The sequence below is a fragment of the Physeter macrocephalus genome, chromosome 4, assembly GCF_002837175.3.
Source record: "Physeter macrocephalus isolate SW-GA chromosome 4, ASM283717v5, whole genome shotgun sequence".
NCBI lineage: Eukaryota > Metazoa > Chordata > Mammalia > Artiodactyla > Physeteridae > Physeter > Physeter macrocephalus.
The window spans coordinates 103,014,294-103,086,382 of record NC_041217.1 but is presented as its reverse complement, the minus strand read 5'-3'; the positions used below and the strand labels follow the sequence as shown (position 1 = coordinate 103,086,382).

General features: G+C 38.1%; 2 protein-coding genes and 1 pseudogene across 5 annotated transcripts in view; all 3 read left to right on the top strand.

The window, feature by feature from the left end:
- Positions 1 to 14,264: 14,264 nt before the first annotated feature.
- EPHX4 (epoxide hydrolase 4) lies at positions 14,265 to 38,403 on the top strand. Of its 2 annotated transcripts, none has more exons than XM_007101378.2 (7): positions 14,265 to 14,598; positions 16,540 to 16,625; positions 24,073 to 24,230; positions 26,457 to 26,585; positions 30,363 to 30,466; positions 35,300 to 35,448; positions 37,742 to 38,403. In XM_007101378.2, the coding sequence occupies exons 1-7, from the start codon at positions 14,368 to 14,370 to the stop codon at positions 37,983 to 37,985; spliced, it is 1,101 nt and encodes a 366-aa protein (XP_007101440.1). In that variant the 5' UTR covers positions 14,265 to 14,367; the 3' UTR covers positions 37,986 to 38,403. The 2 variants fall into 2 exon arrangements, with proteins under 2 accessions (XP_007101440.1, XP_007101441.1); XM_007101379.4 differs by lacking the exon at positions 37,742 to 38,403 and adding an exon at positions 31,146 to 31,200 and having other exon boundaries at positions 14,312 to 14,598; positions 35,300 to 35,376.
- Positions 38,404 to 40,578: 2,175 nt separating this feature from the next.
- Positions 40,579 to 42,116, top strand: LOC102985767 (lysophosphatidylcholine acyltransferase 2B-like; annotated as a pseudogene).
- A 9,205-nt stretch (positions 42,117 to 51,321) lies between these two features.
- BTBD8 (BTB domain containing 8) overlaps positions 51,322 to 72,089 on the top strand; it is a 99,162-nt gene continuing 78,394 nt past the window's right edge. For all 3 annotated transcript variants that reach the window (XM_024119984.2, XM_028489136.1, XM_028489137.1), the window contains exons 1-3: positions 51,322 to 51,658; positions 57,167 to 57,361; positions 65,294 to 65,544. In XM_024119984.2, coding sequence (XP_023975752.1) covers positions 51,510 to 51,658; positions 57,167 to 57,361; positions 65,294 to 65,544 — 595 coding nt within the window. In that variant the 5' untranslated portion in view covers positions 51,322 to 51,509. The remainder of the gene's footprint in view (positions 51,659 to 57,166; positions 57,362 to 65,293; positions 65,545 to 72,089) is intronic.

Below are 72,089 nucleotides of genomic sequence, written 5' to 3'. Positions count from 1 at the left end.
AATGAAGACCATACAAGGGTATCAAAAATATAGTTCTTGTTGAGTTTCTAATTTTGCTTTTTAGAGGGAGTTGTCATTTAATGGAGTTCAAACCTTATATTATGGAGTGATGGGCCCTTTTGTAATGCAGATGTTTCAGTATTTTATTTATTTTAAAAAATTGAAGTATAATTAACCTACAACACTGTTAGTTCCAGGTGTACAACACAGTGATTCCTATACATTACAAAATGATCACCATGAGTTTTTAACTTTTAAAACAAATATTTGTCTGCCTTCAAAAATATTTAGAACCTCTAACAAACAATACCTGGTTTCTTTGTCAGGTTACATAAGATTCTCTATTTGTTGTATATTCAAAATTTATATTACCTACGGTTTGAAAGATGTTGAATTTGAGGCAAAATAGCAGTAGATATTATGTATGCAAGTTTTTATAAGAATCTATACATTTCTTAATATGCATATGTGATAGCAATGGAAATCTAAATTTTTACTTAACTCTACTAAGTATTTAAGTCTGTAAAATATTTTTGTTTCATCATTCTCAAGTTGGAATTATGTATAAATCATGTATATCAGCTTCATGTATTTTCAAATTTTGGACTCTTGAAGTGTAACATTCAGGCACTATTCCAATATCATCTAAAGTGAAAATTCAAAGTGTATGTGTATTATAGAGAGAAAGAGAAAGTTTTCTTGGCTTCATTTATTTTTATAATCAATATGATAATTTTTTGAAATATCTTTAAACTATTGACCATTTTAAAAACATGATTAACTAGTAGCTAAAATGGTGATGATACCTTCATGAAACATAGCCAGAATTAAAGTGAAAATCATACCTATACCTATTAAACTATATTTTTAACCAAGAAATTAGTATGCATATACTAAACAGCATACATTGTTTTTCCTAAAAGATCATATAGATATATATTTTAATCTATATTTATATATATAGTCTTAGATACTTCAGAAATGCATAGTGGTTACCTCTAGGTGATGGGATTACAGGATTTTTTTTTGCTTTTTGGTTTTTTTCCATTTTCTGTAGACTTTTCAGTATTTTCTGGTTCATTTAAATATTGATTATGTAATGCTTTTATGATCTGTGGGAAATTTTCCATTTTTAAGAGAATAAAAATAGTAAATAAGAATTTACTTCTGTCAAATACACATTAAATCTTTCAACAACTGCCTTTCAATAACTAATAAAACTGCTCAATGAATGATCTTTGTCTATATCTAAAAAGAAAGTTCAGCTTCATTAACATATCCTTTTACATGGCTTTTAATGGCTTACTTGAGGTTCTCCTATAAACATTTGCAGCAGTCCTTATAGAGAGCTATGTTATGGTGATCAGTGTTTAGTTTAACCAATTTAACGCTTGAACCTTTGCTCAGTCTGTGAGGGGTGTGTTAACATTCTCTATATAATCAACCTTTTTGCTTTTTTTTCCTCTTTTTGTTCTTGAGTTGTTCTGGAAGTGTGGTCCATGGACCAGCTGCATCAGCATCATCTGGGAACATGCAGATTCTCAGACTTCAGACTTACTAAATCAGAACCTCTTGGTGTGGGGTCCAGCAACCTATAGTTGACCCTCCGGGTGATTCTAATATACACTAAAGTTTGAGAATCACTGCTCTAACTGAACCCTGGCTCTCTCCTGCAGGCTGTCACTTAGTACTTGTTTTTCCACTAATGGTTTTCTTATCTTGGGAGTGCTACTTGCAGACCATTCTCTCCTTCCCTAAATATCCCAGCTTTAAGTTTTTCATGATCATCAGACTATACCACCCATAATCATTTAGCGCATCCCTGGTTCACTCCTTGTTCCCCAGAGATTTTAGTCTCTGTTTCACTGTCACTCTCTAATTGATGCTTCTCAGTCCCTTGACTTCTCTGCTAATGGCCTTAATATCTAATCAACTTTAGCCACTCCTTTGTCATTGCCAACAACTATAACTCTTCCTTAATCTCAGTTTCAAGCATCCTAGTCTCTCACTATTTACTCCTGTCTTTTTCTAGCTTAATCTGGAAAGGTCCCGACTCCAGCAATCATTAGACCTCACTAGGACCTACAATCCTTTAACCCTAGTGCCTTTTCACAGTACCTCTCCCCTCACACCCTCACATCTCTCCTCATCCAGAGTCTGTAGTACATTATCATTTATAATCGCTCCCTTTCATATACTCTCAATTCCATTGTTCCTTTCTTTGTTGAATTCACTTGGCAAAACTCCAGTCTTCATTAATCTGATTGCCTGCTTGGCACCCATGAAACTGGTTAGAGAAAGACATACACCTCTAGCAAGAATAACAAAAAGAAAAAGACACAAATCACTACAGATCCTATAATCATTAAAAAAATAAAAGGGAAATACTACAAATAACTTTACATTCATAAATTTGAAGAAATGGACCAATTCCTCAAAAAACATAAACCATCAAAACTCAATTAATGTGAAATAATCTAAATAGCCCTGTACCATTAAAAATTTTTTTTAATTCATAATGTAATGGCTTCTGAAAAAAATCTCCAATCCCATATGATTTCACTGAAAAATTATACCAAACATATAAAGAAGGATTAATACCAGTGTAAAACAATCTCTTGCAAGAAAAAAATCTATTCTAGAAAATGCCTCTTCCAGAAATTGGCCTATTCTGTAATTTTTGTCAACAGGACAAATTTTATCAACAGGAACAGGGAATAATTCCCAACTCATAAGGCCAGTAATACCCTGATACTAAAATAAAAGACAGTACCAAAAAAAACCAAAAAACAAAAAAGCTGCAGACCATTATCTCTAATGAACTTAGACACAACAATCTTCAACAAAATACTGCAGACCAAATCCCATAATGTATGAAAAGAATTCTACTCCAAGTGTGATTTATTTGAGCTATGCAAAAAAACCCCAAGTTATACAAATTGGAAATGAATAAAACTGTTTTTGGTGTTTTTTTATTTCTTTAGCTATAATTTCCCAAAATGTTAAATAATAGAAGCAGTAGGAGTCATTTATATTTCCAATTTTAAAGTAAATGGCTGCAAGATTTCACCATAGGCTATTTTTGGTGGGTAACTATAACGTTAAAACAGTTCCTAAATTAATCTTGCTTTAAGGAACAGCTGCTGAATTTTTGCACATGATTTTCTACACAGAAAATCCAAGAAATCTAAAAAAAACTACAGCTAATAAATGATATAAGTAGGGTCACAGGATACAAAATCAACATACAAAAATCTGATCTCTGCAGGCTAATGAGCATGTGAAAACTTAAAAACAGTAACGTTTATAATCACTTGAAAGAATATGGAATATTTAGGTATACACTTAACAAAACATGTACAGGATCTGTATACTGAAAAGTACAAAATGCTTATGGAACAAATCAAAATAGAAAGACCTAAATAAATGAAGAGACATACTGTGTTCATTAATTGGAAGACAACATAGTAAAGATGTCAGTTCTCCTCAAAATCACATCCTATCAAAACTCCAGCAGTTTTTCATAGACATAAACAAGCTTATTCTAAAATGTATGTGGAATGGGAAAAGCACTAGATTAATTAAATAATATTGACAAAAAAGAATAACATGAGGAATCATTCTGTGTGACATTAAGGCTAACTTAAAAGCTATAGTGGGGACTTCCCTGGTGGTCCAGTGGGTAAGACTCTGAGCTCCCAATGCAGGGGGCCCAGGTTCGATCCCTGGTGGGGGAACTAGATTCCATATGCATGCTGCAGCTAAGAGTCCGCATGCTGCAACTAAGAAACCCACATGCAGCAACAAAGATCCTGCGTGCCACAACTAAGTCCCTGTACAGCCAAAATAAAACAAATAAATATTTTTTAAAACTACAGTAATCAAGAAACGTATTAGTAAAGAGGTAGACCCAGAGATCAGTGGACTAGAACAGAATAGGGAACCCAGAAGTAGAACCATAAAAATATGCTCAATTGATTTTTGACAAAAGTGCAATTCAGTGGAGGAAGGATGGAAGGATAGTCTTTGTGGTTTTTTTTTTTTTTAGTTTACTTTTGACTGTGTTGGGTCTTCGTTGCCGTGCAAGGGCTTTCCCTAGTTGCGGCAAGCAGAGGCTACTTTTCGTTGTGGTGTGTGTGCTTCTCATTGTGGTGGCTTCTCTTGTGGAGCACAGGCTCTAGGTGCATGGGCTTCAGCAGTGGCACGTGGGCTCAGTAGTTGTGGCTCGTGGGCTCTAGAGCACAGGCTCAATAGTTGTGGTGCACGGGCTTAGTTGCTCCGTGGCATGTGGGATCTTCCCGGACCAGAGATTGAACCCGTGTCCCCTGCATTGTCAGGTGGATTCTTAACCACTGCACCACCAGGGAAGTCCTGGAAGGATAGTCTTTACAGCAAATGGTACCGGGGCAACTGGATATCCATAGCTAAAAAAAAAAAAAAAAAACAGTCTCAACCTAAGTCTCACATCTTATGCAAAAGTAACTCAAAAATGCATCTTGGACTTAAATGTAAAACCATAAAATTTTAGGAAAAAAAACAAGAAAAATCTTTAGGCTCTGTGTGTTAAGCAAAAAGATTTTAGACGATACCAAAAGCATGATCCATAAATGAGAAATTGATAAATTGGAGCTCTTCAAATTAAAACTTTTGTTCTATGAAAAGATAAACTACAGATTAGGAACAAGTATTTGCAAACCACATACCTGACAAAGAAATATCATATACAATAAAGAACTCTCAAAACAACTGTAAAAAAATTAATTAGGAAATGGGCAAAAGACGTGAACAAAATTTCCTCAGAATATACCTATGGCATATACACATGAAAGCATGTTCACCATCATTAGCCATCAGTGACATGTAAATTTGAACTGCAATGAGATATCACTGTACATCTATCAGAAAGGTTAAAATAAAAAAATAGTGACAACACAAAATGCTGGCAAGGATGGAGAAAAACTGGGTCAGTCATATTGCTAGTGGGAATATAACAGTAGAGCCACTCTAGAAACCAGTTTACAGTTTCTTACAAACAAAACATGCAAAGCCATGTGACACAGCAATTGTACTCTTGGGCATTTATCTAAGATAAATGATAACTTATGATCACCCAAAAACCTGTACACAAATGTTCCTAGCAGCTTTTTTCATAAGTCAAAAACTGGAAAACATCCAGATGTCATATAATAGGTAAATGGTTAAATAATTTGTAATATATACATACTGTGGAATACTACTCAGAAGTAAAGAGGAATGAACTATTGATATATACAATGACTTGAATTTATAGGGAATTATTATGCTGAATAGGAAAAAAAATCCCAAATATCATATACTATATGATTTCACTTATATAACATTTTTGAAATGACAAAATTTTGGAAACAGAGGACAGATTAGCAGTCACCAAAGGTTAGGAATGAGGTGTAAGTATGATTATTACAGGGCAACATGAGGGATACTTGTGGTAATGGAACTGTTCCGTATTCTTGATTTTGGTGGTGGGTACACAAAGCTACATATATGATACAATTAGAAAGCGTAAAGTACACTGGATAAAGTATACACAGGTTCTATTATTTCTCTTATAACTTTGTGATTATGTCACTTGAAATGTCAATTTTAAAAAGGTAATACTCAAAACTAAAAAATAAGTACTAAACTTATAGTGGTAATCATTTCACAATATATAGATATCAAATCATTATGCTGTACACTTAAAACTAATACAACGTTATATGTCAATTATATCTCAATTTTTAAAAATTAGGGAATCGGGCTTCCACTTAGGATCTAGAAAACTGGAAAAAGCATTTCTCCCATCATTACAATGAATTAAAAAGCCAGAAAATCTTTAAATTAAAACTTAAATTAATCTGAGGGCTGACATTGCAGGGTAACCCAAAATCTAAGGAAACACAATGCATCAAAGGAGAGACATGACATAAGCACTGGCTTACCTGAGGTAGGTACCACCAAATGCTATATAATCTGGCAACAACAACAATAACAAATTATCTAAAAGTTCTAACTAATTGCTAAAGGCTGGTGTGGGCTAGCTTGAGAATATAGAACCCTTGGGAGCACAAGAGAAATCTGCCATCACTTTCAGGCTCTTCTCCACAGACCTCATCAGTACTTAAAAGAAAGATTTGGGGGTGGGGGTGGGGCAGGATGAGCGTTCTGAGAAAGCCATCCTCTTGATGCAGGCCTAGAAGAGAAGAGCAGCAGATACAGGAAAAGCACAAAGGCCCCCCAGATCCTTCTCCCCCATCTTCCCTAAAAAATATAAGCCTTAAGCTTCCGGAGGAAGAATAGCAAACTCTATCAACTTTAGGGCATAAATGAAGACCCACTGCAACTGGGGGAAGGAAATAGAAATAAAACTTCTAATCCTGGGAGAGGGGCAGGAAATACATTGTGGGTCCAGACCATTAGAGATACCGTGTCACTGGGGGCAGGGAAGGATCACTGAGAAGGTCCCACTCTGATATCCAAGGACATACTGCCTGCTGATGAGGCTGAATTAGGACAGCAGAGAATGCTCCTCTCTGCCCTGCCCTTCTTACCACCAGGGCAAAATGCAGTCAATGACAAGTAAAAGCAGTCTACTGCAATCAGAGGTGCAAGAGCCTGGAAAGAGACTGTAACTAACACTAAGCATAAAGAAAGACTTAAAGATGAGCATGTAGCAACTATTGAAAAAAATTCACTGGCAAACCAGGATGCAACCTCATGATTCACACCAGATCCACACCAGAGAAATTTGAGAATCTGTGGTGTACTGAGGATAACCGTAGCAACAATAAAGTCCAAATCCAGCTCAACTTCTGACTAGATTGACTCAACCTCCAGACTAAAGGCCTAGCAAAAGAAAAAATGTGTCAATTTCCAGGCATAAAAAGTATATACTTTTGTCTCTATTGTCTTACACAAAATGTATTTCAAGAAAAACCTTAAAAAAAAAAAAAAAAAAGGGCTTCCCTGGTGGCGCAGTGGTTGAGAGTCTGCTGGCCGATGCAGGGGACACGGGTTCATGCCCTGGTCGGGGAAGATCCCACATGCCGCCGAGCGGCTGGGCCCATGAGCCATGGCCGCTGAGCCTGCGCATCTGGAGCCTGTGCTCCACAACAGGAGAGGCCACAACAGTGAGAGGCCCACATACCACAAAAAAAAAAAAGAAAAAAAAAAGAAAAAACTATGAGGCATACAAAGAAGCAAGGAAAAAAGAAAATCACACTGTCAAGAGACAAAGCAATCAACAAAAATGGACTCAAAGATGACACACACTTGCAATTATCAGAGAATTTTTAATTACTATGATTAATGTATTAAAAGCTGGAGAGGAAAAATGGACTGTGTGATCAGATGGATAATTTCAACAGAGAGATAGTAACTATGGGAAAAAATAAAATGGAAGTGCTAGAAAATGAAAAACATGGTAACAAATCAAGAATGACTTTGATGGCCTTGTCAATAGAATCAACACAGCCAAGGAAAGAATCAGTGAAACTAAGTATAGATCAAAAGAAATTACCACACAAAAAAGCAAAGAACACAAAAAGTGGGGTGTGGTGGGACCAACAGAACAGAACATCCAAAAGCTGCAAGGCAGCATTATAATCTAACATATGTCTAATTGGAATCTCAGAAAGAGAAGAGAGAGAGAATGGGACTGGAGAAATATTTGAGATTCTTAGCTAAATATATTTAGCTAAGAATTCTCCAAATTTAATTTGTATTGGGGAAAAAAAAAACCTCCAGTGTTTCCTTCTCCTGAGTAGGGAAAAACCCTCAGTTCTTCCTCCTGTGTGTTTCCTTTATTATTCACACAGACCGCTTCAGTTCCAGTCACCAAATGTGTGGGGGATTTCCCCCAACCAAACAATTCTCTGTGACATCATCTAGGTGTCCTACAATTTAACTCAATTCTGAAAGTATCTACCTGGAGATAGTATCAGATCCCACAGGTTAAGGGCTCAGTCTCACAAGACTGATGCACCTTTCAGACGCCAATCACAAGTAGTAGATCCCCAGATTATCCACAACTTCTGTCTGATTTAGACAAATCAGAGGTTCCCATGACATTTTCCCCCTTAGATTCAATTATTTGCTAGAGCAGCTTACAGAACTGAAGGACACACTTACTTATGTTTATCAGTGTATTAAAGGATGTAGTAAAGAATACAGATGAAGAGCCGGATGAAGAGATAACATAGGGCATGAGGTCTGGCAGGGTCCCAAGCACAGGAGCTTCTGTCCGTGTGGAGTTGGGAGTGTGTCACCCTCCTGTATGTGGATATGTTCACCAACCTGGAAGCTCCCCAAACCCCATACTATTGGGATTTTTTTTAGAGGTTTCATCACAGAGGCATGATCAATTATTAGCTCCATTTCCAGCCCCCCTCCCCTCTGGAGGAGGGAGGTGGAGCTGAAGATTCCAAGCTTCTAAACATGTCTTGGTCTTTCTGGTGACCAGCCCCCACCTGGAGCCATTCAGGAGCTCACCCAGAGTGAACTCATTAGAACAAAAGATCCTCCTGGGGCTCTTATCACCAGGAATTTACAAGGGTTTTAAGAGCCCTGTATCAGATATGGGTGAGAGACCAAATATTAGAATAACAGGTGCTCCTAGTTCTCTTATCACTTAGAAAATTACAAGGGTTTCAGGATCTATCTGTCAGGAAGCGGGGCAGAGACCAATATATATTTTCTATTATCTAACATAGTGACAGATCCAAAACCACAAATTCAAGAAGCTCAGAAAATGGTAAGCAAGATAAATACAAAAAAAAAAAAAAATCCCACACACTTAGATATATCATATTTAAACTGCTGAAACCAAAGACAAACATGACACAATAAATACAAGGAATAAATAAAAGAATATGGCAAACTTCTCATCGGAAACTGTAAAAGTCGTAAGACAGTGGAATGGCATCTTTAAAGCTCTAAAACGAAAATCTTGTCAACCTAGAATTCTATATCCACTGGAAACATTTTCAAAATTGAAAGAGAAATAAATACTTCTTCAAACAAACAAAAACAAAGTATTTATTGCCAGCAGACCTGTATTACAAGAAATATTAAAGGAAGTTCTTCTGGTAGAAGGGATGTGATTCCAGTGAGAAACTTGTATCTATACAATGAATAAAGAACACTAGATATGGCATAAATGGAGGTAATTATAAAACTCATTTTTTATTATTTATAAATGCTCCAAAAGATAACTGGCTAAAGGGGAATTCCCTGGCATTCCAGTGATTAGGACTCTGTGCTCTCAATGCCAAGGGCCTGTGTTCAATCCCTGGTCGGGTAACTAAGATCCCACAAGCCATGTGGTGCAGCCAAAGGAAAAAAAAAAAAAAGATAACTGGCTAAAGCAAAAACAGTAGCATTGATAGATCTAAAAAGCGAAGTAGGCAAATCCACCATTACAGACAGATTTCACCATTCTTCTTTCAGCAATTGATAGAATGAGTCGGCAGAAAGTAAAGATCTAATAGTCCTGAACAACATTGCTAACCATCTTTACCTAATTGACATTAATGCCACACTCTAGCTAACAACAGCAGAATACACTTTTCAAATGCAGCTGGAACGTTCACCAAATAGACTGTATTTAGGAACATAAAGCAAACCTTGACAAATTTAAAAGAATAGGTAGTTTATAAGATTCCATACCAGATTAAAGGAGAAATTAATAATAAAAATATATCTGCAAAATATTTGGAAATTAAGCATTTCTAAATAACCCATGGTAAAAGAGGAAATCACAATAAAAATTAGAAAATATTTTGAATTGTATGAAAACGAAAATGCAACACATTAAAATTTGTGGGATGCAGTGAAGTGGCAATATTTAGAGGAAAATTTTTAGCACTCAGTGTTTATATTAAAAGAGAAGGAAGATCTCAAATCAGTCATTTAAGCTTCTACCTTATGAAACTAGAAAAAGCAAATTAAATTTAAATCAAGCAGAACACAGGACATAATAAAGAACAGAAGTCATTTAAACTTAAATGAAATTAAGTTTCATTAAAACAAAACAAAAAATAGAGAAAAAAATCAATAAAACCAAAAGCTGTTTCTGTTTTTAAAAAGACAATAAGATTGATAAGCTCTCTAGACAGACCTACCAAGAAAAAAGAGAAGACACAAATTACAAATGTCAAGTGTGAAAGGGAGACTATTACAGATCCACAGACATTCAAGAGATAATAAGGGCATGTTATGAAAAACTCTATGGCCATAGATTCAACAACTTATATGAAATGGATAAAATTCTTTAAAAATACAAACTGCCAAAGAGGAAACAGATCACCTGAATAATCCTACAAATATTAAGTAAATTGAATTGTATTTTAGAACCATTTAAAAAAAAGACAAAAACAAAAGCAAAAAAAAAACAAAAACCCAGGCATACATGGCTTTTTTGGAGAATTCTATCTAACATTTAAGAAACAAATTATACCGATTCTATATAAATTCTTCCATAATATATAAGAAGAACAAATATAAATGCAAAAATCATCAAATATTAGCAAATTGATTTCAGCAATATATTAAAAATACACTACTTCATCATCAATTGGGGTTTATTCTGGGAATGAAAGGCTGGTTCAACATTCAAAAAATTTATATGTAATTAACCATATCAGTAGGTTAAAAAGGAAAAACTGTGATTATCTCAAGAGAAGCAGAAAGCCCTTTTAGAAAATTCAACCCCCATTTGTGAAAAAAAAAAAAAAAAACTCTCAGAAGCTAGAAATAAAAAGGAACTTCCTCAATATGATAAATGACATCTAAAAAAATCTTCAGGGAATTCCCTGGTGGTCCAGTGGTTAGGACTCCCTGCTTTCACTGCCGAGCATACAGGCTCAATCCCTGGTCAGGGAACTAAGATCCTGCAAGCTGCGTGGCTCAGAAGAAAAGAATCTTCAGCTAATATTATGCTTAATAGTAAAAGACTAAATGATTTCCCCCTATGATTGGGAACAAGGTAAAGATGCCCATTCTAACTCCTACTCAGTGTTGTACTGGAGGTCCTAGTCAGTGCAATAAGGGAAGAAAAAGAAATAAAGGGCAAACATATTGGAAAGGAAGAAATAAAACTGCCTCTAGTCACAGAAAACACGATGGTCTACACAGAAAATCCCAAAGAATTTTTCAAAAAGCTACCAGCACTAAAAAGTGAGTTTAGCAAGGTCTCAGGACTTGAGACATAAAACAAAAAAAATCATGTAAACACCTAGAATCAGCAAGCAACTGGAAACTGAAAAATAGCATTTACAATAATATTTTTTAAAGAAATACTTAGGTATAAATCTTGCAAAATACATGCAACATCCGTATGTTTAAAACTATGAAAAACTGATAAATCAAAGAAGATCTAAATAAATGGATAGATATGTTCATGGATTGAACAACTCAATATTGTTAAAATATCAGTTCTCTCAAAATTGATTAATAGATTCAATTCATTCCAATCAACAATTTTTGCCAAAATTGACAAGCTAATACTAAAATCTGTATGGAAAATTAACTAGAATAGCCAAAACAATTTTGATAAAGAAGAACAAATTTGGGGCTTCCCTGGTGGCGCAGTGGTTGAGAGTCCGCCTGCCGATGCAGGGGACACAGGTTCGTGCCCTGGTCTGGGAAGATCCCACATGCCGCGGAGCGGCTGGGCCCATGAGCCATGGCCACTGAGCCTGTGTGTCTGGAGCCTGTGCTCCGCAACGGGAGAGGCCACAACAGTGAGAGGCCCGCGTACCACAAAAAAAAAAAAAAAGAACAAATTTGAAGGACTCATACCACCTGAGTTCTAGACTGACTATACTTTCAACAGTCATGACAAGTGTGCATTAGAACTTCCCTGCTGGTACAGTGGTTAAGACTCCGCACTCAGACTTCCCTGTGGCGCGGCTCAGTGGTTAAGAATCTGCCTGCCAATGCAGGGGACACGGGTTCGATCGCTGGTCCAGGAAGATCCCACATGCCGCTGAGCAGCTAAGCCTGTGCACCACAACTACTGAAGCTGGTGCACCTGGAGCCTGCGCTCCCCAACAAGAGAAGCCACCGCAATGAGAAGCACGTGCACCGCTACAAAGAGTAGCCCCTGCTCGCAGCAACTATAGAAAGCCCCCGTGCAGCAAAGAAGACGCAACGCAGCCAAAAAAAACCTTAAAAAAAAAAAAAGACTCTACACTCCCAATGCAGGGGGTACATGTTGGGGAACTAAGATCCGCATGCTGCACAGTGCAGACGAAAAAAAAAAAAAAAGACAAGTGTGTATTGGAGAAAATATAGACATATATATAAATCAATGAAACAGACTAGAGGGTCCAAAAATAGTCCCACATGTCAAGTGACTTTCAATGAAGGTGCAAAGGCAGTTCAATAGAGGAAGAATATTCTTTTCAACAAATGATACCAAAATAATTGGATATCCACATGGAAAACATAAATGTCAACCCATACTTTGCATCTTATGCAAAAATTAACTCGAAGACCTAAACATAAAACATGAAATGATAAAACTTCTAGAAGAAAACATATGGGGAAAAAAACCCTTGTTGACCTTAAGTTAGGTAAAGATTTCTTACATGCAAGACCAAAAGTACCACGTATAAAAGAAAAGTGATAAATTGGATAACATCAAAATTAAGGAATTCTGCTCTTCAGAAGTCCCTAAAAATGAAAACAAAAGACAGACTGGGAAAATATTTGCAAACCACATGATGTGTGATAAAGGATTCATATCCAAAATATATAAGGAACTTTCAAACTCAATAGTAAGAAAATAAGCAACCCAATTTTCTTTTAAATCTGTAAAAGATTTGGACAGCTGCTTTGTCAAAGAAGAATATATTCAAGTGGCACACAAGTACATAAAGATGCCCAACATTATTATCATTAGAGAAATGCAAATTTAAATTTCAATGAGATACCACACTACACAACTCTTAGAATGGCTAAAATCGGGATTTTTTTTTTTTTTTTGACAATACTAAGTGCTTTCAAGAATATGACCTGGGCTCCCCTGGTGGCTCAGTGGTTGAGAGTCCGCCTGCGGATGCAGGGCAAATGGGTTCGTGCCCCGGTCCGGGAAGATCCCACATGCCGCGGAGCGGCTGGGCCCGTGAGCCATGGCCGCTGAGCCTGCGCGTCCGGAGCCTGTGTTCTGCAGCGGGAGAGGCCACGGCAGTGAGAGGCCCGCGTACCGCAAAAGGAAAAAAAACAAAAACAAAAACAAGAGAATATGACCTAATCATAACTCTCACACATTGCTAGTGTGAATTAAAATTGCAGCCACTTTGGAAACCATTTTGGCAGTTTCCTATAAAGCTAAATGCACACTTAACGACCTGACCCAGGAATCCCACTTCTAAGTGTTGACCCAAGTGAAATGAAAACTTAAGTTCGAACCAAAAACTTTACATGAGTCACTTTATTCATAACTACTAAAAACTGGGGAAAAAACTGAAATGTCCCTCAACTGGGGACTGTTCCATAAACAATTATGGTACATCCATCCAACAAAACACAAGCAATAAAAAAGAAACAATATATGTAACAGTGTAGTTGACTCTCAGATGCATTATGCTAAGCGACAGAAGCCAGAAACAAGAGGTTGCATACTACATGATTCTATTTATACAGTATTCTTGTAAAGGAAAAACTCAAGAGGAACAGAAAAAAGACCAGGGATTTCCAGAGGCTTGACTTTAGAACCAAACACCTGGCTGGGCAGATAACGACTCTGAATCTAGTTGGAGAATATCAACACCTTCAGATGATTGTTTGGAATGAATAAAGAAATAATGTCTGTCAGGTAGTATGAAAATCGTTTACTGCTCCTCCTCCACGCGCCCCATAATTCCATGATCCAGAAAAAGGCCTAATTGAGGACAATGGGAGGATTTGAACACTGGTCAAATTGAGTGGCTCTTCCGTCCACAATACCTAGTATGATTTGGGAAAGTCTCATCTTCATTTTCCCCACATTTTAGCAATTCTGAAATGGGATTTTACTCTGCGGAGGAAGGCCGGGTCTCCACCCTTGCCTATCTCGTCCGGGGCGGACGTCGCAGCGCAGTGGGTCTGCGGCGCGGCGTTCCGGGGCTGGGCGCAGTGGCCTCAAGAGCTCACCGTGAGTGCGGGAGCCCGGGGCTGTGACACCGGACCCGCGCCGGGCACGGACGCCTGGGGGCCCGCGGGGAGGCGCGCGCGGAGCCGGCGACAGCGGACCGGCTGGCGAGGCTGACGCGCCGCCGCGCTTGCAGTCTCGCTCCGTAGCCGGAGTGCGCGCCGCTGCTCCCCGCGCCTCGGAAGTGCAGCGGACCCCGCTGTTGCCGCCGCCCGATGGCGAGGCTGCGGGATTGCCTCCCCCGCCTGATGGTCACGATCCGGTCCCTGCTCTTCTGGTCCCTGGTCTACTGCTACTGCGGGCTCTGCGCTTCCGTCTACCTGCTCAAACTTTTGTGGAGCATCGGCAAGGGACCCACGCAGACCTTCCGGAGGGTCGCCCGGGAACACCCTCCAGCGTGCTTGAACGACCCCTCTTTGGGTACCCACTGCTACGTGCGGATCAAGGTGAAGGCCGGCGCGGGCCCGGCGCTATCGCGAGGGAACGTGACGACTGTGAGAGCAGAGGGCGCCGGGCTGATCCTTGCATGACTCCAGGCCCAGCGTCCCCTAGTGTTCTCGGGGCTCGCAGGGCGTGCGGCGGGGACGGGGAAGGTGCCAAGGGGATGCGAGAGGGGCGAGGTGTCGCGGGAGAGGGTCGGGATTGTGTGTCTTTACGGTCCCTGTTTGTTGCGTGCGTGCGTGCGTGTGTGTGTGTGTGTGTAAGACAGAGAGAGAAGGTTATGTGGAATTTCTCTAATAATCTGGGTCCTATTATATTACTGTCCGCTCTTCCTCCACTACAACAACGCAGAATAATTCTGCTCCCTCTCCTCCTGTAAGGGGAAGCTGTCGTCTGTCACCTCTTTGCCCTTTAGAGCTCAGATAAGCTGTAGGGAATTGTTACTGGTGGCGCCCTACTGTCTCAGGAGGCTGTCCTCCTCCAATTTTAGAGATTGAAAGAGTAAATAGAATAAGTCATTGGAAATCAGGAGTTTATTCAGATCAGCAGAATGGAGCATTCACAGATGACCTAAGCAACATGAAACAATAAATAAATTGTGTACGTTTGTGGGGAAGGAAGCAGACTTATGATGCCAGAGACCAAAGGAATGGCACAAAAAGTAAATGTCAGCTATGCATGCAGACTCTAATTGTCCATGCTTGTCCCAAGGTTTCTTACAGCCCTCGGATATTCTATTTCCTGAGGCTCCAGGTGGTGAAGGGAGATGGCTTCTTGAAATGCACCCTATAGTCTGACTCGCAGGCCTTTCAAAAATAGCCTACATGAAAGGATATTTTTGTCACCAGGTCTGGGATTCCTATTAGGAACTAGATTGCCCAGCAGCTGAAGTTCAGAAAACCAGGGGGCATGTCTTTCTTACCCTTATTCAGCCTGGAGTTGATATGAGAATTTAAATGAGTTAATATGTGTAAAAACAAATAAGAGAAACCAAAAAACTTAGAACAGTGCCTCGCACATAGTAAGTGAAATGAAGTATTTATTCACTAAATCCAATCAAGTGCCCACAGCCTTTCAGCTTCCAAGACTCACCACTAATAAAAGAAGTTATTGAACTTCTGGGAAGGCATTCAGCAGTTGAGGGCAGGGCTTCCCTAGTGGCACAGTGGTTGAGAGTCCGTCCGCCTGCCGATGCAGGGGACACGGGTTCAATCCCTGGTCCGGAAAGGTCCCACATGCCACGGAGCAACTAAGCCCGTGTGCCACAACTACTGAGCCTGCGTGCCGCAACTACTGAAGCCCACGTGCCTAGAGCCCATGCTCTGAAACGAGAAGCCACCACAATGAGAAGCCAGCACACCGCAATGAAGACCCAACACAGCCAAAAATAAATAAATTTTTTTAAAAAAAGAAATACACTGATGTGACATGAGGAGCAGGCAGCCAGGGGAACTGTACGTGCACCCTCAACAGAAAATGCTAATGTGGGAAGGAGAGAACTAAAAATAAGGAAAGGTGGTGTGAATTATATAACTGATGGCACAGCCCTTGATGGGCAAGCTGAGAAAAGTACATGAGTAGGAGGTAAATATGGCAGGAATATAAATGCAGATCAGAATTATTTACATGTCCTGCAGAATTTGAGTGCGATGAAATGTGACACATCAGTAAGAAAATTGTGACTGTTTCAGAAGCTCATAATATATAAATTGACCTTGTAAATAGAAGGAGAAGAGAATGTTGACAAAAGTGAATCTTTCAATTTACCCTGTTAATAAATCATGGTTATTTTTTCCTTTTGAAAATTAATATACTTATTTTATTTCTTTATATTAAAAATAATGCAAGTGAAATTTTTTTAACGGCATGGAAATACTAAATGTACTACTTTTTACAGTCAACACAAAACATCGCTGAAATTTCATGCCCTCTATTTCGTACTGCAGGATTCGGGGTTAAGATTTCATTATGTTGCCGCTGGAGAAAGAGGCAAACCACTTATGCTGCTGCTTCATGGATTTCCAGAATTCTGGTAAACTTACCAACTAACTTTTTCTTTTGCACTAAAGACTCGGCTTATCATAGAGTCATTTTCTTATAATGACTTTTAATAGACCCCATGCTATGATCAAGTACTGGCCTAGAGTTATTATTCCTAAATGTTCCTCAGTCACAGGAATGGTGTTCCTCCTGTTTTAAAGAAACATGCATATTATCATCCTAAATTTTTTTTTGATAATTAAAAGAAGTATCATTTAGTGTTTCAAATTTCTGAATAGTCGATTACAAAACAGTTTTTATAGTACCTACTGTGGACAAAATACAACATTGGATGGAAAAGGAGATTTGCAAGAAATGAAAGAATTAGAGTGCCTGTTACCTGGCAGCTTTTGGTGAGACTTGGGGTGAGGGAAAGGCAGAGGGAGAAGAGGGCTCATGGAAACTGAAAAGGAACTCTTTCCTATGCACTTAGTAACAGGCTCAGATGAATGCAGGACAAATTAAGGATTGGAATATTTCACATTGAGAAGAAAACCTATAGCCAAAAATACACAGTTGCTAGTTACCTAGAAGAAAATGTTCTGTTCTCCTTTGAACCCCACAGAGCCAAGTAAGTACAGATGAAACAACACATGATTAAACTCTTAAAAAATGAATATCTTTTTAAAAGATGGTACATATCAAGGTGGTAAAAAGAAAATCATATTTTTGATAGCTCAAGGCTATGATCTTGAGATGGCTAAATGGACCAAAAAAAAAAAATCATATTCTTTGAACTGACTCAAATGTAGAATATATGGTATGTTTTTAAAGTTCTGGGACAATGCTCTGTCCCTAAATGTCTCCCTTACTTTCGCTCTTAACACCTAGAATTCCACCATTACATATTCCTCACTTCCTTTAGAGTTTTAAAGATTTTGGGTCATCCAAAGTCCTAATTTAAAATACATCTAGGGCTTCCCTGGTGGCGCAGTGGTTGAGAATCCGCCTGCCAATGCAGGGGACACGGGTTCGTGCCCCGGTCCGGGAAGATCCCACATGCCGCGGAGCGGGTAGGCCCGTGAGCCATGGCCACTGAGCCTGCGCGTCCGGAGCCTGTGCTCCGCAACGGGAGAGGCCACAACAGTGAGAGGCCCGCGTACCGCAAAAAAAATTAAAAACTTAAAAAAATAAATAAATAAAATACATCTAGCTGTGAAAGAGATATTACCTTAATACACTTTAGTTAATACTTTTCAAATGAAAGGGAGTTTATTAATAAATGCATTGAGATTGCTAGTGCACTAGGAAGCATTAGGCATCGAAGAAAAGAACGGAGAATGGCAAAAACCCATCTAGCTAATCATTTTCCCAGAGGAAAAAGTCTATGACATGATTGGCTCACAAGTAAAATGTTAGTCTGAAGCGTTAGTCAATCTGCATAAAGTAACATGGGCAGTGAATTGTGGCTCAGCCACTTAATTGCTGCAGGACCCTGCACAATCTACAAGAATCTTGCAGAGTTGTGGGGATAAAGGGAGTCAAAATATGTGAAAGGCCGTTCCCATGACCCCAGTGAATACTCAATAAATATTCATTTTCTTCCTTCATTCCCATTCACTCAGTGTGGAGATCTATGTGCCACCACTAGCATCCTCAATGCATTTATTAATAAAGTCCCTTTCACTCATAAAGTTTTTCTAAAGTGTATTAAGGTAATACCTCTTTCAGAGCTAGAGGCTTTTTAAATCAGGGCTTTGGATGACATAAAATCTTTAAAACTCTGAAGTAGGTGAGGAATATGTAATGGTGGAACTGCAGGTTGTTAAGAGTGAAAGTAAGGGAGAAATTTGGGGACAGAGCATTGTCCCAGACCTTTAAAAAATAATTTCCTGATTCTGGCTGCTGATGATGATAGTTAATACTTCCTGAGCATTTACTATGTGCCTGGCACTCTTCTGAGTGTCGCAGTACCCTTCTGAAATTGGCAGTGCCAGAAAGTAAGGTACACCTTTTTCTTAAACTTCAGAGCTGACCTCTGCTCTAATATATCCTTGGTATATAGGAATGCTAATGATCTAATAACATACATGGATTTTTACCTTTCAAATTTCACACCTTATAGAAAAATTCAAAAGTTAACCAACAATGTAAGTATACCTTACTTTAACATTTAAAATCATCATTCTAAATAAAATTCATGATCTGAGTGGGGAGAGTTAACTTTTTAGAAAGAAAAGATTTAAAGGCTCTTCTCTTTCTGTACCTCATACCAACCCCGATACTTGTCCATGCTCTTTTTCCTCCTGGAATGTCACTTCTTTATATGCGGAAGATAAAGATGAACCTGCAACCACTTCAGCCACTTGGTAATTGTTTTGAGGAGGCCCAGAAAATAGCAGTGATACCCATTTAATATAGGACAGTAGATGCTCTGTGTCATACTTTAAGAAAAGATACTTTTGCACATTTTTCACAGCACTGTCCCATTATTTACTCTTCATGAGACCCCTTTTGCAAAACAGAAATGCCTGGTGATTCTTGTCCATGTCCTAGAATCTTCAGTGGATAGGACAGTCTAGGAGGGGGCCCAACACCAGTCACTGGACATCAGACCCATTTGCTCCAGCAAAATCAAGTCTTGGCTTTGTCCAAAAGGGTTATTGAGAGGAATGGTTTAGTTTTGAAAAAACTCCTATAGATATTTTTACTCTGAAGAGCATATATTAGGAAATATATGCAGATCATGGGAATGAGTCCCCTTCTGTTCACCAAATGTACTATTTTGTTACTCCAGCAAGAGGCTTGCTATAATGTAAAACAACAATAACAGCAAACCCTGAAAACTGAGTTACTCAAATAGACCATATTGAATTCACTGAACTTTGCTAGCCATTAATCTGAAAGCTACCTGGTTGTTCAGGGAGATTCCTAGAGCAACTACATGGAGATTGCTGTTAATCAAAAACTTCTATTTGAGTGTGTCCTACCCTAAACCAAGACCTCTATGTTGACACTTACTCTGTCTTTCCTTCCAAATTACCACTATTCCCCATTATACAATCTAGTCAATTCCATTCAGGAAAAAGTCAATTTGAATCAGAATTTAGGATAAAGCTGCTTTGATTAAGCCACTTCAAGTCTCTCTCTCTTGAACTTTCCCTTTTCTTTTTCAAAAAACCCCTTCTCTTGCACTTCTCCCCTTTTTAAGAGCCAAAAAAACTTTATCTGGCACTTCAAACCGATTTCAATTTACATTATAAATATAAATATTATTCCTCTATCAATCAAGTTTTGCCTAAATACACATGAATTTATAAGCTTCTTTGTAGATCAGGTAGGTCAGATTATTTGGTACAGTGAAAACAAAATAATCATAAATTGGCAATGTGTGTAAAACTGCTTTTTAAACAGAAAAGTACTATACAAATGTAATGTATTATTTGCATTTATCATCAACTAAGAATAGTTGTTGAGAATTGACATTTAATGTATACTATTAGATGTTACACAGAAACAATAAAATTCTGTCTTCTTTTTTAAAATATAAAGGAAACATCAAACAATATACACATCTATGAGAACTTTAGCTAAATTAGCCCAAAATAAGGCTGTTTTTCAAAGATGATTTTTCTCCCCCTCTATCTCCACCTCAATTTGCATTGCTTTTAAAAATATTTTGAGCTGATGCAGGCAATTTCTGGCAATACACCAGCTGTATGGGATGCATTCGTCATTACTCAAGTGCTGAGGCAAGTGAGGGCTCGTCATCCATACAGCCGAGCAGAATCTGATGACTGCAACTTTTTCTCTCTTGTGAAGGGGAAGAAGGTATTCTACATTTCAAAGAGGCTAGCCTGGTAAACCAGGGGTCCTCCGTATGTTAAGAATAATAACTAAGAAAGAGGTTGCTTTTTTTGAAGTGTCCTCTGCTATTACCTAAAGCTACCAGAGGGGCGAAAAAACAATGTGGATGAAAATAGCTAGATTTGTTTATTTATAATATTGTCAGGAGTTACTGATTTTGCAGTATGTTTTATTCCTCTATCAAGGGGGTTGTTTTGTTTTATTCATGTGAATGACATACCCATCAATCTATCACTGGGGTGATTTCTTCTTCAGTTTACAGTTAATGTGTAAGTCAAATATGATTTATTTATGAACTCTAGGAAGATTGCATTTAAAATTTATTTTGTACTTTATTAAGATAGCAGTTGCAATCCTTAAACATTCTTAGAAATGTTTAAGATATTGTTTGGCTCCACTCATTGATAATAGCAATAGTTGAATTTATTTGGAGGCAATTTAAATTATTAATAAGATAATGACATGCAGGTATTATGTTTGCATAATCTCTAATACATTAAATGTAAAATGTTACAGGATTGTACACATTTTTTTGAGTCAAATTTCTACCTTGAAATCTCTAATTAAATGAATTCTAAGTGAAGACACAAGTATTTAAAATATTAAAACAATGCACATTTTAATAGAAATTGAGTATAAATTCCCCAACAGGAATCTGGGAACTTTAGTTCAAGGTTGTCTCAAGGTTTGAACTGAGACAGAGTTTTATGGAACAACTCGTATTTCTAGCACTATCATAATTCAGTGCTTTCATTTGTTCATTGTTTTACTTAGTCAGCAAATCTCTACTGAGCACCTACATGTCTACCAGATAATTCGGGGAGCTCACCATCAAATGGAAGTGCCAGGCACCAACAGATTAGTGTCTAGTAGACTTGTCTGTACACTCTTCCCAGTGCACTGAAGAGTGTACAGACAAGTGCGAGAGTATGGAAGGGGCCACCCAACCCACCTGTGAAGGAGGGAGCCTGGGAAGTCTCCTGGAAGAGGAGGTGCCCAGCATGAGGAGTTCAATGAGGGGTGAAGGACAGGGATTGTGGGGAGTAGGGGAATGATGGGGAGGGATGATGTTTCAGACAAGGAGATTATATAAACAAAGTCATAAAAACAAAACCCATGTTTATTCACTGCAAGTAGATTAGTGCGGCAGAGGCAGCATAGCATGGGCTCTCAGGCCAGACCACCTGGGTTTGAATCCTGGCTCTGCTGTTTGCTAAATCTGTGACCTTCAGCACATCCAGGAACCAATCTGTGCCTCTGTTTCTTCACCTGTAAAATGGGGATAATAATAGTACCTACTTCATAGTACTGCCTTGAAGATCAACATCACTATGTGTGAAGCACTTAGAATTGTGCCTGGCATGTAGTAAAACTGTTATAGATGTTAGTTCTTTTTATTATATAGCAAATGACAGAGTATAAATTAGTCAGGCTGGAAGATCGGGCAAGTCAAATCTTGGAGGTTTTGTGTGCCAGAATAACATGCTTGGGCTTCACATTATGAGTAACAGAGTCAAGAAAAGCTGTTAAGCTGGGAAATGACCTGACAGAGTTTGTGTTTTTGCTAAACCACTCTGGTTTGTAGAAGACAGAGCCAAGGGGAATGAAATGGACACAGACCAATCGATAGGCTGCTGTGTTAATGGAGGCCTGAATGAAGGTAATGATAGCAGGGATGGACAGGAAAAGTGATTAAATAAATATTTAAGAGGTTAATCTACTGAACTTTATTGATTGAGTATGAGGGATTATAAAGAGGGAAGAGTTGGGCTTCAGTTATGAAGACGTAAAAAAATCAATTCACAGGGCTTCCCTGGTGGCGCAGTGGTTGCGCGTCCGCCTGCCAATGCAAGAGGTTAATCTACTGAACTTTATTGATTGAGTATGAGGGATTATAAAGAGGGAAGAGTTGGGCTTCAGTTATGAAGACGTAAAAAAATCAATTCACAATGTTAAGTAAGGCTATGAGAAAATAATAAAATCATATGTGTTGACAGAGGAGTATCTTTAAGGAATGAAACTGCTTCATTTGTTTATTACAAACCAGAGACAAGATTATCAAGATTGCTATGGCTTTGCTAAGAAAGACACTTTTTGTTAACATTTTCAAATCCATATTAATTGGCAGTGCTTTTGCAGATTTTTACAAATTATAGATATCCTAGTAATAGATCGAAGACTCTATCCATTCATAATTCCAAATATGTGTCTGACACCCTTCTTGATAATCTACCTGCTGATGTAAGGTGGTTGATTTGCTTTGTTGTTCTCATGGCTTTGTGTCACTTCACACTGCAGTCCCCTTGCACTATTGGTTTATTATCTCAGATCACTCTGTTCACTTTCCTATTGTGCTCCAAAAATCCTTCCAGACAACAATCTCCCATTTGGCTTGTGTCAGATAATTTTGCACTGTGTTTTCATGGACAGATGTGCATGCAGATGCTTTTTGATAAATGCATATTTTGAGTTCCATAACATAGTGAGTCGCTTTGAAAAATCCGTGTCTCTTTTTCTGTTTGTTATCCATGATGATTTTGCTTATTAGAAGAAGGTAATCTCATGGATCTCTGTATTTCAATTAATTCTGCAGTTTTATTATCAAGCACAGGGGGAACACCTGGCCCAGCAGAAACTTCTAGGACTTGGCTGTCACTATGGCCATTCTAATTAGTCAGTTCCTGTGCCATTTTGGTTGTTAAATGTTTTAAATATCACACTAGCTTATGCTGATGGTTCAGGATCTTCCCCCCAAGATTTTGTTTTAGCAAGTGGAGGTTTATCTTTTTTGTTTGTTTTTATTTTTGGCTGTGTTGGGTCTTCGTTGCTGTGTGTGGGCTTTCTCTAGTTGTGGCGAGCGGGGGCTACTCTTCGTTGCGGTGCGCGGGCTTCACATTGTCGTGGCTTCTCTTGTTGTGGAGCACGGGCTCTAGAGCGCAGGCCCAGTGGTTGTGGCACCTGGGCTTAGTTGCTCCGTGGCATGTGGGATCTTCCCAGGCCAGGGATCAAACCTGTGCCCACTGCATTGGCAGGTGGGTTCTTAACCACTGAGCCACCAGGGAAGCCCAGAGGTTTATCTTAAGTAGTTGTTTTATTGGATTCTTTCCGTGAAAATATTTTTTTAAATCGTCAGACATTTTCATCCATGAGTAACCCATTGTTATTACTAAAAACATTGAGTCCTATTTGACAGTGGACTAAGGTGAGTAAAATCTCCCTTCTAGGAAAATATATTTTCATCTCACAAATTTTTTGGGAGAATCAAATGGTGCAATATGCAGAAGCATTTATAGGTACAGACTCAGTGATTGTGGTGAGCATTATTTAAGAAAAGCTTAGAAAATTGACTTCTTAAATACATTTCTTAAGGTCTTAGTATCTGATATTTTGTAGTTTCTATAAACCCTGGCCCTTTGTTACACCCCACTGGACCTGGTTAAAAAAAAAATGTAATTTTAATAAAGAACGTCAGTGCTTATTTCTCAAACAGTTCTTTTCTTTCCTGCCCACACACAGCTATATAACCTTTCTCAAAAACAAGGAGTTTCTTACAGCTTTCCACTTAGAAAATCTGTAATGTTATTCTTTGTATTAGTTACTGTGGTATTTTTAACGTTTCTTATTTCCTGCAGGTATTCTTGGCGTCACCAACTAAGGGAATTTAAAAGTGAATATAGAGTTGTAGCGTTGGACTTGAGAGGCTATGGAGAAACAGATGCTCCCATTCATCGAGAGAATTATAAATTGGACTGTCTAATTACAGATATAAAGGATATTTTAGACTCTTTAGGTAGGTTTTAAAAAACAGTGTTAATTCTTTTTAAGGGACTAACATTCAACAAATTGTAAACTGATTACCTCATTTCTTCCATCTACCTGAGCTGTTATCTAGATCCTGTCACCTTGGTGCATATAGCTCAAAATATTTATAGAGGCAATTTAAAATAACACAACCAGAATAACTATTCTGTCTACCAGCCAAAAGTGACTCTCAAAATTTGTTTCTAAAAATTGACTTAATGTATACTATCTTTTTCAGAACTAGTTATTAGAAATTTGATTCTTGTTCTCAGAAAATTTATTTCTTCAGAACCAACACCTAAATATTTATTTAAACATGTTGTAAGATGCAGAAACACTTGCATTATCTTTCTTGTATTGATCAGCTAGTGCCACAATAATATTGTGTAACAGACCACCCCAAACTCAGTGGCATACAGCCATAGGCATTCATTCCTGTGCTCCTGGATCTTCAGGTCAACTGTAGGATGGACCCCTCTGCGTCTTTGCCTCAGGCTACAGGTCCAGCTGGGATTGGCTTCTCACTGTGAATGGGGCTGGAGCCCCAGCTAAAGGAGAGTACCTATTTGCGGGAAGCCTTCTCCTGGCTATGGTTGAAGTGGCAAGAGGATGAACCCAGTTGTAAAAGCATATTTCAAGTTTCTGGTCACAGCTCATTGGTCAAAGCAAGTCATATGGCTGAGCCCCAAATCAAGTTATACACCCACCACAAAACCAAAGCAAATCACACTGCCCAGTCTAACATCAAAATATCAAAGGGGTGGTGAAGGAACTTCCCTGGTGGTCCAGTGGTTAAGACTCTGCGCTTCCACTGCAGGGGGCACAGTTTGATCCCTGGTCGGGGAGCTAAGATCCCTCTTGTCTTTCAGCATGGTCAGGAAAAAGGTGGTGGGGGGACTTCCCTGGTGGCACAGTGGTTAAGAATCCACCTGCCAGTGCAGGGGACATAGGTTCAAGCCCTGACCCGGGAAGATCCCACATGCTGCAGAGCAACTAAGCCCACGCGCCAGAACTACTGAGCCTGTGCTCTAGAGCCCATGAGCCACAACTACTGAGCCCATGTGCCACAACTACTGAACCCATGTGCCACAACTACTGAAACCTGAGCACCTAGAGCCCGTGCTCCGCAACAAGAGAAGCCACCTCAATGAGAAGCCCACGCACCGCAACAAATTTGATCCCTGGTCGGGGAGCTAAGATCCCTCTTGTCTTTCAGCATGGTCAGGAAAAAGGTGGTGGGGGGACTTCCCTGGTGGCACAGTGGTTAAGAATCCACCTGCCAGTGCAGCTACTGAGCCTGTGTGCCACAACTACTGGCATCCATGCTCCACAACAAGAGAAGCCACCACACCACAACAAAGAGTAGTCTCTGCTCGCCACAACTAGAGAAAGCCTGCGCACAGCAACGAAGACCCAACACAGCCAAAAATAAATAATAAATAAATAAATTTATTAATAAAAGGGGGGAGCGGTGAGGTATACTACCTCTATGGCAGTGGGGAGAGGGGAGGAGTAAATATTTTTTAAAAGTAATCTAATACACTATATCCCTTTTGACTAAAACCCAGCTGCTACCATCGATATGTTAACAGAGCCAGTATAGTGAGAAACCCATGAAATCAAATTAAAGACCCTTTTCTACAACAGTCTAATGAGAACGTAGATCAGGTCAATATTCTTAGAGGGGAAAAAATGGATGAGGTCTGGGGGTGTCAATGCAGTGTTGTAATTTACTGTGATTACAGTAAAATAGACTCAGAGACAATGATTTCCGACAGCCATATTTCTTTCACATTTTGTGGTAATTCAGTCAGACTTGGCCTAAATTTGTCATCATGAAATTTTCCAGTTAAATCAATAATGTAATCTTGCTTATGACCTAATTATGTGTAGTCTTTACCATGGTTTTCCAAACTCAGGTTTATGTGACCACAGCTGAACTACTTCCGATTTTTTTTTTTTTTAAAGTATAAATTCCCAAGAGAGATTCTGAGGTCTATAATGGATCCTGGGCATCTAAATTTTCTAAAAAGCTACCCTAGGTGATTCAGACATACAGGGTTTTGGAAACACCAAGCTCAATGTCTGCACAAAGTGCATAATTAGGGTAGGGGAATAGAAAGATTAGTTTTAGAAGCATACCTATTTTATGTGTGGTAATGATGCACCCACCTGTTTCTTTTCAATGATGCCAACATTCATTTCTCAATTACAGGGTATAGCAAGTGTGTTCTTATTGGCCATGACTGGGGAGGCATGATTGCTTGGCTAATTGCCATCTGTTATCCTGAAATGGTGATGAAGCTTATTGTTATTAACTTCCCTCATCCAAATGTATTTACAGGTGAGTTTAAATTTCCTTTAAGACATCTTTGATAGCGTGAAAACTCACTATTGTCACTGACATGGATTAAAAACAGCAAAAGTTGATTAACATAATATTTTTTAAATTAAATGACTAAAATATGATATTAGCACATGATAATGTCAGCTATCTCAGCTTTAAATATTCCTGAAGAGTCACAGGAAGTGTTGCTTTATATTTGCTTGCATCATTTTATTTCTTTTTAGAAAACATTTTACCGCTAACTTAGGGAGAGTTAAAGAGTTAAAGGGAAAATGCAGTAACATTACTTTGACAGTAATGAATATTGACAGCCTAGAAATAAATTTTCCTCTTGCCTGACTCCTTTGGCTGTCAGAAATGGCAGCATTCTTTAAAGCAGCAGTTCGCAAATTTTTGGTCTCCTTTATACTCTTAAAAATTATTAAGACCCCATTGAGCATTTGTTTATATGGGTTATATCCATAAACATTCACTGTATTGGAAATTAAAAATGAGAATTTTAAAAATGTTTATGTATTAATTCATTTTTAAAAAATAATTAATCCAGTACATATTAGCATAAACATTTTACTGAAAACTAACTACATCTTCCAAAAGAAAATTTTAGTGAGAGGAGTGTCATTGTTTTACATTTTTGCAAACCTCTTTAATTTTTGGCTTAATAGAAGACAGCTGAATTCTCATATCTGCTTCTATATTCAATCTACTGCAAATGTTTGAAGTATATGAAGAAATCTGGCCTCACACAGACTTGTAATTGGAAAAAGGAGGAGTATTTTAATAGTCTTTTCAAATAACTGTGGATGTTCTCCTTTAATACTACACCAAACTCAAAAATTAGTTATTTCTTAAAGGTTAGTAACAATGTGGAATCTGATGTCATATTAATGAACTTTTTGTACTCTGTCACATTAAAATCCATTGGTCTCTCTAGCACTTTGAATGGATTTTTTCTACCTATGCATGATTTTGCAATCATCACGCATTGGAAGATATTGGTTCATTGAGTTATGCAGATCTTCCATAAGTTGACACATTTCATTGTATGCTATCAAATCATGTTCATTAATATCACCCCAGTTTCATCAAAAAAGCCTTTGCAAAGCTGTCAAGCTCACAGTAGCAGACACAGGTTTCCAAAATTCTAATTTTCATTTGAAAGTTTGAACTTTATCATTGACAACAAACACTGTTGATTGTTTTCCCTCAAGTGACAGGCTCACTTTGTTCATTTTCAAGAGACTATCTGTTAAATACCCAATCTGACTGATGATAGTTTGTTAGTCATTCTCTCAAGTAAAAATGGTGTTCCATTAAAAATGCAGCTAATTCAACTTATCAGACAATTGCAGAAGTGCTTTTCCTCGAGACAATCATTGTATTTGGGTGTTGAACAGAACTGCCTTATTTTCTATTTCATCACGATGTTAAAGAGCCGTATACAAAAAGGTAGAAATTTAATAAAATTAATAATTTTTGCTATTTCATCAAAGACATTCTTAAGTGAAACCGCCACTTAATTTTATGTATTTATGTACTTGTTTGTTTACAGCAAGTGTGTGGTGGTGAAGAATACAGTGACTGCTGGTATTGTTTAGTGTCACCGCCTTGATTTGTGCTCTGGCAGCAATGGCTTTATCTACTATTGCCTTTGTACCAACTGTGCAAATGTCGGCAAAATGAGAAAAGCTAGTTGTATTGTTTTGAAATAATTTGACCATCTGTGTCCTTTAAAAGGGTCTTAAGGATCCCCAGGGGTCCACATGGACTATGTTTTGAGAACCTCTGCTATAAAGAGAACCCTTAATCTTAAGAGTGATTAAAAACAAACAAAAAAACCTGTGAACAATGGCTAGTCACATTTTTATTTGTTTTTCACAAAAATTATAATTTTGTCCTCTTTAACTACCCTTGTCAAATTTTCTGAGGTTCAGTACTGTCATGACCCACAGTAGCCCTCCGGGGAACAAAAAATTCAGAAAAACATATTTTTATTTCTTCCTCAAAATTAAAGTAGGTGAGGGAGAAAGGGAACATGACTACATAAATACTGTATAAGTATAAAAGTTAAATTTTAGATACATATTCAATTGTCCTATCTCAGCTGAGGTAATAGCATAGCTGCTTAGGAATCAAATATCAGGGCTTCCCTGCGGTGGCGCAGTGGTTGAGCGTCTGCCTGCTGATGCAGGAGACACAGGTTCGTTCCCCGGTCCGGGAAGATCCCACGTGCCACGGAGCGGCTGGGCCCGTGAGCCATGGCCGCTGAGCCTGCGCGTCCGGAGCCTGTGCCCCGCCAACGGGAGAGGCCACAAGAGTGAGAGGCCCGCGTACCGCAAAAAAAACAACAAATATCAAACTGAGGTTCATCATATTTTTCTCAGTTGCATTAGGCAATAGAAGTTGTGCTACATGCTTGTTCAATTGATCAGGACCCTAGAGTAAATGTTATTTTGTTGGTGCTGCTATATGGACAAACTGTAATTGGTCATTTCAGTAAGAAAATACTTGGATATTTCTGGAACTATCTTATCAGTAATAGGTTCAACCCTGTTCAGGTCAATATGAAGTCTTCAAGTAATATGACTATATTTTCCCTTAACTGTATTGATATCTCTTAATGCAGAGCTGAATAAATCTTATTCGATGATGACTTTACAAAAAGTATAACATAACAGTGCTCCACTTACCTGAGAATTATAATTCTAAAAACTCCAACCATGTTGAGTACAGTTACACAATTAGAAATAAGAAAAAAAAATCACCTCTATAGCAAGGAAAATAAAAGTATAGTAAACAATACACAACAAATATGTACATTTAATATGTATGATCACATTACTCCCTAGTTTAAAACTTGTGTCTTCCCAAAACACTTAAAATCTTTATCATTCTGGCCTTACCTGACTGGGTTTCTGCTTTTCTTTCTAAAACTCATCTCATACCATCTCCCCCTCCTCATTCACTACATATCAGCCACACTGGCCTTCTTTCTGCTTCTTCAATGTGCCAAGCCCAGTACCTACTTTCTGTTCTTGATGCTCTTCTAGATCTTTGCGTTCAAGGCTCATCCCACATCCCCAGAGAAACCTGTTCCACCACCTTTACTAAAGGATAGTCCCTCCACACCACCCAACCATTACTTTCAATCAGATTACCTTGTTTTATTTTCTTTATGGTATTTTTGCTAAGTAAAATGATCTTTTAAGTATTCATTACTTATTTATTATGTACGTTCCTTATGAATGGGAACCTCTTTTCTCTTGTTCACTGCTAAATCCCCTCTCACACAGTAGATATTCAAAGATTCATTGAATGGATGAATTTTCTCAATACATGAATGAATTTAAAGGAAAGGCTTTAGTTTCCGTTGAGGCCAAATGAATAAGATATTCAAATCAGCCTGTAAGGAAAATCTTTTCAACAAGGGAAAATTACTTCCCCATGTATCCTTAGGAAAAGTGTTTGGTCACTGATAATGACCTTGGAGAAAAGGGAGTGTTGTTTTGGGTTTCCTGTTCCTTTCTGAGTCAACACTTCATAAAGTGGAACTTTCTTTTTATTTAAAGTGCTTTAAGTATTTAAAATACCAAAAATATCCAAAATAAAATATAAGAACATAGAAATTGTTCCAAAGAGAAATATACAGAAGGCTTATTTGTAGATTCTTTTATGGGATCATCTCAAAGGTGAAATTGCCTTAAAAAGAAGTTATTTCAATAGTAAGTAATTCATACCCCTTGGATAAGGTCTAACATGGTATTTTAATTTCAGAATATATTTTACGACACCCTGCCCAGCTGTTCAAATCCAGCTATTATTATTTCTTCCAAATACCATGGTTCCCAGAATTTATGTTTTCCATAAATGATTTCAAGGTAAGTCGAACATGGTGATGGATGTTACAGACTTTTTGTCTGTGATCATTTTGCAGTGTATACAGATATTGAATCAGTATGTTGTACACTTGAAACCAATATAACATTATATGTCAATTATACCTCAATTAAAAAAAGAAAGACTGGTGCCCAAGAGGATGACAAAATTAGGAAGTCAAAAATAAAACATAGACTGAAACACTAAAAACAAACAAAAAACCCAAGAAAACCGGTCCTGCTTATGTTGTTCTGATTTATTTTAAATAATCATTTATTGTACATCTGTTATGTGTTATGTACTGTTAGGCATTGCCTCCTATGCAAAACAATAAGTCAAACAAATAATGTTAATGAGAAACATTTTAAATTAAAATCCATCTTTAAGAAAGAAAAACAGGGAATTCCCTGGTGGTCCAGGTGGTTAGGACTCCACCCTTCCACTGCAGGGTGTACGGGTTCAATCCCTCGTCGGGGAACTAAGATCCCGAAAGCCTTTCAGTGCTGCCAAAAAAAAAAAAAAAAAAAAAAAAAATGGGAAAAGAAAAACAGACAAATGCTAAAACTTAATAAATGTTTCTAAGGCTTCATCTATAGGCTTACTTATTTTTACAGTCTCTATTCGTATGTTTGAGTGCCTGGCTGTTAACTCAATTTTTTCTGAGAGCCTGTTCCCCTACAGGCATACCTCTTTCTAGAGAATATTCCATGGGGAGATGAAGGAATATGAATGTCAGGTAAGAGAATTTGACAACAGCAGAAGTGGAAGCCCTTGGGAGTAAACAAAACCCCCAAACAAAATTAAGCCTGCAGGTATTGGTGTACCATATACACTGACACCAGGAGTCATATGTTGTATCTATTTCTTCGAAGTTAATTAGTTGCTTCTTGTTTGTCCAGCATGGTGTTAAATATTTAGGGAGGTTAAAAAAAGACATAATATTGTTTTACCTGGAAATACTTCTGCATGTACCTCTGACAATAAGGACTTTTTTAAAAAAAGAACATAAATCCAATGCCATTATCAAACCTAACAAAATGAACAACTTGTTAAAATCATTTAATGCCCATTCAAATTCTCTTAATTGTCTCAACTGTCTTTATACACTTTATTTGTTTGAATCGGGAACCAAACAAGGTCTACATATTGTATTTGGTTGTTATGCCTTTTAAAATCTTTAACAGTTCTTTCCTTTTGTTTTTTACCATCACTTTTTTAAGAAGAAATTTGTTCATTTGCTCTGAGGAATGATCCGCATTTTGGATTTGACTGACTGCTTCATCATGGTGTTATTTAACTAGTTCTGCTAACCCTTGTCTTTCCTACTTCATAGGTGCTACTGATCTTGAGGCTTGATTAGACTGAGGTTTAATTTGACAAGAATATTTTATAGGTGGTTCGGTGTATTTCCTAATGCATCACATCAGAGAAGCACATAATGCCTAGTTGTCCCAGTTTTAGTAATGCTAACACTAACCAGTGGGTTCACAAATTGTCAGCCTATCCAAATTGCCTAACAACCAACATTTCACCAAATAATTTTAGCATACCTTGATCGTCACTGCCTAGGTTCATAATTTCTTTAGAAAACAGTGATTTTTTTAGTTCTATTGGGATGGCTAAAAAGTTCCTTCAGTTTTTAAGTAAAAATAAAAGACACGTTTTTTATTTTCACCAAGAGCTTTATTGAACCCTTTGGTTCTACTACCTTCTGCCATTTTTCAGGCAACTTCAAAATTCCATCTTCCCAAAACTTTTTATCCTTTTGAGCAAAGAACTGTTCCAGGTGCCTTTTACAGTCTTCCAGGGTATTGAAATTTTTTCCATTAAGAGAACTTTGTAAAGACCAAAATAAATGGAAATCTGAAGGTGCAGTGTCTGGTGAATATGGCGGATGAATCAGAACTTCCCAGCCAAGCTGTAACAGTTTTCGCCTGGTCGTCAAAGAAACATGCGGCCTTGGTTATCCTGATGGAAGATTATGTGTTTTCTGTTGAGTAATTCCGGATGCTTTTTGTTGAGTGCCACTTTCAGTTGGTCTAATTGGGAGCAGTACTTGTTGGAATTAATCGTTTGGTTTTCCAGAAGGAGCTCATAATAGAGGACTCCCTTTCAATCCCACCATATACACAACATCACCTTCTTTGGATGAAGACCAGCCTTTGGTCTCTTCCATTCCACATTATTGTACAGTATCCACTTTTCATCACCCGTCACAATTTGTTTTAAAAATGGAACATTTTTGTTACGTTTCCGTAGAGAATCGCATGCAGCAATACGATCAAAAAGGTTATTTTTCGCCTAACTTATGTGGAACCCAAACATCAAAGCAATTCACATAACCAAGGTGGTGCAAATGATTTTCAACGCTTGATTTGGATATTTAGAGTATGTCGGCTATCTCCTGCGTGGTATAACGTTTATTGTTCTCAATTAATTTCTCGATTTGATCACTATCAACTTCAACTGGTCTACCCGACCATGGAGCATCGTCCAGCGAGAAATCTCCAGCAAGAAACTTCTCAAACCACTTCTGACACGTTCGATCAGTCACAGCACCTTCTCCATACACTACACAAATCTTTCTTTGCGTTTTAGTTGCGTTTTTACCTTTCTTGGAATAATAAAGCATAATATGCCGAAAATGTTGCTTTTTTTCTTCATCTTCAATATTAAAATGGCTACACAAAAATTCACCAGTTTTGATAAGTTTTTTTTTAATGCACGCTAGTATGACAGCAGTCACAATACAATATAACAAAATTGTTTTGAATAAAGTTAAAGACAACTAAGTGCTACTAGAGCCATCTTAATGTAAAAAAACTGAACAAACTTTTTGGCCAACCCAATATTATTCTTTCTGCTTTTATTAACTGGAATTCATGTATAAAGAAGAATTTCCACATCTATATTTGGTTATTCTGAAATACAGTTCCCACAAGAATGGCAGGACAAATGCTTCATTATTTCCCTTTATAAACAACTTCCAGAGTAATGAATTGGTGCCCTAGAAACCTCCATTGATAACCAATGAGGGTTTTTTTTTCATATCATTATGAGCTCATGATTTTTAAAAATATATTTGATATTTGTCAATTGATTACAGTCATTATTCTCTTTGATGCCCAAATTGTTGCAAGTGTGAACTCCTTCAGGTTGACTCCTATGTCCTCTTGACACAGGAGCCCTTTAGTCAGTGATAGCTTGCTTCCTTAATGTCCTAAGTCCATCATTTTTTTCCTGGAATTTTTTTCTGGGATCAGTCATTTATTGAAGGAACTCTGGCTCCTATTAGTAGGAAATGGTATTTAGAAACCACAGTTTGGGTGTCAAGGTGATCATTGTTACTGACTTTTCATTGCTTCTAGATCTTTCCATTGGACAGAATGTAGACATACATATTTTTTAGACAGAAAAAAATTATGAGTTCTTATTCACATTTCCAAAGCAAATTTAAGACGACAGGGTTTTCACTTAACTTCTATGACTTTATATAAAACATTATATGGTTCTAAGTCAAAACTCTAAAACAAGGTACATTCAGAGAAGTCTCACTTGTCTCTGTTTCCTCTCTTTCTCTGTCTCCATCCTATTTCTTCTTTCTCCCATCGAAAACCATTTTGGTTAGTTTTGTTTCCTCTTTTTATTGTTTCTTTTTAAAAATATAAGCAAATATGTATATATTTGTCTTTTCCTTCTCACACAAAAGATAACGTACTATAAACACTATTTCTACCCTTGTTTTTTTTCCACTTAACAATATACCCTGCAGATGACTCCATCATCAGCATAGAGTTATCTCCTTCTTCTCTTAGAGTACTAAGAACACATAATTCACCATCGTGTATCTATACCATAGTTTATTCATCCAACCCCCCATAGACATTTGTTTCCATTCTTTTTTTTTTCTTAATTAAAAAAAATTTTTTGGCTGTGCTGCACCACGGGGCATGAGGGATCCTAGTTCCCCAACCAGGTATCGAACCTGTGCCCCCTGCAGTGGAAGCACAGAGTCTCAACCACTGGACTGCCAGGGAAGTCCTCCATTCTTTTTCTATTACAAATAATGTTTCAATGAATCACCTGCTGAACATGTCATTTCATATTTTTGCAAGGGTGTTTTGGGGTTGAGGGACCTAATTTTAAACAAGAATCCCAATAATTCTGATTCAGGTGGTTTAGAGACACACTTTGAGAAATGCTGGTATACAGCAGTATTTTTCAAACTGTAGGTGGAGACCCATTAGTGAGTCATGAAATGTTTTGCAATTCAGTAAAGTGGCTTGCAATTTGAATTTTTAAAAATAAAGTAGAACAGAGTTGAAAATATCATTACATGCTGTAATAAGTGTAAGGGCTATTTCTTTAAACTTTTGTTTCAGAAATATATATGTAGAGATATGAACTGGATCATGATGTAAAATGTGTTTGTTACTCTAGGTTGTGATCAAAAGAAGTTCAAACAATTTGGCGGGGGTGTGTGTGTGTGTTTTGGTTGTCAGTAAATAGATAAACTGTTAACTGGAATATCAGGCTTTAGAGCAGGGATAGTACTTGAGCTCAGCCTTGTAGAATGTGAAGAGACACCAAGAAGACAGGATACTTTTCATAAGGGTGAAGTGTCCATGGGGGATTAAAAGGGAATAATATCAAAAATAAAGCCAGGAAAGCAGAAATATATAAAATGTGCTTGTAAACAATGAGGTCTCCAACCTGGCTAGAGCAGAAACTGGGAGCTATCACTGCACACTGACCATCATTCTCTTTCAAAAGCCAAATATTTAGTTACTATTAGGTAATTGAAAAGTTTTAATTATTCTCTTCTCACTTATCAGGCTTTGAAACATCTGTTTACTAGTCACAGCACTGGCATTGGAAGAAAAGGATGTCGATTAACAGCAGAAGATCTTGAAGCTTATATTTATGTTTTTTCTCAGCCTGGAGCATTAAGTGGTCCAATTAACCATTACCGAAATATCTTCAGGTCAGTATAATTTGTTCTTTTTAACTAAACAAAATATTCATTCCATACAGAGCCAATATTTGATTTTTGTTAACATCTTTATTGGAGTATAATGGCATTACAATGGTGTGTTAGTTTCTGCTATATAACAAAGTGAATCAGCTGTACATACACATATATCCCCATATCTCCTCCCTCCCTCAAGTCCATTCTCTACATCTGTGTCTTTATTCCTGTCCTGCCCTTAGGTTCTTCAGAACTATACTTACTGATTATTTTTAATGAGAATTATTTAATCAAGCATTTTCCATTAAGTTCTTTAGCTTAATATACTAAAATCTACTCTCTTAAAATATTTAATATTTTTCTTTGTTTTCTTTCTTTCTTTCTTTATACTGTAGTATAATTGACATATAACATTATATTGGTTTCAGGTGTACAACACAATGATTTGATATTTGTATGTATTGCAAAATAATCACCACAGTAAGTCTAGTTAATCATCTGTCACCATACATAGTTATAATTTTTTTTCTTGGGATGAGAACTTTTAAGATCTACTCTCTTAGCAACTTTCAAATTTGTACATACTTTGTTTTATCTGTAACTTACGTTTCATGTGAAATTTAACAATTTGAAACCTCAGGACCAGAGAATATGCTTTTCTTTTAATTTTCTGAAAGCTTCTCCCTTTTACCCTCAATTCGATCTGGTGAAGAATTTATATTCCTCTTTACTTTTTCACTAATAGTCCTTTTAATAGGGACTAATAGTCCCCTTTCCTTACTGATTCAACTATTACATGCTCACATGTTGTTAAATATGCAGGTAATTATTAGAAAATGTCTTGTTTTGGAACACTTTATGAGCTCCAGAATTTAAGTGACTTGCAAGTTTGTATAACAATCCATGTATCAATAATTAAGAATAGATATATTTTTATATCAGTTTACCCATTCACCAAGAACTTAATTTTTAGGAGCATTACAACCAAATGATGGCCACTTGCATGGGAATCAAAAGTTAAGACCTTGGAGGACATATGTGATATCCTTCACATTCCAGCAGCATCTTATCAACCCCAAGTAGCCACAAGTCAAGCGTTTTTGTAACTAGCGAAAATGTCATTCAGTGCTGGAGAGTGTCTAGTTAGATGTTCCTTCTCATTCTTAGTTAACAGGGATGTAATTAATACCATTCCACTTTTCTGAAAAACAGCTTAGCAGAAGTTGTCAAAAGCTTTAAAAATATGTATCCTCTTCAGCTCAGGAATTCCACTTCCAGGGCTCTAGCCCAAAGAAGTTATCTGAAATGCCAACGATTTGGGCACAAAATGCTCATTGTAGCATCACTTAAAACATCCCCTTCTTTTAAGTGATGCTATAATCAATATTCAATTATACAGGAACGGTCATTTATGGGTTATTGTGCCATAAAATATATGTTTTACAATTATTTTTGAAAAACTATATGAAACAAGAAAGTTATTATAATTTAATATGAAATTTGCATATGTATACTGTGTATAAACTGTGTATATTTACTGCATTGTACTTATGGTTTCAACGATATGTATAGAAAATGACCATTTTTAAATGATGGAATTATGCATGATTTTATTCTTTATACTTTTCAGTATTTAAAAAATACATAATAAAAACTTTATATTTTAAAAAGAATCTTCTTGCGAAATAAATATAGTATCATGTAGTATTAAGGCTCATTCCGTATATATTTTCTGACTTTTCAGTTCCAATTTTCACATAAAATGCATTAGATTATCCAACAAACGATTGAAATACATTTAAACAGTAACACTGTTTAAAGCTCCCTTTCATCACACTATTCAGAAATTCTGGTATCTTTTTGAAGCAAATTATTCTTCATAATGATGAATTTCATATTTAATTTATAGCCTGCATTATAAGTTTTGCAGGGCTGATCCAATTAAAACTTTTATCTGGCCCTTTCTTAAATAGACCATTAAAGTTTTTATTGTACAGATTGATTGCCTAATGCAGTGTTTCTCAACCATTTTTTTCGTCATCACCTCCCTTCAGAGCCATTTTAGGCATTTTTTTTTCCTAATTGCCCCCCACCCCATGAAATTTTAATATCTGTTTATGTACTGTGTGTATACTCATGGTTTATATATAAAAAGCATAATTTTTTTTCACTCTCTCAAGAACAAATGTTCATCCCTTTGGTGGGGATATTGCCCTCCTTAAAAATTTGTGGCCTAAAGAAACATTTGGGGGAATGTTATTTTTAATGTTTACAGTGAGTCTCAAGCCCACGTGTTTTGTTTTTATAGCTGCCTGCCTCTCAAACATCACATGGTGATCACTCCAACACTACTACTGTGGGGAGAGAAAGACACATTTATGGAGGCTGAGATGGCTGAAGGCACAAAGATTTACGTTAAGAACTATTTCAGGCTAACTATTTTGTCAGAAGCCAGTCACGGGCTCCAGCAAGAACAACCTGACATAGTGAACAAATTGATATGGACATTTCTAAAAGAAGAAACAAGGAGAAAAGATTGGCTTTTTCTGTGACGAGTCTGTAATGAAATCGCTAAATAATTTTTTTAAATTGTTCATCAACTTCTTTAAGCTTCATTAGGAAAAATTGTTTTAATATGCTTTATCATAAATAAATATCCTGACAAATGACATCGAAAAAAATCTGAGAATGTGTGAACTTGTAACATAATGTTGGTTTTTTACTTGTTGTATTTTGCACAGAAAAGCATCTGCCTTAAAATGTACACACTTGTACAAAAAGGAAGTCGGAGAAAGTGGCTCAGTTTTGGTTTTTCACGTTATTTACCCTGTTAATATATGGTGCCTTTTACAAATGTATATTAAAGATTAGCTGTGCCATATTAAAAGGCAAAACTGCAATGGTATAAATTTTTATTTTATTGTTCCAAAGTTCTTTTTACTATTTTTTAACCGTTAAAAAATTCTATTACCAAATCTCTTGGATTTATAGTATATTTATTAGTTTGAAGGCAGATATGACAAGATGAATGTGCATCTTAAAATAGACCATAAATACTACTTACACTGGGAAGAGTAACAAGAGGGTATGAAGATTCTATATATACATATATATTTATTAAACATTGTAGGGAAGCACATCCATTAAATTACTTGCCTTAATTCTTCAGCTAAATTGGTGAGAGATTTAGAAAAGAGATCAAAATGTGCTTTTGCCCCATTTTATGCAACAAGGATTGAATACTGTACTTCCTATGTGCACTAGAATCTAAGCTCCACAGGGCAGAGATTTTTGCTTTATTAACTGACATATATCCAGCGTCTAGAATAAGAGCCTGACTCATTGTGGGAACTCAAATATTTGCTAAATGAATAAATAATATATTTGATACACTGCTAGACACTGTGTGGGAAATATGAAAGAAAGATGACATGGTAATGTTGATCTTTCCCTTAAGAACCATATACAGAATGCAGTTAAATCAAACAAGGGTTCAAAAGTATTAATGAGCCTTACAGATAAGAGTGGGAAGGGAACTCCCTGGCAGTCCAGTGGTTAGGACTCGGCCCTTTCACTGCTGGGTCTGGGTTCAATCCCTGGTCAGGGAACTAAGATCCCACAAGCCGCACAGTGTGGCCAAAAAAAAAAAAAAAAAAAAAAATAGTGGGAAGAATTACAGAATAGAGGATGAGACCAACTCAAGGGATTACTACTCATTCTCTTGGGTTGCTCTCATCTGGCATGGGAGACAACCGGTAACATTGCCAAATCATGGCTCCTTAGAGACTACAACTGTGTTCCCAAACAAGACTAAGCTGGTGAAAGGAATGTTTCCCTCACTAAGCATAGTTCTGATAGTGACAGAAGAAAGTGGAATGTCCCTAAGAATTCTCATCATTGTATCCTAGCAACGTGTGTTGCCAATAAAAGCCCAGTTTTCTATGTACATTGTACTTGTGCCTCATAACATCTCAAGGTAGGGAGTACTTGTGCCTTATAACATCTCAAGGTAGGGAGTATCACCACTTTACAGATGTGAAAATGAGACTGGCCAATGCCCACAGTACAAGGGTTGGAACCAGGATCTGACCTAGATCCTTCTGGTTGTAAAGCCCATAATCTTTCCACTTAGATCACATTCTGTTTAACTGGCTTTGGTATCCACACTGCTCTTTCTGTTTTATGGGTAACCTGTTGTGTTCCAATAATTAGAAACATCTTTCAGAAACTTACAATTTGACTTTTAATTCTGGAGGAATTTAAATTAGCAATTAGCAAACAGGAATATTTGATACAGCAAATGCTACAAGGTTTAGCAGAGAGCCTGGTTCACACCAACTTTAATTATGCTTCCCTCTTGATCATTTTCAAAGGGCAGCAACAAAGGAAGGAACAAGACTTTATTGACCCTGTGTGGTGACGCAATGAAGTAATCCTAACTTATTTTAATGAAAACGTGTTTCTGACACAGGTGATTTTAAGGTTTCTCGTTGTTGTTGCTTATGTCAGTTTGGAACGCTGACCAGTTCATCTGGACTAATATTAACAATAAGCATCAAAACGTGCCACGGCTAATCCTGGCCTATGATAATGGATGTATTGTAATTTTCAGTGGATGTAGAAGAGTACGTGTAACAGATATAAAGGCTCAAGGTTGCCATCAGTTAGACCGCTTAGCATACAGAGATCCATTTGTAGGAAGAGTAAATGAATTTGACTTACCAACTGCCAAAGCATCTCACTGTAAGTAAACTTGACTGGTAATGGCATTTAAATTAAAAAATTGTGATTAATAAATATTCATCTATTTAATTCATCCTTAGGTACACAAATACACTTAATGTAAGTTTCAGAAATTATGTGAAAATAATTTATTAAGCATATATGTCAAAAGGAGGCCATTTACAAAAAGCAAAAAAGATTGTGCTGTTGATATGATTCTAATTCTCCTGTTACATCATTTACCATTTTTGATTTTTCTGATTTTAAAGGTAATATATCATTTTCTATTAACCACAATTGCCTCAAAGAGTTCTAATTATGTGTGAACGGAAAGAGCACTTAAATATGGGGCAGCGGTACACTCCGGGGGCCACCCCCAGATCCAAGCTACAGGCGTCCTGAGACTAAGGAATAGTGGGCTTCATGGCACAGCCCACCTCTGATTCCGAGGCTGCGGTGTTGGAATCCGCCCTCAGCCAAGACACAAGCAAGTCCCTGTACCCGCCGGCAGTGGACAACCCCTTCATGCAGCAGACGCACATCAGCGCGTGGCACTGGGCCTACATCATCCTCATGGGGGCTGTGCTGGTGCCGGTGCGCGTGTCCTGCATCGACCGTCCTCTTCATCTTCCTCTGGCCCGTGGCTGCGCTTTCCACCATAGGTCGTCGTGCTCGACCAACCAAGCCCACCAGGAGTTGGAGAAGAAGACTGGTGCAACCAACCCTCAAGTTCTTGTTTCAGGTGACTTTTTTTTCAGCAAGGTTCCTGGTTAAAGTGAAAGGGGAAAAGGCAACCCGAGACAAGGCCCGCATCTTCGTTGCAGCACCGCACTAGTTTCTTTGACGCAGTCACCTGTGTCGTGGCAGGGTTCCCCTCGGTGGTCTCCACGAGTCAAAATGTGCGTATCCCCGTGGCTGGGAAATTCTTACTGTCAACACAGCCGGTGCTTGTGACCTGAGATGACCCCAATTCGAGGAAGAATACCCGGGAGGAAATCCTAAGGTGAGTGACATCTGATAGGAAGTGGCCACAGATCCTGATTTTCCTGCAAGGAGTGTGTACCAACCACAGCTGTCTGGTCACCTTTAAACTAGGGGCCTTCTCTCCAGGTGTTCCTGTGCAGCCAATACTGCTCAGGTACCCAAACACCCTGGACACTGTGACCTGGACCTGGCAGGGGTTTACAGGCTTCCAGACCTGTATATTGACCCTGAGTCAACTCTTCACCAGGGTAGAAGTTGAGTTTATGCCCGTTTATATCCCAAATGACCGAGAAAAAAAGACCCCGTCCTTTTTGCCAATACAATGAGGATCATCATGGCCAATGCTCTTGGGGTGCCTGTGACAGATCACACTTAATGAAGATTGCAGACTGATGATTTCTGCAGGTAAACTTTGACTACCCATGGAAGCCGGTTTGGTTGAATTTACAAAAATTAACCAGAAATTAAAGTTAGATTGGGATAATATTCATCAGTGTTTGGATGAATATGCTGCAATTGCAGTTGCTTCAAAAGGAGGGAAGATAGGAATTACAGAGTTGGCGAATTATTTGAAACTCCCAATTTCAGAGCCCTTGAGACAACTTTTTGCCCTCTTTGACAGGAATAATGATGGCAGCATAGACTTCAGAGAGTATGTGATAGGTCTGACTGTCCTATGCAATCCTGCCAACACTGAAAAGATTCTGCAAATGTCATTTAAGCTTTTTGATCTTGATAATGATGGTTTCATAACCGAACAGGAGTTAGCTGCTATACTTCGGGCAGCTTTTGGAGTGCCAAATCTTGATGTTTCCAGACTCTTTCGGGAGATAGCTGGACAGAACTCAGAGTACATTTCATACAGGACCTTTAAGAACTTTGCCCTGAAGCATCCAGAATATGACAAGTTATTTAGTTCATACTTAGACCTCCAGGCAGCCTATATATATTCATTACCACAACAAGTACAGGTTTGATGGTTGTATTCAGATGTTGAAGTCAGCCCCGAAAATGGTGAAAGTTAACATCCAAGTTGAAACTATGATTGAAATAAAAATTATCCTTTGAGGAAAAACACAATAGTTTTTACTCTAAGTGGCCTGGGCACTTAATTATGATATTTAAAATGTGCTTAAGGAATATATATTTCAATTTGATTTTATAGTACCTAATTTTCTTCTTCAGATAGTATGTTTGTTTCAATGTGGCCTAAAGGTAGAAAAATAAGATATCTGCTTATAACTTTGTTCACCCAGCATGGTTCTAGTTAGTGCCTTTATTCTGCTTAAAGTAAGAAAAACAAAGAAGTAAAATAAAGGGCCTTCTTTTTGCTAAATTAAGGCCAGAGGAATATTACAGCCCACCACCTCGCCCTCATTTTTGCAGAGAAAATATCTCATTAAGAGCTCTACTAGCAATAAATAAATACTTTGTTACCATTATTCTTCTCTCCAAAAAGGATCTGCTGCATAAATGCTTCCTTGCTCTTTCTCATAGTAGCCCAAATGTTCTTATGGTACAAGACAAAATAAAAATAAACATCAGGAAGATATAGTATTGGGAATACCATTGAAACACTTATATATGGCATAGCTTCCCTTTATTTATTTTTCAGGTATAAAAGTGATTATTTAGAATGGGAAAAGAAATCATGAGAAAAGAAATGAGAAAAGAAAGCTAATATAATAAACATAGGTTATAAATACAGGAATTCTGATAAATTCTGTTATGTATGACTCTCACCAAAAAGGAAAAGTTTGTATTTATAGTCGAATGTTTTGCATTACTGAGAATATTTCTTTTGTTCTGACTAGGCACCCATGAAACTTCTGCTTACTCTTGTGTACCTCTTTCACTATCCATGTACTTCCAGCATCATTTGCTGTAAGACATCTTCACATGGTGATGTGACCTTGAGCCCTACCCCTTCATGTCACCTTGAATCAGTGAAGTATTCCTAGAAGCCATTCCTAGACCAGGACAGGGAGCAACAACTTATCTAGATGTGGAAGTGATTTTGAACCAATAAATATGCCTTGCTAACCCAAACTACTGTATCCCCAACTCAGTTTCATTGTGGCTGAATCCTCCAAATGCCTACAGCCACTCAATGCCACCAGATATGAAGGGATATATGACTAAGGGGGAAGAGTCTTGATCACTTGTAGTCAAAATCTCTTACTTATGCAGACCTTACAAAAACATACCCAAGTAGACACATTCCTAGGGACCCTACTAGACCTTTGCAAGGGCTTGTGCAAGTGGAGCCCCTAAAGCTTAAAGGTCATTAGTTAGCTTCCTGGTATTTTGAAAGAGTAGAAAGGAAGAAGAGATAAGAGTGGGAGAAAGGTGAGCAGATGGAAAAAGCTTAAGGGAAGGGAAAGAAAAAAAATCAAATATTATTTTGAAATAATTTCCATGCAGTTCTGATCTGAGAAAAGGAGATGGATAAGTGATATTTCATAATCCCCATTGTTTTAGTCCATTCAGGCTGCTATAACAAAAATACCATAGATTGGGTGGCTTAAACAACCAAAATTTATTTCTCACAGTTCTGGAGGCTGCAAGGTCTAAGATCAATGCACTGGCAGATTCAGTGTCTGGTGAGATCCTGCTTCCTAATTCATAGATGTCTTCTCACTGTGGGCTTACCTTGCAGAAGGGGCAGAGGGAGCTCTCTGGGGTCTCTATTTATTTATATTTTTATATTTTTTATTTTTGGCTGCTCAGGGCTGCTTGTGGAATCTTAGCTCCCCGACCAGGGATCGAACCTGCGCCCTTAGCAGTGAAAGCGCAGAGTCCTAACCACTGGACCACCAGGGAATTCCCTGGAGTCTAATTTATAAGGGCACTAATCCCTTTTATGAGTACTCCACCCTTGAGACCTCGTCATCTCCTAAAGGCCCCACCTCCAAATACCATCACATTGGGGATTAGGTTTCCACATATGAATTTTGGGAGGACACAAATAATTCATTCTGTAACAACTCCCCAGCTTGATAGTCCCATGATAATAATGCATGCATATGTAATTCATATACGATTTTTTAAAGGTAATGGAAATTATTCATTTAAATAAGAGATTTTCACTTAAAAATAGTTACCAAGATATATCTTTATTCAAACAATGGTACTAATACTCAAATATTCACTGAAGTTTGAAATTATCTCTAATTAGATAGTGAGCTATACAAAATGTTAGGGTCATTACTTCATTATACTCTACCTTTTAACCTCAAAATGTTAAACACTGCTCTATTTAAACCCTCCTTAATATATAACACTGTTTTTATTGAAGTATAGTTGACGTACAATATTATATAAGTTACAAGTGTACAATATAGTGATTCACAATTTTTAAAGGTTATACTCCATTTATAGTTATTATAAAATATTGGCTATATTCCCTGTGTTGTACAGTACATCCTTGTAGCTTATTTTATACATAATAGTGTACCTCTTAATCCCCTACCCCTAATTGCAACCCCCTTCCCTCTCCCCTATGGTAACCATTAATTCTCTACCTGTAACAGGTAACACTTAAAATAACCTTTTTATTGTAAAGTGCTTACAGTTAAAAACTATACCAAACAAATCTTTAGCTAATAATAATTATTACATATTATATATTATGAATATAATCTGTTTTAAGATAAACACTGTTGCAACTAACTCAGCTCAAGATATTAAAACTTTTCCAGCCACCCTATAAGTTCCTCTATGCCCCCAATCATAATTACAACCTTTCTTCCTCCCAAATTTAAACTGCTTTCCTGACTTTTATAGTTTCACTTCTTGTGTTTCTTTACATTTTTGTTATCTAACTATGCATACTTTGACACTGTGATGGTTCATTATATATGTTGTGAAATAATAGAAAATATATATTGGCTTTTGCCCCAGTTCCTGGCACAGAGTTCCTAAGACCCTTGTAATTTTCTAAGTGATAAGAGCATTAGGATCATCCTTAGTTCTAATATTTGGTCTTTGATCCCCGTTCCTAAGTTTCTAAATCCCTTGGGATTTCCTGGGTGATAGGAGCATCTTTTGTTCCAATGAGATGACTCTTGGTGGGCTCCTGGATTGGGGCTGGTCACCAGAAAGACCAACTCATGATTAGAAGCTTGGAATCTTCACCCCTCCATTCTCTAGAGGGTTAGAGGGGCTGGAAATAGAGTTAATGATCAGTCATGCTTATAGGATGAAGCCTCCATAAAAATCTTCAAAGTACGGATTTTGGAGAGCTTCTGGGTTGGACACATGGAGGTTCTGGGAGAGTGGCACACCTGGAGAGGGCATGGAAACTCCATGCCCCTTCCTACAAATTGGGTTGGCCAAAAAGTACCTTCGGTTTTTAAGTAAAAATAAAAGACTCATTTTTCATTTTTACCAAGAACTTTATTGAACAACGTATTCACCCTTTTGTTCCACTACCTTCTGCCAGTTTTCTGGCAACTTCATAATTCCATCTTCCCAAAACTTTTTATCTTTTTGAGCAAAGAACTGCTCCAGGTGCCTTTTACAGTCTTCCAGGGAATTGAAATTTTTTCCATTAAGAGAATTTTGTAAAGCCCGAAATAAATGGAAATCTGAAGGTATAATGTCTGGTGAATACGGCAGATGGATCGGAACTTCCCAGCCAAGCTGTAACAGTTTTTGCCTGATCATCAGAGAAACATGTGGTCTTGGTTATCCTGATGGAAGATTATGCATTTTCTGTTGACTAATTCTGGATGTTTTTGTCGAGTGCTGCTTTCAGTTGGTCTAACTGGGAGCAGTACTTGTTGGAATTAATCGTTTGGTTTTCCAGAAGGAGTTCATAATAGAGGACTCCCTTTCAATCCCACCATATACACATCACCTTCTTTGGATGAAGATCAGCCTTTAGTGTGGTTTTTGGTGGTTCATTTCGCTTGCCCCACGATCTCTTCCTTTCCACATTATTGTACAGTATCCACTTTTCATCGCCCATCACAATTTGTTTTAAAAACGGAACGTTTTTGTTATGTTTCAGTAGAGAATCACATGTGGAAATATGGTCAAGAAGGGTTTATTCACTTAACTTATGTGGAAACAAAACATCAAAGCGATGAACATAACCAAGGTGGTGCAAATGATTCTCAGTGCTTGATTTGGATATTTTGAGTATGTTGGCTATCTCCCGCGTGGTATAACGTTGATTGTTTTCAATTAATGTCTCGATTTGATCACTATCAACTTCAACTGGTCTATCTGACCATGGAGCATCATCCAGCGAGAAATCTCCAGCACGAAACTTCACACACCACTTTTTTAAAAAATTAAATTTTGGCTGCGTTGGTTCTTCATTGCTGTGCGTAGGCTTTCTCTAGTTGTGTCTAGCGGGAGCTACTCTTCATTGCGGTGCGTGGGCTTCTCATTGCAGTAGCTTCTCTTGTTTCAGAGCACGGGCTCTAGGCACGTGAGCTTCAGTAGCTGTGGCACAGGAGCTCAGTAGTTGTGGCTCGTGGGTTCTAGAGCACAGGCTCAGTAGTTGTGGTGCACCGGGTTAGCTGCTCCGCGGCATGTGGGATCCTCCCAGACCAGGGCTCATACCCGTGTCCCCTGCATTGGCAGGTGGATTCTTAAACACCGTGCCACCAGGGAAGTCCCCACAAACCAATGTTGACGTGTTCGATCAGTCAGAGCACCTTCTCCATACACTGCACAAATTTTTTGTGTGTTTCAGCTGTATTTTTACCTTTCTTGAAATAATAAAGCATAATATGCTGAAAATGTTGCCTTTTTTCTTCCATCTTCAATATTAAAATGGCTACAAAAAATTCACCAATTTTGATAAGTGTTTTTAAATGCACGCTGATATGACAGCTGTCACATACAATCTAACAAAATTGTTTCAAATGATAAAGACAACTAAGTGCTACTAGAGCCATCTTACAGGAAAAAATGAACAAACCTTTTGGCCCACCCAATACTTTTCCTCTCTCGACTGGATGTTTACTTGTATCCTTTATCGTATCCTTTTATAATAAACAGGCAAACAGTGAGTAAGTCAGTTCCCCTGAGTTCTGTGAGCTGCTCTAGCAAATTAATTGAACCCAAGGATAGGATTGTGGGAAACTTTTATTTATAGCTGATTGGTTAGAACCATAGTAACAACCTGGCGTTGCAATTGGCAACCGAAGGAGGGGAGCAGTCTTGTGGAACTGAGCCTTAAACCTGTTAGATCAGATGCTGTCTCCACATAGATAGTGTCAGAATTGAGTTAAATTGCCTGACATCCAGCTGGTGTCACAAAATTGCTAGGTGTGTGTAAAACACCCCCCACATTTGGTGTCAGAAATACTGTGAATGTGATAGTGGTGTGAGAGTAAAGGAGAGACACACAAGAGGAGAAGAGTGAGTATTTTCTAAACTTAGGCCAACTTGGCTAGGGCATGGTACCCAGATATTTGGTTAGTCATTATTCTAGGTGTGAAGGTATTTTTTAGATGAGATTAACATTTAAATGAGTAGACTTTGAGTAAAGCAGATTACCTTCCATAATATGAGTGGGCCTTTGAAAAAAGGATAATTTAAATAAGAGAATTAAGCATTTATCCTGCCTTTGCAGTGTGAAATGTATTTCTGGATATCCAGTATTTCTAATTGATGAGGGAAAATTCTTCTTCTTTTTTTTTTTTTTTTTTTGTGTGTGTGTGTGTGTTACACGGGCCTCTCACTGCTGTGGCCTCTCCCGTCGGGGAGCACAGGCTCCGGATGCGCAGGCTCAGCGGCCATGGCTCACGGGCCTAGCCGCTCCGTGGCATGTGGGATCTTCCCAGACCGGGGCACGAACCTGTGTCCCCTGCATCGGCAGGAGGACTCTCAACCACTGCGCCACCAGGGAAGCCCTAGAAAATTCTTCTTTACAGAAGATTTCCAGCAAGTTTCTAGCAAATAAATGTAGAAAGAATGATAGAATTATAAAATCATTTTGCAATCCCTAGTTAATTGATTAAAGTCATCAACAGACAAAACTATCAGATGAAAATGATACATTTTAGCAACATTAAAATGGGGATAACCAAAGATTATGTGCCTTCCGACAGAATTCAAAATGAATTACTGCTTGTGGGAGGCAGAATAATGCCTGCTCCCCCTGCCCCCAAGGATGTCTATGTCCTAATTCCAGAATCTGTGAATATGTTAGGTTACATGGCAGGGGAATTAAGGTTGCAGATGGAATTAAGGTTGTTAATTAGCTGACCTTAAAAAAAAGGAGATTATCCTGGATTATCCACTTGGTCCCCAGTAATCACAACAGTCCTTAAAAGAGGGAAGAAGGAAGGAGAAGAAGAGTTCAGAATGATGCAACGTGAGGAGGATTCAACCTGTTAACTTTGAAGCTGGAGAAGTGGAGATGAGAACTGAGGAATATGGGCAGCCTTGAGGAGCTGGAAAAGGCAAGGAAACTCTCCCCTCAAGCCTTCAGAAGGGGATGCAGCCCGGCCCAAAGCTGAATTTTAGCCCAGTGAGATCTATGTGGGACTTCCAACCTATAGAATTGAAAGTAAAAAAAAGTGTTTTGTTTTTAAGCCACTAAGTTTGTGGTAATTTGTTAAAGCAGCAATAGAAAACTAATATACCACTTATAAAAATTTTTTTCGCTAAAAAATTGAAACTGAATGTAATCAAGCCTCTAAAAACAGCTTCCATTTACAGAAAATATATGGGATAGATGAGCACAGTGCGTGATGCTACAAAGAGGCAGTCAAATTTAAAATGTGGCATACTCTACAGCTCAAATTGCTCAGGCTTCTGCCACAATGTCAGTGTCATGAGGGAAAATAAAGGAGATTAGAAGGAACTCAGGAGATGTAAGAACCAAATGTAACCTTGTATCTTGTTTGAAAACCGATTCAAACAAAGCAACTGTAAAACATATTTTTTAGGACAGTTGGGAAAATTTTACAATGGGCTACATAGTAAATGGAATTATTGTCGATTTATAAGGAATACCATTAGTGGTTTTTTAATGTTATATAAGAAAATGTATAGTTTTTAGTGATGCAAACTGAAGTATATAGGAGAAAATGAAATGATGTCTGGGGCTTTACTTTTAAAATTTTTAGAGGGAAGGGAAGAAAGGAAGGAAGGAAGGAAGGGAGGAAGGAAGGGAGGGAGGGAGGGAGGGAGAGAGGGAAAGAAAGAAAGAGAAAGAAAGATAGAAAGCAGGGAGGGAGGGAGGAAGGGAGGGAGGGAGGAAGGGAGGAAGGAAAGAAGGAAGGAGGAAAGAAGGAAGGAAAAAAGAAAGGAAGGAAGAAAAGATGAGGAAGGAAAGAAAAACTGATACAACAAATATGCCAAAATCTTGATAATTGTTGAATTTTGGTAATGGGTATATCGGGGTTCACTGTACCTCTCTCTTCTTTGTATGTTTGAAATGCTTCATTTGAAAACATTTTTAAAGAAAGAAAAAATACATCTAAGAGAATCACTTTTTTTCATGAAATTGTAGTACTTAGATTAGTTTTTTACCTTCCAAGGCAATTTTACCTAAACTTATTTTTCACACATAAGGATCACAGTTAAGCCCAACCCTAAATAAAATTATGGGTTTAGCAGTGTTTACCTTCAGAGCTCCGGTTGCTAGTTTCCCAGGACTTTCTAGTGTTCCTGATCATAAAGCCTTTGAGGAAAAATTTTTTGATAATTTCACTCACATTAAGGTGTAAATGACTACAGATATAAATTAATTAAAATAGAAATAATGTTTTAAGTAAAAAGTCTCTAATGGTGGAATGTGAAGCATCATTAAAACTATTTTTTTGTTTTGTTTTTTAAGAGGGTACTTTTTCTTTAATTACTTCACAAAGCTGCCTAAGCTGCCTAAGGTAGTTTAAGAGAATTAAATTTACATGGGCCAGAAACCATCTGTCATCCATTTCCAACCAGAGAGTAGCCTAATTTTTGCTTCATCAGCTGATAAAGGGGCATGGTAGAAGTATTACAGGACTTTGGAGGGAAAGAATCTTGTACAGAACTGTCTGGGTTTTAATACCTAGACCACCACTTACTGGCTGTGTGACCTTGACCAAGTTATCTAGCCTCTCATGCCTCAACTTCCTCATCTGTAATTGGGCTCATAGCAGTACCAACCTAAATGGTGGTTGTGAGGATTAATTGAGTTAATACATAGAAAGCAGGTAGAGCAGTTTTCTTGCCTAAAAAGCACTCAATAAATGCTAACTATCATATTATCTTTGACACTCCTCTTTTCTATAAGAATGATTAAAAATCAATTATCCACTATATTCATAATTAAGGTGTCTGAACAACTGAGAAGATCGTTATTTGGAGAAATGGCTACTTCTTGGCCAATCTTCTGGTACAATATCCATATATTTTCCAAGCAATTAGTATGTACTTGTTACCTTGTGCAGAGCTTCTGAATGATGCAGAAGGATTGAACCTTCCTCCTTTGGAAGAAGTAATCAAATAAAAAACCAAAAGACTTTTTAAGTGATTTCGCTCCAGCTCTTTTCTCCACACCAAATTTTCAAAATTCTATAGCTCATCAATCCACCCAATTCCTTGCTCAATTAAAGACTTTACCTCTACAACATTACTTCCTTTCTTCCACCTCATAACTTTTATAACTTTATATGCAAAGTGGGGGAATATAACTGACATTTCTCTGCTTAAGTCCAAGAGCAGTTATACGAGCCACTCCCTGGAATAGAAGGGGAAGGAGTCTTCTAGACATGATACCATACCCTTTGCAGGGGTCTCTGGAGTGTTGTAACTCCTGCTGATTTTACGAAGTTCTTCCCGCGCCCCTCACACCCCCAATTTTTCTTGCCCAAAGCAGTAAGTGAAGGAGTGTGACTCGCCGCAGTAAAGGTCTAGTGAACTTGTCTTTCCTGGGAAAAAAAGCGCTGACACCCCAGGAAGACAAAGTGCTGAAAGGCTGCACTGGTTGATTTGAACTCAGTTCTCGATAAAACATTTATTTAAATGACTGGTTAGCACCAACTGGAAAGCAGAGGGACAGGGATAAAGCGCATACCTGGTTAGCAGCACAGACCTGGTTAGCTTCGCAGGACAGTTAACTCCCTGGTCAGTGCTGCGCGGAGCGCCTGCTGGCGGAGTTAAAACAGAGCTACTACGCCTGCGCACACCCTCCGGGTCACGTGCCGGCGCGGGCCGGGTCTCCGAGATTCTCCGGGAGTAAGGTTCGGCAGCCATAAGGGACCGTCAACAAACAGACGAGAGGCGTCAGCCTTTTCCTTTAGGGGGCGGATTCGGGTAGGAGCAGAGCTTTCGGTATGAAACGCCCGTTTCTTCCAGAGGCGGAGAAGTGAGACCCTGTACTGGGCCTGCGGGGCGCCGCTGTACCTTTGTGGAACATGGCCCGCTGTGGGGAGGGTAGCGTGGCCCCCGTGGTACTTCTGGAGTCTCCTGGAGTTTGCAGTAAGGGCTTGCAAAGGAAGGGGCCCAGTGAGCGGCGCCGGCTGAAGGCGATGGTGTCGGAGCAGCTCAGCCAGGATCTGCTCAGGTAGGAGGAGGCGGGAACTCAGGCTGCTTCATTTCTTAAGGCGCCCACCTCCGTACCAGAAACTGTGGCTCCTCGGTTTCTCCATCCCTCCCTGCTTTGTCCTCCTCACCTCAGGCCACTGCAGGAGGCTCACCTGTCTCCTCACTACAAAGCGGGTTCTTTCGCCCTATATAACCAATCCAGAGCACCTCGGAGACCACGTACCAGATTCAAGAAGAAAACCAAAATTACCATCATTGTTCTGTGCAGCACCAGTTTATGCCAAAATACTCTAACACGGGTAGGCTTAAGTCTTGAAAGACTCGCTAATGTCGGGGTGGATACAGGTTTTGTGGTCCTGAAACTTACACAACTTTTTATAAGCTCAAACAATTCTAAGAAAAATGATACAATTAGGCAGAAGAGTATATATTTATTTTTAAAAAATTTTTTTGAGTATCTATTTAGAATGAGTAAAAATGGATCAGATTACTGGAGCGTTGGAGGTCTCTTTCTGATGAGCTCTCTTTTTTTTTTTTTTTTTTTTTTTTTCTGAGCTCTCTTTAAACGTTTTAGTAGAAATGCTTTCGTAGAAATACTTCCTGATCGCAACCTGGCTTCCCCTCTCCCCCTAGAATACAGCCCGCAGCAACTCCCAGCAATTCCCAGTTCCCATGAGGACTCTAGCAAATGGAGAGTTGTTGTGAATCCAGGAACGTCATCTCAGTTTATAAAGAAAATGAAGCTTAGAAATATTCCCTAGCTAGTTTCCATTTCCACCAAAACATTGATTCTTGAACTTTAGTGTGCATCAGAATCACCTGGAGAGCTTAGATTTACTGAGACCCAGACCTTAATTCTGATACAGTTGGTCTGGGATGGGGTGTGAGATTTTTGCATTTCTAGCAAGGTCCCAGGTGATGCTGCTGGCCTGGGTCACACTTTGAGAACTATTGAACTAGTGTAAATGTAATTACTATTAATAACAGTTGTGCAGCATTCTACATTTAAAAAATGTTTACTGTTGCCCATACTTAAGGCTCCACCAGTTATAAACTGAACTTTATAAAGCAAAAAAATTTCCTTTTAATTTGGGCCTGACTATGAGAGATTCTGCCTTGTCTCCACCACTGGGGGAATTGATGTACAACATTTAAAAAAAATGAGAGTGAAGTTCTGTTTCTAGGATGAATCTCTAAGGATGAGGTACTCCTCTTCAGTGGCTCTGTTCCTCTGGCTGTATTGTGAGCCTTCAAGTGTCATGAATTTAAAGAAGATAATACATCTAATTTATATAAAGAAAATGAGGTCATAAGTATAGCAGGTGAACAATTTATCCTCATCCTAGCAGCAATTAAAGGATAGGATCTTGAAGTTCCAAGTTCTTGTTACAAGCAAAAGTGTTTTTTTTTTAAACAACTAAAACAATCTCATATACTCACCCAGCCACCTTGAATGCTATGCCAAAGTAATCTTCTTTAAGCACAGCAATATCGTTGTTTTATTCTACAAATATTAATAAAGTAGCTAGCACCCACCATATACCTAGAACTGTACTAGGTTCTGAAAATCAAAGATTAATAAGACATGACTTTGGTGTTGTGCTTGCACTCTACTGAGAAAGGTAATAGCCAAACAGAGATAATGGGGACTGAGGTGATTTGGGGGAGGCTTTATAGGAGATGTTTGAGTGATCTCTTGGGGATTGATTACAAATTGATTAGATAGAGATTAGGAAGGGAGAAGTAAGAGAGTGAACAAGGGGAATGGCTTTTACAAAGGCATGGAGATTTGGAAGAGCTTCATTTATTTTGGGAAAGCAAGTTGTATTGAATTGCTTCAAACAGCAAGGAACAGAGACTCCTCTGCGTTACCTGAGGCAATAGGATATATGAAGAAGTGAGAAAAAATAGGAAACAGCTTCAGTAGTCAAAAAGCCAGCTCTGGTGTAGAATTGGAAAGTTGCTTGGGATATGACAACAATTGTAAAATAAGACCTCATTGAGATATGGACCATTGTTCAAGACAATTGTAATAAAAATTCTTATTGCCATCCTACTATTAGCTAGACACTGGGCTGACATGCAGTGTTTTATTTACTCCCCTGTGAGGTAAATCTTGTTGTTATTCCCGTTTAACAGATAAGGAAACAGCCTTAGAGAAGAGGTGGTGGAGTCAGAGTAAGAACCTTGGCAGTCTGGCTCCAGGGACATTAAAGTGACTTGCCCAAGGTCTCATGACCAGAGTATGGACCCAGTCAGTCTACTTTCTCTAAAGTACGGTAGTTATGCAAAATGATCTTCCAGTAACTTTGTTCCTTCATTTCTGCTTCTCTCCTTACCCATTCCTTTTTCTTACCTACCTTGGATTTTCTTTGAAACTCTCTTAAGAGTGTGATCAGTTGGCTCTTGATTATTATAGAACATCTCTGCTAGAGTTCACTTGTTTAACTACCACATTGGCTAATGGTTAACCTTGCCTCAGTCCGTTGTCCATTCAGATGTGACTAAGAGCATCAGGGACATGTGGTACAATTTGGTAGGTTTATTTGGAAGGGGATTGTGGGTATCAAAGTAGATGAGGGTGAATGGGTAAACTAAGACTAGACCATAGAGACTCTTCAGTGAAGAATTTGGAATGTATTCTGGAGGCAGTGGAGAATCATTGATGTTTTTTAAATAGAGGATGAACATAATTAGATCTTGAATTGAGTAAAGAAATTGGGGAAAAAAAAGGAAACCAACTAGGAGATTTTGTAATAGTCAAGGGATACATAACGGCAGTGAAAACGGACAAGGTGAAAAGGATTCCTGTGTGCAATTCATGGGCTTGGTGACCGATTACACGTGGAAACACAGGGAAAGAGAAGCATAAAAGATGGTGCTAATTCTTAGGACATTTGAAAGGGAGTAGTATAGTGAATGTTCAGGAGAATTGAAAATATGTCTGGAGTTTAAGAGGGAAGTTGGCATAGCAGATGTAGTTCAATGGCTGGTGGCATCACCAGCACCCAGTTGTCTAAGCTAAATATGAGAGAGATCCTAGGTTAGTCCCTTCCCTTCACCTTCTACTTCCAGTCACCAACTCCTGCCAGTCTATTACCTAAATATATTTTAAGTTAATCCCTTATTTTCTATCACCATTGATTCTCTCCTGGCTCACACCCTCTACATCATTCATTTGTGTTGCGCAGTAGTTTTTTTCCCCTTCATTCTCATTTTCCCGTAATTCCCCTTCTACACAACTAACAGGAGATATTCTGAAAAATAAAATTGCCCATGTTTTGAACTATTTGATCATTCCCCTTCAACTGTAAGATACAGTTAAGCTCTTTGTCTCTTATTCATCTTTATCCCTGCAGCTTCATCTGCCACTTCTTATCCCCTCAATACTCTGCTGACCAATTTGTAGCTCCACACTCAACACAAACCTCTGTAAGGAGCATGGAGGCAGGAGCTCCCCACTACCTTGCCTTGCTTCCTTGACCAACTCTTACTCAATCTTTAAAATTCCTTTTGGTTTTCCTTTTCTCTATAAGATCATCTCTTATGTCTGTCCCTGAAAAAAATTTACTAGTTTGTCCTATTGAATATATCACACACCTTAATTTTCAGGCCTGGTCTCCATACTCTTCTACAAACTCCTTGAGGGCAGATACTATGCTTTAGTCCCCTTTATGTCCCCAGTGCTTCGTACATGGTACACGCTCAATAAATTTTTAGTGAGAATTGGGTTTAATCAGTAGTCTAAAATGCTTTAGATAGGTGAATACAGTAGGTGACAGGGAAATAAAATGGAAAGAAGCTGGGCCTTGACACCACTGAGCCTTTGCTCCAGCCTATCCTTCCTCTAGAGTTTATTATTAGATGAGCCAATAAAACCCTCCTTAATGTTTAAGCAGGTCCGAGTCAGATATTACTTGTAACAGATAACAAGATATGCTTATAACTGATACAGGTAGTTTTATAAAATAAAAAGCACTGTATTTTCACATTAACATTTTTTAAAACATTAACTTTTTTTTATTGACGAATACTCATGAGCATCTATTATGAACAAGGCAGATTCCCTAGTGACAGTTGTATGGCTACCAGCTGCAATGCTTGTTTATTCACTTGGGGAGAAGTGGGGGATGGGAAGGAGGACTAAATGTTGTAATTGTATTGTACAATTTGAGTTTTTATTAATGTTTGGGAGACCAATACATTCTTGCATAACTTTAACAATCGCTTATGAAAAAATTTATTGATTAAAATATTGACTAAAATGCGTCTATTTGCTCATTGTTTCCAAGGTTCTGAAAGCTTTGTGCTCTGAAGCATTTGTTTTGTTTAGGGTAAAATACAGCCAAATCCAAAAAAGCAGATATTGAGCTCTTGCTATCTAATGAAGGTGCAGTTTTTGCCTTTGGAGAGTTCATTGTCTGAATATAATATATTTTAGTTATATTAAAATAATATAATTTTATTATTATAAAAATAATAATGATACAGTGACAGAAGTGCTGTAATAGAGGTATGTACCGAGGGATCAGAGGAAAGAGCCATTAACTGGGTCTTGGGGGAGTGAGTGTCAGTGGCAACATTCTAAGCTTTCACTGTAATGGATATCTTTATTCATACTTGGACCTCCTATAGTGTACTAGTGTGATTGCCAGTTATATCCTGCAATACAGAAGTCCTCTGAGAGTACAAAACTTGCTGACAATAATGTTATACTATATGAAGTATTATTTAATATTTACAGAGCAGAAATATATAGTTACCACACAGAAAAAACATTGTGACAGTTTCTATTATGATGCTGATTTCTGTTCTTCTATCATTTTACATGTGAACTTTACCATAACTATGTCTGCATATTAGTAAAGATATTTGAATGGGCTTTCCTTGAGTCCATCGTTTTAATAATAGATTAGAGCGTAGTTCTATTTTTTGTGGGGTGGGCAATGGAAGAGGGCTTAAATGTCACATTCTTGACAGCCAAGCCTGCATTTCAGACTTGGTATTTAACAATAGTCAAAGTGCAGTGTACCAGTTTCTAGACTGGATTGTCTATTATTGCGTGTGGTTTGCTGGTGGTGTTGACTGTTTACTTTTTTTGCTTCAGTTTTAGTAAGATTTTAAAAAATTGATTCAATAGTCAACAATCACATTACTTTGTGTTCTCTTTCCAAAATAAATCTGAAGTACATACATTATAAAGGAAAATCAACATAAGTAGCAGAAGATAAATTTTATTGGTAGAAGGAATTAAAAGGAAAAGATATTTTTTGAAAAAATAGTCTTACTCTTTTAGTGTAATTACCTTTGTTTTCATTATAAATTTTAGAAAATTGCCTTCTAAACCAATGTTAGACAATGTTCTTTGGATGAACTGAGAATAAACTCATTTTCATACTAACTTTATTTTGTTATCTCTGTATTTTTAGTTTATGTGTTATTTTTAAAGCTTATTTTATAAAAATGGGCATATTATATATTTCTAAGCATCACTAATTAAACTGTGGTTCCTTTTTATTCCTTATAGGCTTCTAAGAGAAGAAGTCCATACAGATGTTACTTTCTCTATAGATTGTACTTTGTTCAAAGCACACAAAGCAGTCCTTTTAGCAAGGGTTCCTGATTTCTATTTGCTTACTGTTGGACATACAAATAACTTAACAAACCATGAACCTGTTGCTGTGGAGAACTTTGAAGCTTCAGAATTTAGAATATTTTTACAGTAAGTGCTTTCTTCATCTTTTTTTCTCTTATATTTAAATCTAGTACATAATTGCTTATTTTTTAAACATATGTGTGTGTTTTCATTTCTTATATTTTCATATCTACTTTATAACCTTCTAACTTAAATTCCATATTATCTTAGTAATTAGTGCTAGTAGAGGCTAAGTATTAGTATTAGAGTCTTAGAGGCTTAGTATTAGGAGAGGCTAATTTCTGCTTGAGATTGATCCTGAGAGAGGAGAAATATATCTGCTTTAGAGAACTGTCTATTCACATCCTCTGTCCATTTTTCAATTGGATTATTTATCTTTATATCATTGAGTTATAGGAGATCTTTATGTATTCTGGATATTAGGCTCTTATCAGACATATGATCTGCAAACATTTTCTCCCAGTCAGTGGGTTGTCTTCACTTTCTTGATGGTGTCATTTATAACACAACAGTTTTAGATTTTTAATGTAGCCTCGTTTATCTAATTTTCTTTTGTCACTTTTACTCCTACTATTGTAGATAAGAAACCATTGCCTATTCTAGGGTCACAAAGAGTTATTCTTATACTTTCTTCTATGAATTTTTTGGGTTTATGCTTTTAACTCTTACATTTAGGTCTGTGATCCATTTTGAGTTAATTTTTGTGTATAATGTAAGGAAGGGGACCAACTTTATTCTTTTGTGTGTGAATATCTGGTTGTCCCAGTACTGTTTTTGGAGAGACTATTCTTTCTCCATTGGATTGTCTGTACAGCCTTGTTGAAAATCAGTTGCCCATTGCTATGGACTGAATTGTTTCCCTTGAAAATTCGTGTGTTGAAGCTCTACTCCCTAATGTGATGGTATTTGGAGTGATGGTATTTCTAACTGAGTGAACTTGGGCTGATCACTTACTTTAGTTTCCTCACCTGAAAAATGGACATAATACCTACCTCATAGCATTGTTGTGAGGGTTAAATTAGATGCTTATGAAGCACTTAGCATAGTGACCTGAGATATAGTAAGTACTGAATACATTATAAGTATTATTCATAGTAGTAGCCCTTTGATATTATACATTTCTCCAGCTATTGAGTGTATGTTTAGAAAAAGATGCTTGGGAAAAGTCAAATTTTTATATATTAGAGAAAGAGAAATTACATTAATGTTATCCTTTATTTGTTGTCTTTAAAAGTGTTAGAAAAAAGATTGAATGAGAGACAGTATGGTAGAGTGGAGGAAGCACTGGACTTGACAACAAGACAGAGATATGCCTTCTGGCTTTGCATTACCTTGTTTTATGATTTCTTTGAGCCTCAGTTTTCTTATATTTAGAACAAGGACGTTGGAGTAAATGGCTTTATGCTTCCTAGCACTTCACAATCCTCTATTTTAAGCACTCAATCACATTCTGTTTTGTGTTAGGTTAGTGAAGTATGTCTGTGATTATGTAAGCTCCTTGAGATTAGATCATATCATCGATGTGAGCATTCCCAGTGGTATCTCATCAGTGTCTGTGTATAGAAAGTGCTTGTGATATATCTCCCCCTTTTTTAAAAGGCAGATTGTATTGAAATTTCTCTGTGTTAATATAAAGCGAAGGGAGAGGATTATAATGTGCAGTATTGAGATTAACATTTTTTAGTAAAAATTCTGATAACATAGATTTTAAAATTTTTATTGTATGAAATGCAGTCCTTATAGGTATCTTTAACACACATCCTTCTCTTTAAATAACCAATAAAGATTTTGAAGTATTCTGTCATATTGTTACTTATTTTAGGGTCCTTTGCTATGCACTTAAGTTAGAGTAGTAAGTACAGTCTTCGAAGAAATTTTTTTTTTTTTTTTTTTTTTTTGTGGCATGCGGGCCTCCCTCTGCTGCGGCCTCTCCCGTTGCGGAGCACAGGCTCCGGACGCGCAGGCCCAGCGGCCATGGCTCACGGGCCCAGCCGCTCCACGGCATGTGGGATCCTCCCAGACCGGGGCGCGAACCCAGTTCCCCTGCATCGGCAGGCGGACGCGCAACCACTGCGCCACCGGGGAAGCCCCGAAGAAATTTTTTATGTACCGTGTCTTCAGATATGGCTCAGATGATTGGCACTGGAAAGTAGTTCCTGCTTTATGACCTCATGATTAAAATTCAATAAAAATCTTTGATTTCCTAAGACTTACCACATTATAGTTGTATGTGCATGTTTGTGTGTGTGTGTGTGCACAGGTGTGTGTGTAAAGAAAAGAAAAAAGGGAAGACCTTTAAATTTTCAATTTAACATCAATAACTGGGAAATGCTAGTATAAAATGTCAATCAAGTAAACACATAGAACAGCAGCACAGTATAAAAGATTCCGTTTCCCCTACAGCCTTCTCAGGTGGTGGCTATTTTCTCTCCCACATCCCTTACACTAGTAGGGCTGAAGTGGGTGGAATAGGTGTCTTGTAATATTAACTATATATATATGTAACTTGGCATCTGGGACCTCACTAACTGGGGAGAGACTCCTCCTTCCAGAGTTAGCTAATTCCCTGAGCATGCCTTTGATATGCAAACCAAGTAATCCTGAATCCATTCCTACACCCACTTCTTCTGTCTGTTTTTTATACTCTAGAAGGCAACACTCTTCTTCCCTAATCATCCCGGAGCCAGGTACCAGACAACTAAAGACCACCCTTAGAGCCCAGAGCCCCCTCTCCCCCAAATTACTCAATTTAATCCTAAACTTGCTCAGCTGCTTACCTTGCCTCACCCATTCCTTCCCACAAAAACCACTTTTGCCTATGCTTTGCCCTCCCTGTTTTGTCTCTAAATAGACCCTGTTGCTTCCCCATGTGGCCCTACCTGGCATGGTATTCCCTGTTCCTCTTGTGAACTGTAAGTTGTAAACTGTCTATTCACTGGTAATCATCTCCTGATCAGTTGGCTTCACCATATCTGAATAAACCTAAATTCCCAGGTAACTTTTTTTTTTGCCACGTGGCTTGCAGGATCTTAGTTCCCCAAACAGGGATTGAACCTAGGCCACAGCAGTGAAAGCCCAGAATTCTAACCAGTAGGCTCCCAGGGAACACCCCCAGGTACATTTTAAAACACTTGTGAACTTCATTACTGCCTCTAGACCTTTCTCCCTCCCTCCTTCCTAAACCCCCTATCTTTGTGTCTCACCAATCTGTACCACTGGTCAGTCATCCATAGACCCCTCCAGGTCAGTCCTCTTCATTCCTCAAATAAATTGACTATTGTCAGTTTCTCTAATAACTTAATTCTTGGTAATTGCAATTGCCATACCCATTAGCAGTCACTTTCCACTCTCTCCTCCCCCCACTTCCTGGCAACCAATAATCTACTTTCTGTCATTATGGTTTTGCCTATTCTGGGCATTTCATGTAAATGGATTTTTATAGTATATGGCCTTTTATGTGTGGGTTTTTAAACTGGGTGTGATGTTTTCAAGGTTCATCCATGTTGTGTTGTTTATCAATACTTCGTTCCTTTTTATGGCTGAATATTTCATTGTGTGATGGATCAAGGGTTGCCAAGACCATTCCCAGGTTTGATGATTCACTAGGAGGACTCATAGGACTCGGCATATAGTTATACTCTAGCCTCTGATTTATTACAAAGGAAACAAAGGGAAAAGGTACATGGGGTGAAATCCACGGGAAACAAGACACAAGATTCCAAGGGTCCTCTCCCAGTGGAGCCACACAGGCCATGTTTAATTTTCCTACAATGAGTTATGACAACAATTCTGTAATGTTGCCAACCAGGGGGGCTCATTACAGGTTCAATGCCCAGAGTTTTTACCAGGAGTTGGTCTCCTGCCTGATGTGTACCCATATTCCAGACTCCTAGAAGGAAAGCATGTGTTCAGCGTAAACCATATTATTTTATAAACAATGTACAAGCTAACAATAGCTGAGCCACCCTTGTCATTTAGAGAATGCTATGAACACTGTTGAAATAATGTTCCCAGATACCAGCCAAGGACAACTCTTACAATCAAGTCTTTCAAAAGATAGCAGTCCCACCTATGTTAACTCTTTTCTGTACATATGGATATAAATTGTGTTTATGCATTCATCAGTTGATATACATTTCAGTTGTTCTGACTTTTTGGCTGTTACAAATAATTCTGCTACAAACATTCATGTACAAGTTTTTGTGTGAACATATGCTTTCACTTCTCTTGTGTTATGTACCTTGGAGTCGAATTGCTGGGTCATATGTTAAACGCTTTGAGGAACTGCCAGACTTTTCCAAACTGGCTATACCCTTTTACATTCCTACCAGCATGTATGAGGATTCCAGTTTCTCTGTGTTCTTGACAACACTTGTTATTATGTCTTTTTGATTATAGGTACCCTAGTGGGTATGAAGCAGTAACTCATTGTGGTTTTGATTTGCATTCTTCTGATGGACAGTGATATCAAATATCTTTTCATGTGCGTATTGGTTGTTTGTATATCTTCTTTGGAGAATTATCTGTTTGCATTCTTTGCCCATTTTGAAATAGGGTTATTTGTCTTTACACTATTGAGTTTTGGAAATTCTTTATATATTCTAGATACAAGTCTCTTATCAGATACATGATTTGCAAACATTTCTCCCATTTTGTGGGTTGTCTTTTAACTTTCTTGATGGTATCCTTGAAAGCACAAAAGTTTTTAATCTCTATGACTTCCATTTTATTTTTTCTTCTATAACTTGTGCTTTTAGTGTCATATCTAAGAAACCATTGCCTAATCCAAGGTCACAATTACTTATCCTCTGTATACCTTTTTAGTTCTTACATTTAGAACTTTGACCTATTCTAATTTTTGTATATAGTGTGAGGCTAGGGTCCAACTTTGTTCTTTCACATTTGGATATCTAGTTGTCCCAGTACCATTTTTTTTTTTTGGATAAGTAATAAGTGGATTTATTTAGAGAGATACACAGATACATTCTGTATACAGAATGTGGTCTGTCTCAAAAGGCGAGAGTGGCCCTGGGACAAACACAGTCCACAAACAGAGTGTGGGCCGTCTCAGAAGGCGAGAGGCCCAGCACTGTTTTTTGAAGAGACTTTTCTTTTCCCATTGGATTGTCTGAATACCTGTAAAGGAAAAACACCCTCCTGTGTGTCTCCTTTACTCTTAATACTCTGCTCATTGAGTACTTTACTTCTGACACTTGTGGTCACCAAATTCGCAGGAGTTTTTCCCCACACCAAGCAATTCTGAGGTTCTCCAGATGCCAGCTGGGTGTCCTACAGATTTAACTCAGTTCTGACACTATTTACCTGGAGACTGTTACCTGTGCCTCAGGTTGTTACCTGTGCTTCTGATCAACTGGCTATAAATGTAGATTCCTATGACCCCTTCCTCAGGTTCAATTAATCTGCTAGAGCAGCTCACAGGACTTAGGAAAACATTTTACTTACCATATTACTGATTTATTATAAAAGGAAAAAATTCAGGAACAGCCATATAGAAGTGATGCATAGGGCAAGGGATGTGGGAAGGAGCTTCTAAGCCCTCTCTGGGTTCACTACTCTCCCAGCACCTCCGTGTGTCCACCAACCCAGAGGCTCACTGAAACCCATCCTTTAGGGTTTTCATGCAGGCTTCATTACATAGGCATGATTGTTTAAATCATTGACTGTTGGTGATTAATTCAACCTCTCCCCTCTCCAGAGGTGGAGGGGAGAGCTGAAAGTTTCAACCTTCAAAGCACTTGGTTGGTTCTCCAGGCAACCAGCCCCCATTTTTAGGAGCTTTCTAAAAGTCACCAACTTCACTAATGTAAACTCTGGTGTGGTTGAAAGGGACTTGCTATGAATAACAAAAGACATTCATTTCACCTTTATCCTTCTGGAGCTATTTCAGGACCTGGGAACAAAACTTAAGTACTATAATAAAAGATATTCTGTGGCTTTTACATAGGAGGTTAGAAGGGTTTTAGAAGCTATGTGCTGGGAATAGTGGACAAAGACCAAATATATAGTTCATATTATAAATCACAATATCACAACACCCCTGTTGAAAATCAGTTGTCTATAAATCTATGTTCTAGACACTCAGTTCTATTCCACTGATCTATATGTCTGTCCTTATACCAGTACCACACAGTATTGATGGCTATAGCTTTGTAGGAAGCTTAGAATTCAGAAAGTGTGAATCTTCCAATTTGGTTCTGTGTAAAGATTGTTTTGGCTATTCTGGCATTTCTATTTGACTTTGAGTGTTGGCTTGTCAATTTCTGCGGAAAACTAGCTGAATTTTGATAGGTGTTGCACTGAATCTGCAGATTAATTCAGAGAGTATTGCCATTTTTACAATATTAAATCATCTGGAATGTGTTTCCATTTATTTAATTGCTTTCAGGATATGTCTTGCACTTTTTATGAAATACATTCCTAAGTATTTTATTTTCTTGATGCTGTTGTAAATTGAATTACATTCTAATTTCATTTTAGATTGTTATTGCTAGTGATTTTTGCATATGGATCTTGTACTTTGCAACCTTGCAGAACTTGTTTAACAAATAGTTTTTGGGTGAATTTCCAAGGATTTTCTATACACGTTTGCCATTTGTAAATGAAGATAGCTTTACTTATTCCTTTCCAATCCAGCTTATTTCTTTTTCTTGCTTAATTGCCCTGGCTAGAATCTCCAGTTAAATGTTGAATAGAAGGGGTAAGAGCAGACAGACATCCTTGCTGATCTTAGGAAGAAAGCTTTCAGTCTTTTACCATTAAGTCTGATGTTAGCTGTGAGTTTTTCATAGATCTCCTTTATCAGGTTGAGGATGTTTCCCTCTACTGTATTGCTGGTTTGCTGACTGTTTTATTATGACAGGGTGTTGGATTTTGTCAAATGCTTTTTTTTTTGCATCAACTAAGATGATCATGTAGTTTTTGTCCTATTGATATGGTGTCTTAGTCCATTTGGGCTGCTATAACAAGACTGCAGACTGGGTGGCTTATAAACCACAGAAATCTATTTCTCATAGTTCTGGATGCTGGAAATCCAAGATCAGAGTGCCAGCATGGTAGGGTTCTGGTGAAGGCCCTATTTTAGGTTGCAGACTGCTGACTTCTCATTGTTCCCTCCCATGGTAGAAGAAAGCCAGGGATCTCTTTGGAGCTGCTTTTAATAAGCGCACTAATCCCATTCATGAGGGCTCCACCTAATCATCTCCCAAAGGCCCCACCTGCTAATATCATCACATTGGGAATTAGCTTTCAACATATGATTTTAGGGGACACAAACATTCAGGCTGTAGCATATGGTATATAATATTGATTTTCATCTGTTTAACTGCCCTTGAATTCCTGAAATAAAGCCCAGTTGGTCATGATGTATAATTCTTTTTATATGTTGCTGGATTCACTTTGCTATTATTTTGTGGAAGACTTTTTCTCTATATTAGTAAGGAATATTGGTCTGTAGTTTTCTCTTCTTGTGATGTCTTTGTCTGCTTTTGTGTCAGGATAATACTGGCTTCACATAATGAATTGGGAAGTGTTCCGTCTTATATTTTTTGGAAAAGTGAAGGATTGGCATTAATTCTTCTTTAAACATTTGGTAGAGTTCAGCAGTGAAGCCACCTGGTCCTGTGTTTTTCTTTGTGAGAAGTTTTTGATTGCTAATTCAATCTCTTTACTTGTTGTTTGTCTATTCAGATACTCTGTTTCTTCTTAAATCAAGTTTGGTAGTGTGTATCCTTCCTAGGAATTGTCCATTTCATTTAGCTTATATAATTTGTTGGCCTTATATATTCCTTTTTAACATTAAAATTTTTTATAGACTACTTTTCAAACTTTCTGTTATTTTAGATTGATCTTTCCTCTAGTTAGTCCAGATTAGAAAGGTTTTAAAACTATATAGCCGTTATCTATGAAAGCAGCACACTGGAAAACTAGCTTTTAAGAATCACTGACATTTTTATTAATATTTTACATTGTGTCTTTTAGGATTGTATACTCATCAAACAGAAACATAAAAAACTATGAAGAGGAAATTCTCAGGAAAAAGATAGTGGAGAGTGGAGTACCACAAAAGAAATGTGACTTCAGTGTTAGAAAGTGTACTGACAATGATGGAAGATCATCTGTAGGTAAAAGGTCATCTGATCATTCTTTTCTGAAGCATGAAATTCCAGAAGATAACAACAAAGAGGACATTCCAGAAGATAACAACAAAGAGGACAACTTAATTTCCACTGGTGAGGTATTTTTTGTGGATTTTTATAAAATTTTGTAGCCATGAAAGTAATTATGTTCTGATACAATTAGAGAAAAATATACTTCAAAAGTCAGCTCTACTGATCACTTTTTATAAGTAAATGAAATAAAAGTAAATGAAAGTCAATATAATAAAAATAAATGAAAGTAAATAATTTATGGGAAAATGGAAATAATAATATGGTCAACTCCCAGTTTTCCTAAGTAATTAGAGATGGGGTTATTATTAAAAAATACACACATAATTCATAATTCTCCTTTTAAGCCTCATATATTGTCATCCTTATTCTAATCTACACCAATAAAAGCTTTAGCAGACTATAGAATCAATTCTGTTATAACACAATATATGCGTTCCTTAAAAAACACCATGCAACACAAAAATCACCAATACATTTTGTCATGACACAAAATCACTGAAACTTTTGTCGTGACACATTTTTAAAAGATAGGAACCTAATAAAAATGGTTAGCATAGTTTTACCCATGTTAAATGGTTCAGAAGTACATAAGTACTACAATAAATGTGGCATTTGACCTTGAAAAAGACCTCTAGTTTGTTTGTATAAGTGGGTGTCAGAAGGGTTGCAGCTTGTGAATTATTGTGAATTGGTGGAAGGAGGATGTTAAGGATATAGATATATATATAGTAGATATTCTAACAGGAAACTCGAGACCCCTGGATCAGAGAACAGACTGTTTGTTACTTACAGAGCATCTCAGCACCACTTCCCCACCCTCAGTCCCCACGAGGCTATGTGGTAAGGGTCTGATGTTACCTGTCCTGCACGTGCAGTGGGATTGCACCATAGGAGGGGAACACCAACATTATGAGACTTTTATAGGCTGCTGGCAGATCTGCCCATCCTCCTCTGCAGAGAGAGAGACACCTTTACTTTGGAAGGTAAATAAATCTTCTCTGGTTAGGATAAGGTAGCTTCAGTACCCTAGAGTGTAAGGAAATGGTTTTGAGGGGAGAGTAGTCTCTGAATCTTTCTGGAGCATCACATTACCTCTGACTTCTAAGACATGTTTGAGGAGAGGAGAGAAGATGGCGGAAGAGTAAGACGCGGAGATCACCTTCCTTCCCACAGATACGTCAGAAATACATCTACACGTGGAACTGCTCCTATAAGACATGTTTGTTGTTTAACCATCCTTTATCCAAATTTGCCAGTGCTCTCCTCAGAAAGGCCAGACCATACAGAAGCACAAAAATATTCATAGAAAATGGTCTCCCAGAAGTTGCTATCTGAAACCAGATAGAAGTTTGTAACACCAGAAATGGGTAGGTGTGGGTGAACTGAGGTATCTGGTAGATGTTTTAGGTGTTTGTGTATGTTTTGTGTATTCTTACAGGGCTGAGTTCAGCTTGGTGCAGTTCTTTGCATTGACCTAGTGTTTCTCATGGATTAGCTTGCACCTAAGAGGGAAAAATCAAGAGCATAGTGTCAGAGAAGACAAAGGAAGTTTCAAGGAGGGTGGCATTGACAGTATGCAATACTGCAAAGGAGTTAATAAGATGTGGACAAGCAAGTGTAAGATGTGGACAAGCAAGTGTCTGGTAAACCAGTCAACACGGAGGTTTCCATGGAGTGATGGAGAAAGTAGATGAAGGCAAGGGGTTGAGGGGTAAATGAGCTCTATTCACTTATACTCAAAACTTGTTTGGCCACTTTAATAGGCTGCTGTGGGACCATGCAGAGCTCTAGACTATAGGCAGGAAAAATGGGTACCAAATACCACCTCTGCCAACTGCTCTAACTATGTGGCCTTGGGAAAGTCCCTTACACTGAGTCTTAGAGTCCTCATCTATAAAATCAGTCTGTAACCACTTACTTCTTAGGACTGAGACTAAATGAGATAATTAAAAAGTATGAATAGATCTACCTCAAGCCTAGAACAGGCATGCATGCATGCATGTATTCATTCATTCACTGTAATGAGATATGGTGAACATATATAAAAGAAATCTAACTAAGCTTAAATCAGTTTGTTTTTACTGTTGTTGCACGAAACACCAGTAATAAAACTCTTTAGTTAACAGATACTTTCAAATACATCCAATTCTACTATAACACTTGTTTTCAAAACATGAGTTTGATCCAACACAATTGACATATTAGGGAACAATATGAGCATAACGGGGCCTTTTCCTTTCCTTCCCCCTTGGCCACTCCTCAGTCTCCTTCACTGGAACTTCCTCTTTCTGCCCCTTAAATAATTGGTATTCTCCAGTTTTGTTTTTTTTTTTTTAGCTTCGTATCTAACCACTGACTAGACATATGTGTCTAAATATACCTTAAATATCTCAAAATTTAACTTGTGTCAAACTGACCTAATCATCTGCTTTCTCAGCCTGCTCTTTTCTTAAATACTGTATCAGTGTGAATTATATTACCATCTTTCTCCTCAGTTACTCTTTTACCCTTCATTCGATTCATGATCATGTCTGTTGATTTGTCTCCTAAATATTCTTAAATACTTCTCTTCTTTACCCTCCTGCCATTTCTTTATTTCAGGAATTTGCTATTTTCCTTGAGAATTTGAACCCCAGCTGGTCACCAGGCCTCTTGATGTGCCACCCTCCATCTCTATTGTACAGAACAACGTCCATCAATTGCAAGTGTGGTCATGGCACTTCCCTTATTAAAATCCTGCAGTAGTCTCACACAGCCTTAATATAAATCCCAGCTTCTTTCCCGTGGTGCAAGGGGATGTTGGGAACTGATTGCTGCCTAGAACGCTGCTGCCTTCTGTCTTCACAACCCCTCATACCCCCTGAGCTCTATTCTTACTGACTTACTTGGCATTTCCTCCTAAGGAAGTATATTTTGCCACTTCTGTTCTTTTGCACTTGCTGTTTATTCCTGAAATGCTATTCTAATCATTACATTGAGTATCAACTTTGTGCTAGTTTTGAAGATTTGATAGTGAACAAAACAGATAGTGTTCTTATTTTGCAGTTTAGTAGGAGGTACAGTCAGGTAAGTTACGTACCAAGTGTGATAAGGACACAGATAGGGCACATGTAACCTAGGCTTAGGCCTTCAGAGAAGGCTACGTGGAGGGAGTGATATCTGAATTGAATCCTGAAGGAAAAAGCAGAAGTTAACCAGGCATAACGAGTTTAGGGAAGTAGTGTTCCAAGCAAAGGAAACAACATGCCTGGAGGCAAAGAGAGCCAGGCACATAGCAAATTTGGAAATCCAGAAATGGTTTGTTGTGGGTGTAGTGTAGAGTAGGGGACAGGAATGGTCAAAGTAAGGGATGAACCTGGATATATAAGCAAAAGCCAGATAATGAAAGCCTTCAAGGATGACTTTATAGTCTGTGGTCCAAACTAGGATTCTTTTGAGAGAGTGAAAGATGAAAAATTATTATTGCTGTTGATAATAATAAGGGGGCAAGAGGGGCAAGAGGCATTAACTGGACTGCCCCAGGCAAACCAAAAGATGTGGTCACCTTACGCATAAGCTATTTTAAGGAGTTTAGGTGGTACTATTTTGCAGGCTTAAGGAGTATGAACAGAGAAAATTTAAGGTAGAGTGGAATGATGACTTCAGGTTGTGGAACAGTTTTGGGTTTCTGCGATTGTGTTTTTGTTTTTGTTTTTCTGGGTACCACTTCTGACACCAAATGTGTGTGTTTTTTTCCACACACCAACCAATTCTCCTAGCACCAAACGGGCATCCAACAGTTCAATTCTGACAGTTAACTATCCAGAGTTAGCACAGACCCCACAGGTTAAGGACTTAGTCCTACAAATTGCCCCCACTTCAACACAAGTGGAGTGCTTAGGCTACTGTAGGGGAGATAAGAGTTCCTTCTACCCTCTTAGGTTTTGTGACTGGCCTACAAATTAAACTAAAATAAGACAGATTAACAGACGGGGGAAAAATGGTGTTTATTACTTTTCTTTTTAATACTTTATTTTGTACCAGGAGTTTCACAAAGAAAGGAGATTCAAGAAGGTGGCCGGTTGATTGAGGCTTATATATCATCTTAGGCTAAACGAAAGAAAGGACTTTTGGGCTACTAGGTGGTGGAGGCAAGTTATGGGAAGGTGAGGGGAGACAATGCATGGTGAATAAGGATTGTCTTGTTATGCAAATAAGAGTCAAGTGATGAGAATAGTAAGGAGATATCTTTACAAATGGAAATTTCCTTTACAAAAGGGAAAACCTGTACTTTATTTTTAGGCAGTTAGGGGGATGTAAATAGCTTTTCCTTCATCTGCTCCTTCTCAAGTACCTTTAGCTCAAAATAATCCTCATGCCAAAGTGGCATGTTTTGGGGTGACATATTCTGGTGCTTTTTACTAACCAGGCTTGTGCCCAGTGACTATAAATTCAGGAGTTCCCATGACCATCCTCCTCCAAGGTTCAATAATTTGCTAGAATGACTCACAGAACTCAGGAACACATTTCTCTTATGTTTACCTGTTTATCATAAAAGATATAATTTAGGAACAGCCAAATGGAAAAGATGCATAGGGCGAGGTATGGGGTGGGGTGAGCAAGGACAGTATACAGAACAAATGCCATGCCTCCTCAGGGTGCGCCATCTTTCTGTTACCAAGTCCAAGCTCGCTCTGCTCGCCGCATGACAGGCCAATAAATCAGAGATGAGGTGTTGAGGCAAGGAATACGACTTTATTCGGAAAGCTGGCAGACCGGGAAGATGGCAGACTAAAGTCTCAAAATAACCGTCTTATCAGGGTTTGGATGCCAGTTTCTTTTATACCACAGAGAGGGGGAGGAGATGAGGAAGTAAAGTAAAAAGGCCATAAGTTTTGCAAATATCCCCTGGAATGGCCAGCCTCAGAGAGGGGATGTGTTAATTTCTTCTTTCTTGCAGCCATCTACAGGTGGACAGGGTCCGGATGTTTCCCTGATCAAAGGCACTTTGGTTTAACATTCAGGCAGAGGGGCAGGGTTCCCTGAGGCAGGCCATTATGTATAGACAGTATCCTTTTAGTGAAGAAAAGCAGTGGGAAGCAAGGGTTAAAGTAAAAGAAACAGATCCAATATGTAGTCAGATTTGGTTCTTCCCTGTTATATTTCCAACAAGTCAGTGTGTTCACCAGCCCAGTGGCTCCCTGAATCTTATTGTTCAAGAATTTTTATAATTCAATCTATAGCCCCCTTTCCCTCCCTAGAGATGCGGGGGAGCACTGAAAGTTCCCATTCTTTAATCACATATTTGTCCTTTCTGGTGACCAGCCCCCATCCTGAAGCTATTTAGGAACCCTACCCTGAATCACCTCATTAGCATAATCTCAAGTAAGACATTCCTATAATTTAGGAAATTTCAAGAGTTTTAAGCTCTGTGCCAGGAATGGGGGAGAAAGACCAAATATATGTTTTTATTATACCACACTGTGATATATCAAGTTCAGGAGGCTATTTGAGTACATAATTGGGAGTTGAGATAGGTAATCATCTATCAGATTAACTTGGTTTTCTTTTGAAAAGTTTCTAGATTTTCCCTTTGTGTCAAAAATTATACTCTGAAAAAAAAAATTATACTCTGATCTTTGAATCATCGAAATGAAGACTATTCCTTCTGAACATCTCCCACTAATTTATGTGCTTTAAGTCTTCTATAGGAATATCTGGAAGTGGTAGGATCTGCCTCCTTCCCCTGCTTTATTCTGGTTGGAGTTTTATGTTTTTTCTTCAAAAATCTTTTTATGTAGTATTTGATACATTAATTTATTCAACAAATATTTATTGAGGATCTATGTGTTAGGACTATTCTAGGTCTAAGGGATACTTCAATGACTAAAGTGGACTTCCAGCTCTTTTGGAACTTTGATTCCAGTTAGAGAAGGTATGGTGGGGGTGGAGATAGAAAATAATGCAGTAAAGAAGTTAGAAGGTGACATGCTGTAGAAAAAATAGGACAGAGGAAGGAGGATTGGGAGTGCTAGTGATGGGAGTTGCAATTTTAAATGGGTGGTCAGAGTCAGCCTTGATTAAAAGGTGATGTTTAAACAAAGATTTGAATCCAGTGAGGAAGTTAGCCAAGTGGATATCGGGGAGATGAGTGTTCAAGGCAAGAGAAATGGCAGTAGAAATATCCTAACATGGGAACATAACTTGCCATTTGGAGGAATGAGAGAGTTCAGTATGGAAATAAGCAAAAGAGTAGACAGTGAGATTAGAGAGGTAGTGAGGAGCCAGACGTGAGGCTTGATAAGCCATTGTAAGACTTTGGCTTTTACTCTATAAAAAATGGAGAGAACCATATTGTTTTGAACGAGGATGACGATGCCGAAAACTTGGCCTCTGTGCACCAGTGCCGAATCAAATCTTGGAGACAGAGTTTTGGGTGAAGTAGAAAAGAATAGCTTTATTGCTTTACCAGGCAAAGGGGGACACAGCGGGCTCCTGCCCCTCAAAAACTGTGTGTCCCAACCTGGGAAGATTTGATGAGAGTTTTAATAGCAACGGTTCAAGGGTGAGGTTGCTGATAAGACTAGGGTCTGTGCAAAACGGTGACCTTCTCTCTGGAATGAGGA

Excerpts from the sequence above, each read along its gene's own strand:
- EPHX4 (XM_007101378.2), top strand. The coding sequence starts at position 14,368 with ATGGCGAGGCTGCGGGATTGCCTCCCCCGCCTGATGGTCACGATCCGG. Across the intron at positions 26,586-30,362 it reads TCATCCAAATGTATTTACAG|AATATATTTTACGACACCCT; the intron begins GTGAGTTTAAAT and ends TTTTAATTTCAG. Across the intron at positions 35,449-37,741 it reads CATTACCGAAATATCTTCAG|CTGCCTGCCTCTCAAACATC; the intron begins GTCAGTATAATT and ends TTGTTTTTATAG.